Source organism: Quercus lobata, chromosome 6 (assembly GCF_001633185.2).
Source record: "Quercus lobata isolate SW786 chromosome 6, ValleyOak3.0 Primary Assembly, whole genome shotgun sequence".
Taxonomy (NCBI): Eukaryota; Viridiplantae; Streptophyta; class Magnoliopsida; order Fagales; family Fagaceae; genus Quercus; species Quercus lobata.
In genome coordinates this window covers 49,105,959-49,178,047 of record NC_044909.1, presented here as the reverse complement: position 1 = coordinate 49,178,047, position 72,089 = coordinate 49,105,959, and the positions used below count along the sequence as shown (strand labels likewise).

At 36.9% G+C, this 72,089-nt stretch overlaps 4 protein-coding genes across 4 annotated transcripts; 2 read left to right on the top strand and 2 right to left on the bottom strand.

Moving 5' to 3' along the window:
- The first annotated feature begins 12,269 nt into the window (after positions 1-12,269).
- On the top strand, positions 12,270-13,667 carry LOC115993603 (protein SENSITIVE TO PROTON RHIZOTOXICITY 1-like). Its single transcript, XM_031117542.1, has one exon. The coding sequence runs from the start codon at positions 12,368-12,370 to the stop codon at positions 13,523-13,525; it is 1,158 nt and encodes a 385-aa protein (XP_030973402.1). The 5' UTR covers positions 12,270-12,367; the 3' UTR covers positions 13,526-13,667.
- Positions 13,668-28,783: 15,116 nt separating this feature from the next.
- Positions 28,784-29,782, bottom strand: LOC115950420. Its single transcript, XM_031067619.1, has one exon. It carries the CDS (start codon positions 29,780-29,782, stop codon positions 28,784-28,786), a length of 999 nt encoding a protein of 332 aa, XP_030923479.1.
- A 7,163-nt stretch (positions 29,783-36,945) lies between these two features.
- Positions 36,946-42,585, bottom strand: LOC115993825 (DNA-directed RNA polymerases II, IV and V subunit 6A-like). The gene is made up of 7 exons (XM_031117803.1): positions 42,482-42,585; positions 40,766-40,892; positions 38,444-38,477; positions 38,181-38,350; positions 38,048-38,099; positions 37,274-37,341; positions 36,946-37,108 (listed from the first exon to the last, which is right to left on the bottom strand). The coding sequence occupies exons 2-7, from the start codon at positions 40,798-40,800 to the stop codon at positions 37,039-37,041; spliced, it is 429 nt and encodes a 142-aa protein (XP_030973663.1). The 5' UTR covers positions 40,801-40,892; positions 42,482-42,585; the 3' UTR covers positions 36,946-37,038.
- Positions 42,586-46,166: 3,581 nt separating this feature from the next.
- Positions 46,167-63,669, top strand: LOC115994142. The gene is made up of 2 exons (XM_031118189.1): positions 46,167-46,454; positions 63,368-63,669. Exons 1-2 carry the CDS (start codon positions 46,394-46,396, stop codon positions 63,628-63,630), a joined length of 324 nt encoding a protein of 107 aa, XP_030974049.1. The 5' UTR covers positions 46,167-46,393; the 3' UTR covers positions 63,631-63,669.
- The last annotated feature ends 8,420 nt before the right edge of the window (positions 63,670-72,089 follow it).

Genomic DNA, 72,089 nt, shown 5'->3' with positions numbered 1-72,089 from the left:
TTTGTCCCTCTTTTCTTTCCCCTTCCTTGCTAGGCTTTTAAAGTTCTAAGAATATATCTTTTGAACCTCTAAACTCTCCTCCTGAATCTCCATTTTTCTCCCCCCCCCCCTCCTTTCTACGATGCCTTAGTGTTCCTTTTATAGTGGACATGGTCTAGTACCCTAGGCGAGGATGTCCCTGGTCTGCTGGATAAAACCATGTCCTCTGGAACTTGAAAAGGTGTATTGGGCAGAGGTTTAGCTTATTTAGGCAATTATAACTCAAAAGAGGCATTTGACTTTAGCTATAAATGAAAGATTCCTTCTTGGAAAGTCAAATGAGTGGGTGGGCTGCTCAATGTACTTGATGACAGCTTTAGTTGAAAATGAAAATTGAGAGGAAATTGTGGGGAGGTGTCATGCACATGGGGGAACTGAGTTTTCCATTGGTTCATGTATTCCAAGCAAATATATGAACCAAGGAAAACCTTCGGGATCTTTCTTTCACCAGAAATCATTCCCCTACCGACCAAACTACTTCTCCCTTACTATCCACTTGGGATCCCACGAGCTCAGACCATGGGTTACAAAGAAAATACCTATTTTGCTGGATTTTTAATGACTTTTTTTACTAGAAATCTGAACATACCTCTTGGTTTTCCCATGTGTTAGCCAAGATCCCTTCTCAAGGCTTCAAAAGGACACATCAAGGTCCTAGGGCCTTGATGCTCTTCTTGCTGCATATCCTCTGACGGAGATCCTTGCTGCATGTCCTCTAACCTGACCGAGATCCTTGCTGCATGACCTTTGGCCTGACCAGGATCCTCTTCTTTTTTCTTTATTATTATTATTATTTCTTTCTTTTTTTTCTTCTTTTTGAGACTTTGAGCCTTCATGGTCCTTCTTAACTTCATGAATTGGGTCTTCTTTTATTAAGACCCATGGTCTTTCCTTACTTTTCATAAAATTGGTTTTTTTGTGAAATTTTGGTCATCAACAAAGAGTTTTCTCAAACTCAAAATTGAGAAGATAAAAGTGAACTGTTCGAAACCATGTCATAAACATGTAATTCAATGGATGAATTAGCCGCCCTAATGCAAAAATAGCATGGACCATAGAGCAATAGAAAATTAGCAATAAAAAATAAAAAATAAAAAGAATGAAGCAAAAGAAAAATCGGTGATAGTAACGTATATAATGACCATTGACCAATTGAAATACAACCTTTTCCAGTCGCTATTTTGGACTTTCTTTTTCTATGAAAACGAATCTAGTATTTTAATACTGAGACTCCGAGGGGAAGAACTTAATATATATAACCTTATTGATAGAATAAAAAGAGAGATGATAAAGTCTTCAGGCTCCAATTAAGAGAAATGGGAGTGTTACCCATTACACCACTTAATTATTTTTAAAATGTATTACTTATGCAAAGAAATACCAAGAACCCTGAGAATACCATTTCTTCTGAGAATACCATTTAAGCAATATAAAAGTGATGTCTACTATAATATATAGCCAATTGAAAATACTAAAAATCTGCCTTCCATCAAATACATATAAATTTCAACTATATGAATTAAATCGATTATGTACAGTCATTCTTGTTAGCGTTAGAGACTTCTTTAACTTTATATATATGAAATTAGATGAACAAAACAAGGATTAGATACATGTCTTTGGTAAAGAGATTTTGCAAAGAAAAGGTGCTACACGAATTTAACTTTAAAGTAATTTTTATTAGAAATATATCTTCTTCTTCTTTTCTTTTTCTTTTTTTATTCTTTTCTTTTGAATAAAAAAGATGTTTATAATACTTTAAATGGCAACAATATCTAAAGAAAGCGTATTCCCATCTCAAACTTTTCTTAGCCTAGGAGTTCAGGTGATAGTCCTTACTTAGCAGTAAATTTGGGAATGGGAAAATAATATAATGGAAAGTATTGAAACATATATTTAAGGAATGGTCTATATATCTCTATTATTTGGGAGTTTTGAACTAAAGAGTAGAATGAGCATTGAGTAATGCTACAAGTTCAATATTTTCACAAGAAGTTATTATTGTTTATTAGTTCTAAGATCTCAATGGCGGTGCCACCCAATACTGTTTAGTAGGGGTGTCAATGTTCAACCCAACCCGCAAACACGACACGAACCCGACACGGGTTTTTTCGGGTTAGGGTTGGACCTTAATGGGTTTGGGTCATAAACGGGTCAACTCCGAAAGCGACACGATAAAAATCGTGTCATAAGCGGGTCAACCCGTGTAACCCACAATAGACACGTTTGACACGCCAATTTATTTGTGTCAATCCGAAATGACCCACTTAACACAATCCGTTTAACTCGTATAACAAATAAATATTTATTTTATTTTAGATTTGTCAAATACCTTTTATATCCAACATATATTTTAAATTAAAAAAAAATGAGTAATTACAAAAATTTACAAGGGATATAATTGGAAATTGAAACTTTACAGACCCTAGAACTACTAATACTTTTTTTTTTTGGCATAGAACTTGCACAAATGAAATTGGATGAGCTTGTAGAAGATGTTATGAATTTGGACATCAATAAAGAATCTATGGATGATAATCGTGGTCATAGTCAGGATTAGTCTACCGTTTGCTCAAATCCTTTTAATATTGATACTTAATATTTGGCGAGTTTCATGGATATTATATTTTTGTTGAACTATGTTATTTTATTTTTGTTAAACTTTGTTATTTTGAATTTGGGTTGAAGTGTATGCACTTCTTTTGGAGTGTAAAGAACTTATTTTCTAGATGAATGTTATATTTTTGTTGAACTATATTATTTTGAATGTGGGTTGAAGACTTAAAATGTATGCACTGCTTTTTGGGATGTAAAAAAAAAAATTTATTTTTAGATGGATGTTATATTTAATATTATGTAAATTGAAATGGGTTGTCTTATATTCGTGTCAACCTAACATGACTTGTTTATTAAGCGTGTCAAATGGGTTGGGTCAGGTCAACCCGCCTTATTAACAGGTCGGGTTAGGATTGAAGGATTATGACACGATTATTAAATGGGTCGGGTTAGGGTTGAGCCATTTAGTCGAATACCCCTACCTCGACACGACACGAACCCGACACGCTAACCCGAATTGACACCCCTACTGTTTAGGTGTTTCATTGACTTTGGGATTTTTTTTTTTTTTTTTTACACATATAATATTTTTAAAGTTTTTGTTTAGACCACCCTAGATTGAAATTTTGAACCCCCTGAAAGAAACCCAATAACAAATCAATTCAACACCAATATTTATCTTGCCTTTTTTAAACAAAAAGACAAAAGCCCCACAACAAACCAATTTGATCTAAAATCTAATAAAAAAATAGCAAATTCAACAACAAAAATTAGTAATTTGTTAATGTGTAACCTCAGGAAAAAAAAATTAAGTGGACAGTAAAGTGTAAACAACTAACACTAAAAAACAATTAAGTGTGAGGTAGTGGAAGTGGAACTTGGGACATGGGACAGTGGGAACTGGAAAGTGAAGACAATTTTTATTTTTTTAATGATTGTATTATTGTACTGAATTTTGGATAGAGTAATGCAAGAGACACAAAAAAATTATTTTTAATGAATTATAAAGACTAATAAGTTGTCAAAGTTGAGTCGAATTGTTAAATAAATTAATTGAAAAGAGTAAAGACAAAAACTAATAAATAATAAATTAAAATATCTAAGCAATTGTGGGAGCTCGAGGACCGAGGATAAAGTTGAAAGGTTGCAGCATTGGTGTGGGAACGCCACAGGCCATGAGCCTAAGGAAGGGAAGAAATGAATCAAGGTACTCTGTAGTATTCTAAGTGGGAGCTGGAATCTAAAAAGAATGGAAGTTAGTGGACAATAGGAAAGCTTCTGGTCTGGTGTAGTCTGTTGCATCCGCATTAAATGGTAGACAACATCTTTATCAGCCGCATTGATGAGAAAGTGACCTGAACAGTGTAAGTTACAGCTATGCAGATTCCTTCCACCATCTTTTTCAGAAGTTAAAAGCAACAAGTGTCGTAAAAGGAGGGAGGTTAGATGAGAATGGATGGTGGAAATATGATAGAGGTAGAAGTATATAAGGAAAAGGAGCACTAGAAGGAGGGATCGAGACAGAGGCATCAAAAAGAGATAAGCACAAAAGAGAGAGAAAAAAGAGAGTGAATAGTGTAACTATCTATACAAACTTATCCTCCTCGGGCGAGCTGGTGGAGGAATAGATTCCCCCTTTGTTTTATAAGATTAACATTTTCTTCTCTATTTCTATCCTCGGGTAGAGTCCTCTCTTGTTGCTCGTTTCCCTCTCTTACAAATTCTATTGATTTGGGCCAAGGTTAAACTGTGCCACTCACAATTCTAAGTGGGCTTGGGCCATCAGATTTTTTGGTCCTTACAGCAATAATAATTAAAGTTCACTTAACAATAATAATGAATAACTTTATTATAGTAATAGACAATAGATGATTTTCAAGATTTAATATTAGCAACACTAATCTTCAATATACTAAAAAAACAATATGCTCAATGAACTTATAGTTTATCTTTTATTTTCTTGCTATATTATGGATAAATTTTAGATAAAGAAATCTTGTATTCCTACAAGATTCAACTCTTAGCTAAGATTTGTTATTTAAAAGAAATCGTGTTAACTTGAAAAATCTTCCTTTAAATCATAGGTTGTAAAAGATCTCATTTTATCATCTTAACAATCAATATGAAATAAGCAAATATTATTTATGTGGGGGCCAGTTACTCAGGAAGTATTGTTAAAAGCGGTATTAACTGGGTCTATGGCCCTATCTGAGGACGTTGGCCCAAATGAGGCTATGAGTAGAATAAAGTTGAGAGAGGAGTAGAGGAAATGTGAGATGGGTCCAATAAGTGTCCGAGGACAACAATATCCTCGGCAACATGTATCCGAGATGAATCTGAGTACCTTATCATCACGAACTTACTTCTGGACTACGTCACAGTTGATAGTGGGACATTGGATCAGGGATAAGGATAAAAAGGCGGATAAATATCTTCAAAGGCTGCGACTTCCGCATTAATTGTCTCTCAACCAACTCTCTGACCGCATTAATGTGGAAGTGATGCCTGAACAGTGATCAAGCAACCTTACAGCTACTAGTTGATGGTTCCAGGAAGTGTTGGATTGGACAGGAAGGAATTCTTCTAATCTAGCATACACGTGTGTGGTAAAGATGACACGAAGATTGCAGTATATAACCTGGAAGAATGCACTGAAAGAGAGATTGGAACCCTGATACAATAGACTTCTTGAAGAAAACGATAGAACAAAAAATAACCTAGTTGGTCCCGAGGACAAATTAAATAATCTTGTTTGCGTCATATCATCCTGAATCGTTAAGTTTAATTGTTTTTCTTTTGAGATAAATCTAGTTCTTCAACCCACGCTCTACAAATTTATTGTTTGGGATCGTTAACATTTGAGCCCAATCTGGCTTTGGGATCAATACAATTTACAAAGAGATTCTTGTCAAACTCTTCAATATAAATTTGAATAACCCCACTAAAAAATATTCTCAAAGCCGCCACCGTTGGTTCTCATGTAAGTCTATTATTGACATAACTTTTTTTTACTTACTATTACTAATTTGCCATCTAGCTTCTAGTGTGAAAATATTGTGTACGTAATTTATTCATAAACTAAATCATTAAAAATGAATGTCCATTCATCATGTTTCCTACCCTCTTAAGAGCTGGTTAAATGATTCGTTGCCTCAAGAAAAAAAAAGGATTTTTGGTTCGATGTTTTCAATGAGCTAGAAAAGTACATAATAATCATAAACAAGATAGAACTATTATTCTTTCTTTATATGTTCAGCATTGACGTGAATTTATTCTTTTATCCTCATTCCTTTATCACACAAATAAAAAGTCCATGTAGGAAACTCTACCTTTATTTTATGTCTTTTTGTTTCTCAAAAAAAAAAAAAAATTATGTCTTTTCATTTTTTTATAAACTCCTAAACACACTAAATAGTACATATATATATAATTCATTCATTTAATTCCGTTATAATTTATCTATTTCATTTTAATCTTTTATAAACTCTGAAATATAATGTAAGAATATGTACACAAATTATTCACTTGCAAGACTCGTAAAAGTACCCTTTTTATTAGTGTGATTATTGATTATCGTTTTAGAAATTATATACTAATACATAGCAGCTAATTGAGCCAACAACTAATTCTGTAGTCTAGTCAATAATTACTAGAATATATCTTATGCTATTAAACATGCTTCTAGAGGTTTTTGACAATTGACATGACTAGCCGATGAATGCATTTAGTGAACCAAAATTCAAAGCATCGCTCATTGATTCTTTCTTTTTTATTATTATTATTTTTGTTGAACCATTTCCCATTGATTCATATTCCAGTATATCTTTGTAATTTTGACTGCTTCCTTGGAGAGTTTATTAAATAAACACTAATTTTTAACAGCTGAAACTACCTGGAAGCAAACAAGAGACTTTCTTGGCCCATGCTATATTGCCATCTCTCTACTCAAAACAAATATAAAAAAAAACCCAGAGCTTAGACTTTAATACACGTGAAATACGATATGCATTATCAAAACCCAAGACAAAGTCAGGTCCACAATCTTCCACTTCCTACTCTATTAAAATATACAATATAAAAAACCAAAAAAAAAATGTATTATTGGTTGTAAGCTGCTGGAGGGTTCTGCTAGATCCAATTTCTCGGGCTAATATAACGCATTATTTGAGTATGGAATCTATGCATTAGGCGTGTATCAATTCAATTACCAACAAGGCAAGTCGGCAACAATAATCACACCGATAACTGTGTATTAATTCGATTGGCTCCTCCAATGACATTTTTAGATTTAACCCACTTTATATAAAAATAAATAAATAATAAGGACACACTTGGTTTATTAAAAAATTTAAAAGTCCACTAATCACCATGGGCCTCCTCTAATACTGTTTTTGTTTTTGTTTTTTCTGTTTTAAGTAATAAGGTTAAGGTCCTCTCAAAAAAAAGAAAAGTAATAAGGTTAAGGAACCATACCTGCGTGTAATATAGTAATCCATTAACTAAATAAGAATAAGTCTTACTCATAAATTTTAATAAAAGATAGTCAATATTCTAATTACACCTAATGATGGTTGAAGCATCAAAGATTCAAAGATCACTTGTTTAGACGGAACTAACAAATGATAAACACACCATCACACACCTTTGATGTGATGGTCACTCCACAAGTATAAGTGTATGTGGAGTGTGGGGAGAGAGGGGGGGAGGGGCAAGGGCCGGGGTTCAAGTCTCTAGGAAAGAGCTTCACACACATATACACTTGATTAGATTAGAGTAGAATTTCTATCTTGTATAAAAACAAAAACAAAAACAAATGATAAGCACAAAAGAGAATCAAATAGCTAAGGGAAGACACCAGTGTGATATTGACCTAAACTTATTTGATATACAAGTATTAAAATTGGTGATTCCTTATATTTGGGATGTAGTTTTCTAATGATACATTTTTCCTACTTCTAGAATTTTGGAGCCTTGTTATATAAATATTGATTTACGAACATACTTGATTTTTCCTTACAATTTAGCCATTATCACCTGTCAAGCCAGAAATGACATCTGTCATGTATTTGTGGGTGAAATTATTAAGCACGTCCCTCGGATGATATGAATTTAGAGCCTACAATTGTCATCCCATAAATTAAGGATGTATGTCCCGTGTATTGTGACTTATTAGGAAGAAATTGTTCTTGATTTCTAGGGGCTCATTGAATCTCATAACTTATCCCCTCCAAATAAGGCGTCTATCTAATATAACTTAACCGACAAAGATGTAGACAATTTAACATATCAATACACTTTAAGTTTGGGTATATTGTAATTTTCATCCTTATAATTCATTTTTGTCGTTTTAGTTCTTAAATTTTAATACATCGGTCTTATCATCCATTACTATGTATAAAATTATCTTCAATTCCAATCATTACAAGTGTGAGGCCCAATAATTTATGGGTCAGGCCCACTTACTCGTAGGGAGTCCAAAGACCCAAGCCGAGAAGGACTATGGCCCAAGTTCAAAAATATAAAGTATAAGATAGCCTTGGGATACAGCCGAGGACAGTTCAGTCCTCGGCAGACCCAAAAACCCCACCGGAGAAAGGGGCAAAAACGGTATAGGACTAAACTTGGAAGAAAATCTAAAATATCCAGGGAAAGCTGTCCTTACTGCCATTTAATACTTTGCACCTGACAGAGCCGTATTCTTCGGCTTTTACAACCACCCCCAACGACTTTGGGTATAGGCTGATGGGACAAGTATCAGTCTTGGAAAGATTGACCCTACACGTGGACGAAGGACAACGAACGCAGGCTAGTATAAAAGGAAAAGGAAGTAATCTAGAGAGGGGCTGGGAAAAATGGCAAAAAACCAGAGCCTCCCAGCCCACCTCCAGGAGAAAGACTCCAGAGGTGTAGTCAACTTAACCATGTATGAACACCACGAAAAACCCACCGCCTGGTGACCAAGGCCTAACCTTTCAAACCCACGCTCTACAAATGATATTGTTGGGGCCTTTTTACGTGCGAACCCAACACTGCTACGATTCGTTACGAATCGTGTCTTCACAATTGGCGTCGTCTGTGGGAAAGGCTTGTGTGTTGGCATAGGCAATGGGTCGAGAGAGTTCCTTTGTCATTTCTAACCGTTGGTTATAGAATTCTAGTGTAAAGTTCCGCTAGGGGCTACGATTCTTGACTAGGGGCTACGTTTGCTAGCGTCAATCGCTTAGATGGTTCTAAGGGCTTGGCCGAGGAGCTAATTCCCCTAAAGCCAAGGTCTCAAGTCAAAAACTGAGTTTTGGACAGATCCAAGGCATTGCATGGTCCTCGGACTCAAGCCTATGGGGAAACCAACTACTTGGATGAGAAAATTAGGTTTTGGACAGAACCAAGGCATTGCATGGTCCTCGAACTCAAGCCTATGGGGAAACCAACTACTTGGATGAGAAAACTAGGTTTTGGACAGAACCAAGGCATTGCGTGGTCCTCGGACTCAAGCCTACGGGGAAACCAACTACTTGGATGAGAAAACTGGGTTTTGGACAGAACCAAGGCATTGCATGGTCCTCGGACTCAAGCCTATGGGGAAACCAACTGCTTGGATGAAAAAACTGAGTTTTGGACAGAACTCAGGTATTGCATGGTCCTCGGACTCAAGCCTATGGGGAAACCAACTACTTAGATGAGAAAAAGATTGAGTTTCGTAAAATTGGCTACTTAATAAAAATTCTAAGTTACTCAATCCTCGGCTCAAATACTGTAAAAGGTTAATGCCAATAGGAGTGTTAAGAAGATGGCGAAACGCCCCACTATTCAGTAGCCTAGGGGGGCTGTTCATTTTGCGGGTGGTATGTCCTCGGACGGTCACTTCCTACACCGCATCGAGCATTCAGTTATCATCTCGGCTAGTTTTGGGGTAAGTATCGTTTTTCACAGGTCGGCATTGTTGTGCCAAACAACTCTATTAAAGTTATGGTGATATCTTTTTCTTAGTAAGTATTATGGCCCTAGGTGTCATTGATTCAAATGCTATATTATTATGCCGAACAACACCTGCAAATTCGTAATAGCGCCCTTCTCTTTGATAAAGGATTAGAGTCCCAAGTATTGTACTCTAAGGTCAGCGATATTGTGCCAGGCCGACTCAGTAAGCTCATCATAATGTCCTTTCTTTTCCTACCTAATGGGAGTTTCAGCCCTAAGTATCATTTGTTCCATTCAGTATTATTAAGCCGGACTATTTTTATAAACACAGAGCAAGATCTTTTTATTAACTGGGACTTTGGTCCTAGACGTCGGTCGCGGTTTAAAAATAAAAAGAATTTACAAGATTGTATGTCTACGCATTGCGTTATCATTTCGAAAATATAGAGATAGAATATGTCAAATAAAGTGATGACAATTTTTATTAATATAAAGATGTATTACAACGTACAAAGAGAGGCTTAAAACAAGCCTATACAAAAGGGAGATTGCCAAAACAATAAAAAAAAAAAAAAAGCAATACATTAAGTAAACAGTCAGATCTCTTTTTAAACCCGTCTCCGAAGTCCCTCTAAACTCTGCCTCAGTAGCGCCCATATTGAGAGAAGGACTTTCTTCAGAAGAAGATGGAGGAGATGAATGAAGAAGATGGAGGAGATGAATGAAAAGAAGGAGGAGAAGAAGAGAGAAGAGATGAAAAGAAAGAAAAATGAGTAAAAGATGGAGAAGGAAAAGCACCAGAATGGATCTGGTGGTGGAAAAAAGAAGAAAGAGAGGCAAAAGGAGGCACCAGTAAACGAAGAGAGGAAGAAGTAGGGGCACTTAGTCCCTGCCTCAGTCCTGACTCCTAACACACTGGTGTCATGTTAGGTATGCTCATGGAAGAGTGGTTGGTACTGATAATGGGTGTCCTCGACTCAGTCACGCCGAAAGTTTGACGTGACAAGTCCCTGCTTCGGATTTTGGCTGAAAGGAAGGTGAGACAAATCTTGAGTCTCCGTCATCCTTGCCCTGACCGAGCCATTTCGAGTTTTATTAGAACATGGTGTTTTTGGGAGGGATATGGTTCCTTCATTGCTTATTACTATGGTGAATGTATCACAATTTAAGGTATAACCAGAGGGTGAAAGTAAACTCTGGGAGGAGTCTAAGGGTTTCAAATTTTGGTGGGATTAAAGGGGTTCATGTATGGAAGAAACAACTCTCGCCTTTTCTTTTTATATGAAGGGCGAAGCGGAAGGAACTTAATGTATTCAGATCTCCAAGGAAATCTGCAAATAAGAATATGCCCGTTCCACTTCCCCACACCATCAATAACCATTAAATCTGAAAGGTCTCGTAAAGGGAAGCTATTAAAGACACGCTTTGGATAGCCAAACGGCATGAGCGCGTCGTGAATAAATTAGGAGGAACATCTCGTAGACCGGTACATTTCCTGGGCAGGTGGAGAACTGCCAACATCAATGAAAGGCTGAATTAAATGAGCCATAATAAAGACTTGGTATTACCAAAACCCCCCTTTCCAACCAAGAGGTCGGATAGCAGGGTTTTGAGGGGCTATTGTGGGGCCTAATAATTTATGGGCCAGGCCCACTTACTCGTAGGGAGTCCAAAGGCTCAAGCTGAGGAGGGCTATGGCCTAAGTTCAAAAATATAAAGCATAAGATAGCCTTGGGATACAGCCGATGACAGTTCAGTCCTCGGCAGACCCAAAAACTCCATCGGAGAAAGGGGCAAAAACGGTATAGGACTAAACTTGGAAGAAAATCTAAAATACCTAAGGAAAGCTGTCCTTACTGCCATTTAATACTCTGCACCTGACAGAGCCGTATTCTTCGGCTTTTACAACCACCCCCAACGACTTTGGGTATAGGCTGATGGGACAAGTATCAGTCTTGGAAATATTGACCCTACACGTGGACGAAGGACAACGAACGCAGGCTAGTATAAAAGGAAAATGAAGTAATCTAGAGAGGGGCTGAGAAAAATGGCAAAAAACCAGAGCCTCCCAGCCCACCTCCAGGAGAAAGACTCCAGAGGTGTAGTCAACTTAACCATGTATGAACACCACGAAAAACCCACCGCCTGGTGACCAATGCCTAACCTTTCAAACCCACGCTCTACAAATGATATTGTTGGGGCCTTTTTACGTGCGAACCCAACACTGCTACGGTTCGTTACGAATTGTGTCTCCACAACAAGTAAACCAAGTTGCATAATATATTTGTAATTGCTTATTGGATTTAAAGATTGTATCCCCAAAAAAATTGTTTTATAGATGATCATAAATGGAATAACGAAGTTGATATAATACCCCTCTAGGATCTAATTAACCGAATTAATAAAAAATTTATTTTTGAATAAAAATTACTTGAGTTAGAATCCGAAGTACATATAATACAAATTAATATCTTATCCTAACGATAAGGAATAATTATTACAAAGCAAAAAAATTGGTTCCAAAGAATTAACTCATAGGAATGATCCAAATTACTCAACCAAAACTATGGATAAGTGGCTCATGCCCCCCACCAAAGGTTGTTCTTATTCATGGTCCCTTTTTGCCATACTTACCTGTGTGACTTCTATACCCCACACACTGTCTTTCAACGGTCACGATCACTTCATCATGTGCCACGTGTACATCACCCCGTGTCTCCCACATGTTGCATATATAAAAAAAATTTCGCGCACCATTTTTATTTCTCTATAGTCTTATCAAAGTCAATGAACCTCGCTTTCATTTTCATCGCTAGCCACAATACTTTCCTCCTCTCTCTCTAACGATTTCGCAATGTTCAACACCGGCGAATCTTTTCGGATCCCGGCGGGATATTCCGCCGGACTCGGCCACAATCCGGGTCAAAACCGGGTCGGAAGCTCGGACTCCCGGGTCCCGCTCCTGAACCTCTCGACGGTCCGAACGAGAATGGATTCTCTGCAGCGCTTCCTATCGGACTCGGTCAATGGAAACCAGTTGATAAGTCAAGATCAGATGGACATGGTCTCCACCGAGATCGTCTCCGCCATCCACCAAATCATAGTCAACGGCGCCGCCCTCCTCTCCTGCAGTCAAACCTCTGACCTTACCGCCGCCGCCGCCGCGGAAGTTTCGCCACCAAACTCAACAACCCCGCCGAAACTCGCGCCGGATACATCGGTTCCGTTAAAAGTAGAAGCGTCAGACTCCGACGATTTCAAAGTCGAGAATTCGTTTCTCGACTCCGACTCCGAGATAGTCGAGCTCGACGCCGTGGAGTTGCTTGCCGAGCACATCCATTTCTGCGAGATATGCGGGAAAGGCTTCAAGCGCGACGCGAATCTGAGAATGCACATGAGAGCTCACGGAAACCAGTACAAAACCCCCGAAGCTTTAGCCAAGCCGGACAGGCAACTCGGCGGCTCCTCCGCCGCCGCCGAGTCGAGCCGGCACACTAAATTCTCGTGCCCGTACGACGGTTGCAACCGCAACAAGTCGCACAAGAAATTCAGGCCGTTGAAATCGGTAATTTGCGTGAAGAACCACTTCAAGCGAAGCCACTGTCCGAAGATGTACTCGTGCAACCGCTGCAACAAGAAGAGCTTTTCGGTTGTGGCGGACTTGAAGAACCACCTCAAGCATTGCGGAGAGGCGAGGTGGAAGTGCACGTGCGGCACGAGCTTCTCGCGCAAGGACAAGCTGTTTGGTCACATGACTTTGTTCGAAGGCCACATGCCGGCAGTTGCGGGAGATGATGATGAGTGCCCGAAAATCGCGCCGGATTCTTTGGCGGCGGTTACGGCCATGGAAGAGGATGATGAGGATGTTGTTTTGGGTTCGGGTTCGGGTTCGGATAACGGGTTGTTGTTCGAAGGGTTGATGGATGATTTTGGTGGTTCGATTGATAGCTATTATTGTTTTCAGGACATGTTGGGTTCGCCTCAGCTTAATGGAATGGAGTCATGTTTATGATATATGATTTTTGGGAAGGTCATCTCATCTCTGCTCTGTTACTTTGTTGTTATTAATGGATTTATATATGTTTGTTTGTATGTAAAGTATATTATTTTTTTTTTTGGTTATAACTTACTTATGGACTTTCATGTTGATGATCTATGTTGTTGTTGTTTTTGTTATTGTTGTGACTTCGAATAATTTTATTTTCCCAGATTTGAGTTACAATAAAAGCTTCATCTTTTTATGTAATTTTTTTTTTTTTTTGTCAACTATTATGCTAAATTAATTTGGGAGATCCAGCAGTAACTAGCAATAGTTTTGCTGAGTGGAGGATAAAGTTTTTGGGTTATGTTTGATTTATTAAAGGCTAGTGGGCTGGTATGAATGAGAATTTATTCAATTTTCAAGTTGGTGAAAATGGAATTGGTAATGGATATGTTGAAGAAGATTGGAGATTGGGGGGAAAAAGTGTTGGAATGATTCGTTGGAGTCTTTCTTTATCTCAAAAGAGTGGATTTGGTTGGAATCAGCCAATAATCAGGATCCTCTGCTACCCCAGTCACTGTTTGGGTTTAGGGATAAAATTGTTGCAGGTTTGGAAGAACATATATACACTGAGCTATCAACATCCCTAGTGGTGTTAGACTTTGCAATTAGCATGGATGCTAAAGAGAGTACAGGATTACCACTAGAAAGTCATCATCCATTATTTCGTCTCATCAAGTCATCATTCAGTATTCTGAGAGCAATATTTTCTCTTTTAGCAATTAGCATAACAGTAAGTTTGATCTCGTGTGTGAAATTTATTGCGGGATTAAGTAGTGTTTGTGTAAGTTTGAGCTACCTCGGTTCATAGCTTATTCTGCATTTCCTTGAACAAAAAAGCTGTTTATTAGGTAGAATCAACAGAAGCGAATTGTGTAATTAAGCTCAAATATTCAGGATGATTCTAATACACAGCGTCGATGGTCCCAACTCCTATCACGTATCACACACGGGTGGGAGAGCTGGGCCACCAAACTTGCCACCATATGTGTCCATGGTCACATCTCCTCTGTAACTTTGGTGCAGTCTAATTTTTGCAGCTTTAGCCAGTTCATTAAAGGAATTAAGCTTTTATTGGAAGGTCTGTGTAGTGAAAATGATAATAACATGAGTTCTGAAATGATGACCAAGACATTCTGGTCCCTCCTGCTCTCTATTCTACTTTCATCGAAACATACATATACTATTATACTTTTTAAACGCCATGAGCTCTCAATCTTTAAGGTTACTCTGAAATCCTTCTCACTATTTGAACACATAGAAAATTGGGTTTTCATAATTAAAGATCGAACAAAACTTAAATTACGGTATTTTAGATGCTGTTTTTTTAGGTTCTCCTCTTAAAACTCTTAAAATTCAGTCATATAGTTATTTAACTAAAAAATATACTTTTATCCCATGAGAAAAAATATACATGGTAAAATCTTAAAAGAGAAATTTAAAAAAGAACACCTAAGTACTGTACATAAGTTTTGCTTTTAAAGATTTATTTAGAACATAGGAGAAGTAGATTGGCTTTATTTGATTCGAACTCCTTGTTTTGCCTTCTTTCTGTGGGGTTTATAATAACAGGCTAATGGGTTAGTTGTCGGTGAAGGTCTTTGATGAGAGTGAATGCCTCCTTTGAAGTTAACCGAAAAAGAGGAAAAGAATAGTGAATACATTCGCAAGATGAAAAGAACATAAACATCTAACGATTCTCACTTTTGCTGTAGCAGTCAAGGACCAGTAGTAGATAAAAGGGAAGTTGGTGAAGAATTACAACTTTACAAGTGACGCTGGATAAAATATCTAGAGATGTAAAATGACACACGAGTTAGAATCATATATATGGACCCAATTAGGCCTTCTCGGCTCCTTTTTCTAAAGGAATGGTTAAAGCTTTAAATTTGATGCTTCAATAGGTGGAAACTGTTCAATGATAAGACACTTAAATTAGAAGCATGCACCCCCAAAACCCGAATGTGGGTCCTATGAAACTCTCTTTGCAATTAATTTGTGGGTAAAAACTAGTTAACATGTCCTACTATACATACTCTCGCGCACATAAATTGCACACAAATTGTTTTCTAACTTGAAGATTGTGACTTCAAGTCACAATTTATGTGCAGTTTGAGTGTGTGAGAGAGACTGTATAATGGAATGTATGTAACAAACGTCACTCTTAATTGATTGATACTAATGAAGCAGATTGATGGAGAAGAAGAGTAGAAAATCCAAACTTGTACAAGAACTATGTAACTACTAAAGTTGTCCTAACTCCTAATTGCACCTAAAGTTGATCTCTTGATTGTACTAAAATCAAAGGTTCAAAATGTGCCATATGAGGTACATGTGCCTAAAATGTAAGAGTGAGGAGCACGTATATAGTATATACAGCAACAATTACTTCTAGTGACAAAGAGAAAATTTTAGTAGGATTCAAATTTCATGGGTTAAACTCTAGACTTTCTCCTTTCTCCTTGAGTAGATAGAGAAATAACACACTAAGTCATAACTTATAAAGTCTTTGAAAAATCAAAAAATAAAATAAAAAATAAATAAATACTCTTTACATACACTTTGTTACACAAACTTAAATTTTACACACAAATTTGGGTAACAAACACTACCTAAAAAAAAAAAGGAGAGTCGGATTCAAACTCAGATTCTTCTCATGAAGACCACCGGGCAGTGGTATTGAATCACAATACTCTTAACAAGGTCATTGATTATTTAAGGTAATGGGAATGCCACTTTGAGCTACTCTCTGACAACAGGGCAAATTATAAGGAATTGAATGAAAAAGAAGATGCTTTACTGAATAAATCCCAAGAAGTTTCGGAACATAAGCCAATGCATAACTTATTCCTTAAACCTTAATTATAAGCCACTGAAGAGATATAGATCATGAGCCAGTCCGGAGCTTGTTTGGTCCAATTTCATCTTGGAGGTGAGGAAACTACCGCCCTCCTTCTCGCTATTTTCTTGGTACAATAGCATTAGTATTACTTTTTAGCACAACCAATAATAAAAAGCATGCTGCAATGATGGAGGGAAAGCTAAAAAATTTGTTGAATGTTAAAATAAAACCACTGATGTTAGCTGTTTAGTAAAATAAGGTGGTAAGATAGATAAAGTAGCTTTTTGTAGTGCCAAATTACTAAATTTTTTACACCACCAATGTTGATGCTCCATTGATGTCTGTGTTGGGTAGCTACAAAATAAATGTATTCACAGTATCAATAAATGACATACTGAAAAATGTTTCTATGAATTACACATTTTAAAAGAACAAAAATTCGCAGTTGAGATCTAAAAAGTTATAATGTTGTACAAAGGCCCAGAGTGGCACAATAAACTAAACTCCATGGAAAAAATAATAAAAGGCTTGAGCTCACAACAAGGGAAAAAAAGGATGGTAGGCCCAAATCCATTAAAATAATATTTAAGCCCAAGACCCACAAAGGGAGGGGTCTTAGAAACAAAGGGAAGAAAGGAAGAAGCTCAGCTTGTCGAAATCATAAAATCAAAAGGGAGTCCAATAATAAGAACTAGGCTGGGATACCTAGGGATTGCCAGGAGCTCGAAGTCCTTGGGACATGCAGCAAAACTAGGATGAGATTAAGACAACTCAAAAGAAGTGCCCAAAAACATAAGGAATGAAGAACAGATACGTCCTTATCAACCACCCAATGATGAAAAAGGAATCAAAGAGCTTGGGGACTAACAATTCATGAATAAATAGCTGGTATCTCGGGGAACCTAGAAAAAAGAACCACGAAGGGAAGTAGTTGGAAAAACTTTCAACCTGGCAAAGATAGAATCAGCTTACTCGGGAAAAATGACAAAAGGAAAGGTAGTGAAAAGCTGAATCTAAAAAGGTGAGGTGCAGAAGCCTTAAAGGAAGAGAGATTAGAGGTCAGCTATCTAAGGACACCCTAGAACAGAAAATCAGCAAGAGGCTTATGGGGAAAAAGCACCAAAAGAAGAAAATTATGAGAAACAAGGAAGGGACCAGCCACCAAAGTTGCTGGCACAACATTGGCTCTAGTACCCAAGGGAGCAAAGGAGGGGAATTAGTGGTACCCCAAAACCCTAGGATGATACTATAAAAGGGAAAGCATCCAACAGTGAAGGGACATTCAGCAATAGTGAATCAAAATAAAATCTCTAAGAAAACTCTGTCAAAACTCAAAGAAAATAGTAAAAGAAAGAGAAATATCGCCCGATATCCTAAAAACAGCCATTATAGAACATACTTGGATTCAAAGGGATTCAAACTTTGTAAGTCTTAAAGGCTTAGAGAGCCATTTGAGTTTGTAATTTTTGAGCTTATTTGGATCTTGTAACATGTCTTAGTGAGCACATTGTAATTCACAATTAAGAAAAGTAATGAAATATCTCACATAATTTTAAGGATACCTAGCATTTATTTTGCGTCTTTCTTTATTACATTGCTCATTTACTATTTCTTGCTATTCCATACATATATATTTCTTGTTTGCTGCATACAACAGTGAAGGGACATTCAACAACAGTGAATCAGAATAAAATCGCTGAGAAAACTCTGTCAAAAACTCAAAGTAGTAAAAGAAAGAGAAATATCGTCTGGTATCCTAAAAACAACCATTTTAGAACATATTTGGGTTCAAAGAGATTCAAACTTTGCAAGTCTTAGAGGTTTGGAGAGCCATCTAAATCTGTAATTTTTGAACTTATTTGGATCTTGTAACACGTCTTAATAAGCACACTGTAATTCACAATTAAGAAAAGTAATGAAACATCTCACATAATTTTAAGGATACCTAGCATTTATTTTGCGTCTTTCTTTATTACATTGCTCCTTTACTATTTCTTACTATTCCATTCATATATATATTTCTTGTTTGCTAGTATTTATGTATTATAAGATTCTTGCTCTGTGCACCACTTGGTTTGTAATCAACCCATTTAGCTATGGTAAACTAAGTCCAGTCCCTTGAAACAACAACTAAAAGGCTCAGGATCCTTGCTTCTACTTGGGCCTGGACACTGTCCAAAAAAGGACCCTCACGATCTCTTTTCTACTTTCTATAAACGTAGTCAACTAGTAAGCTACCAAGCTTGCATCATGGCTTTAATCATCACCTGCAATATAGGCTAACAGCCTGACATAATATAAGTACATAACCATATGTCCTTAGCATTTTATTTTGAGGAGGCGGGCAAGATGACTCAAAGGATGGTCACGAGAACAATGCCTTTTTTTCTTTTTCTTTTTTTAACATGATTTAATCCTATGACATCTCCCTCTAGCTCTGAAGAGAAACCTTCGTTTGATTTGTATGCTATCCCGTGACTGTAGAAACTTAGCTAGAAAGAAGAATTGGTGTCTGAAGAGAAGCCTTCGTCTGATTTGTATGCTATCCCGTGTCTGTAGAAACTTAGCTAGAAAGAAGAATTGGTGTCTGAAGAGAAGCCTTCGTTTGATTTGTATGCTATCCCGTGACTGTAGAAACTTAGCTAGAAAGAAGAATTGGTGTCTTTCTTTTATCGGTTGCATATATAAAGGTCACGTAGAGAGGAAACTCGTTATCAAAATAGAATTGGAAGTAGCTTACAAACAATCTTTGAGCCAGTACTACATTAAGAAAAAGATTATTGATCCAGTTGTACCTCGTTAAGTTGCACGAATCATGGCAGTTTCATTTGAAGCTTTAGCGATGGCAGGCGTGGATTATCTCGAATTTGCTGCGGGTGCTGAAGATCAATGGGAATTGGAATTGCTGCAGACTCCACCCCATTTATTAGTAGAAGAAGAGGAAGGAGGAGAAGAGGTCAGAAGGGGCAGTAGTTTCGCCTTTCCAAACACGCATATCTTCCCAAGACACAATGCAAAAGATTATACTGATAATGAAGATGAAGATGATAGTGTTACCATAACATGTCAACCAAAAGTAGGCCTGGGAGAAACTATAGATAACAGGATTCATAAATGGTTGAGGTCAATAAGATTAATGGTGACAGCCATTATAACGTTATTGACAATGATAAGGATGGATGTGGAGAAAAGAGTCAAGTCCTTTTTATTTTGGTTATGAAAAGTTGAATTTCTGATTATCTTAGTTCACCATGACACTGGCTCGGAGGTGCATGCAGTTTTGTATTCAGCCTGCATTATTCAACTTACTGTGCATCCAGTTTAGGACTTTTCTTTTTATCATTCTTTTCAAATAGTTGATGGGATTTCTTGTTCAGTGTCTTAGTTGTGACTTTTGTGCGATTGTGAAGAACCCCTAAATTGATGAATAGTGTAATCGTGTTTACTGGTGGCTGTAATTATAAAATAGTGTGGTGCATACAATATTAAGTTGTTTTTCTTGGTTCCAACAAGATAAACATTTTTTATTTTATTAAAACGATAGGCAAAGATAAACATTAGCTTGAACTGTTTCAACTGTGTTTTTAAGTTTACATTCACGTGTTTCTTATAATTGCCAAGAATGGGAAATGAATTTCTGTGGACATGTGTTATTGATCAAATCCCTTTTCTTTTTCAAAAACTAATTCTTTCTAGCTCTGTACTTACGGTTTGATGCATATCTTGACCCTTGATATTAACTTTACAAAAAGTAGTTCTTTGTTTTTCTTTGACCAAACACTTCTCAAAGGCAAAACAAATATGAAATAGTAGTTTGGTACCGAAGCTCCATTCTGGAGGTAGTCCTCGAGTTGCAACATAAGTTTCATATTCCATTCAAGCCCTAAAATTCATCCATGATTCTCACTGGAAACTAGTATAAAAAGATTTAAAAAAAGGGATATAGGGATGAGAGAGAGAGAGAGCTTATTGATTTATCTTAGAACTATTGAGGAGTTTGAATAAAAATTCTTTTTCGCATTCTGAGTATTCACTTTGTACTCCACCATTGCAGCTTGTCACGTGTCCTTTTTTTCCCCCTTAAGTTTGAAGAAGAGTACATTAAAATGTTTTATACCATTATATTACTGTAAATAAATTGCCATGTTTTCTAAACTACCATGGGTTATCTTGGCTTTAGGTTATCATATTATATATAATATATTCCCTTCATGTGCTCATTAGAATATATAATATAAGGCTTTCATTGTGGAAGTATGCTCAAGCTAAACTACGTCGATCCTTTTGTTGTTTCTCTCTCTCAAACTTTCTCTAGACTCTAAATTTCTTCATTTTTTTTCTTTCCATTTTATTATAGGATAAGTAATCATTTATCATAATATTAAAGCAGATGATTTTGAGTTCAAGCCCTCTACTTTGTCTATAGTCTACATTCTCTCGTATGTAAGTAAAAAATTTCACATGTTTTGTCTCACTTATTGTGAGGAGTCTAGGACTCTAGGACTTACATGTGAATGGGAGTCTATGTCCGCATGAGTGTTACAATAGCATATATGTTGTTAAATTAACTATTTATTATTGACTTAAGCTTTTGGGATTAATTTAGTCCATTAAAGTTTATTTCTATTTGTTTTTTTGTTTAAAAATATAAGTTGGGTAAAAATACAATTGTACCTTAAAAAAGTGAAGTTTAAAAAAATTATATATAACCAATAAGCTAAATTAGAATCCTATCAAAAAAAGAAAAGCTAAATTAGAAGGAAAAAGAAATCCAGAGTCTAGGGACAAAATTGGCAAATGACCTTTTCGGGCAAAAAAAGCAGCATTTTGCCTCATTTTTCAAACTAATTAGAAAAATACCCCTCTTTTGAAACTTGATTTTCTCAAAATTGAGTTAAAAAAAAAAAAAAAATTCTAGAGCCCTATAGTGGTGTTTTAAAGAGCCTATAATGACGTTTTAAAGACTTATAGTGACGTTTTGGAACTCGAGCTTCCTACTTGATTTTCGAGCTCCATGAACTCAAGTAGGAAGCTCGAGTTATAAAACGCTACTATACACTCCTTAAAACGTCATTATAAGCTCTTTAAAATGCCACTATAGGGTTTAACTCAATTTTGAGAAAATCGAGTTTTAAAAAAGGGATATTTTCCTAATTAGTTTGGAAAATGGAGCATAATGCTGTTTTTTTTGCCTGAAAAGGGCATTTTTCAATTTTGTCCCACAGTCTAGACGTATGAATTGTAGAAGGAAAATGTTACAAAACTTATTAAAGTCACTGTACAAAACGTCGGATTACACGGCTTTGAAGACAAGAAATTGCACGTGATAGGTTGACGAAACAAATTATTGGGTCAAATTTAACAAGTTACAATGATCACAAGCAATATTGAGACTTCTGCGCTTGACCAATGAAGAAAATTCAACCCAAATGTCGCTCTCAAAGTATCTTCCTGAGTCTTGTCAATTAAAATAGAGAGGTTTTGAATTCCCTATTCAAACAGCTTTTCGTGTAAAGTATAAACATCATATATATCTCTCAGTTTTTCAAAGTCAAAATCCTATTTTGTTAGTCCTCTCGGATCTATTTGTTCTCTGAAACTTCCTAAGCTATTTTCATATCTAGTTTGGTTCCAATTTAAGATAACAGAACCATTAAAAAGAGTGTTCAACCTGTATACATGGTCTAATGTTATGGAAAAGGGTACATTGTGCATATTTTTTACATACAAATTAAGAATCAGAGACCATTTATAGCTTCATACATGTTAATCATATAGGTATACCAAAATTTAATATATCAAAGAGATTATGTAGATTTTTAAAGACATGGAATATACGGTGTTGATGAGTTTATGATATATGTGTTTCATTACGTGTGCACTGAGAAGAAGTTTAGGGGCTGTTTGGATTTGCTGTTTTCATAACTCATAACTCTGTTTCCATCACCCATAACTCAAAAATTGTGAGACCCATGGCTGAGAAGTCCATTTGGTTTTTGTTTCCAGTTTTTGTTTCCATCACTCAATTTTCCGATTTTTGAGTGATGAGTTATGAAAACTGAAAACACATTTTAGGTGTTTTCAGTTTCTATAACTCTGTTTTCAATGGCATTTCCGTAATTAAAACTACATACTAGGTCCCATAGTCAAAGTCTAGCCGCAACTTTTGACCCCCCCCCCCCCTTTTTTCTTTTTCTTTTTTCCATTGGGTTTGGTGAGTTTGGTTTCTTTATCTTCTTCTTTTTTTCTTTTTCCTTTCACACTAGGTGGCTTCTTCTTATTCTTCTTTTTCTTTTCCCTTTCACGCTGGATCTTGGCCTTCTTCATTAAGTTTTTTTTTTTCTTCTTCTTCTTCTTTCACTGGGTTCGGTGAGTTTGGGTTTCTGTTTTTTTTTTTTTTTTTTCTTCACTAGGTTTGGTGAGTTTGGTTTCTTCATCTTCTTTTTATTCTTCTTCCTTTCACACTAGGTGGCTTCTTCTTCTTCTTGTTTTTCTTTTCCCTTTCACGTTGGGTCTTGGTCTTCTTCATCAAATTTTTTTTTTTCTTCTTCTTTCACTGGGTTCGGGTTTCTGGGTTTTTTTTTTTTTTTTTTTTTCACTAGGTTTGATGAGTTTGGGTACTGGGGGTTGAAGAAAAAAAAAAGAGTAAAACTTGCGCCAAGTTACAGGTATGGGGCCCACAAATAGTTGAAAATTTTGAGTGATGACAAGTTAAGTGATGGTGCCAAACAAACTTCGTGTAGGGAGTTGGGATATTTTAAGTGATGAGTAATAAGTGACGAAAATTGAGTGGGGAGTGATGAGTAAGGGGAAAAAAAAATCCAAACAGAGCCTTAATCTCAAAGTTAGATGCAGACACCAATTTTTTTTTTTTTTTTGGTAACCTGGGAACATATTCAATTAAACAGAAATAGGAGTGTCAATTACAGGACAGAATCTGATCTGAGTCAGACCATATAAATCAGAAAGAAAAACATTCAAAATACTGGGGGGGGGGGGAAATTGAAAAACATAACATTTAGAGATGTAGTGCAGCCTAGTCTTGCGAGGGCATCGACGCAACGATTTGCTTCTCAATAACAATGGGAGACTTTAACTAGGGGAATTTGAGATAAGAGCTGCCTGCAGTCAGCCACAATGGCCGCGAAATCAGCATTCAAACTTGTGGTATTGTTCATCAAGTCAGCGACCACTTTAGCGTCTAATTCAACTTCAAGAGCTAGAATCCGCATATCCACACACATGCTAAGGCCATCCCTAAGCGCCCAGAGCTCAGCCACAAAGCTGGTGGTTATACCAATCTTCCTAATGAACGCTCTTATCCAACCACCCACCTCATTTCGTAGAATACCCCCTCCACTAGCCAAACCAGGATTGCCTAGGGAAGATTCATTCGTGTTTAGCTTATGCCAGCCTCTATTAGGCCTCTCCCATCGAATGCTTCTTTCAATCCGAAGCTTGCAATTTGAGAAGTTTTGAGCAATAAAAGAATACTCTACTGCTTTGTGAATAATCTCCTTGTGAATGGAGTGGCTGATTGGTTTGTTTTTAAATACCACACTGTTACGGTGGTTCCAAATAGTCCATATCCCAAATGCAAATATTGTGTTCCAAGGAATTTGAAGATGGTTGGAGGTTTTTATAGATTTACAATTATTTTCCAGCCAAATTGGAAGGCCTGATTGAGTTCTGGTCTACAAGTGGCAAAATGGTAGGGGCCTGATTGAGTTCTGCTATCACCATAATTGTGCATGTCAGGATAGGTTTCAGAAGTAGCTGGATTGGAGCTGGAGCTGATGAACAAGTGTCCATTTTGGATGGAGGAGTGATCTGTACTTGGATAAGCTTCTGAGGAGGGAGCAGGAATGCTACTGTTGTGGATAAGGATGCCACGTCTAAAGATGATTCTGGATTTTTTTTTTTTTTTTTTTTTTTTAAGTGTTAGAGATAACTAGTCCCATCCATCTCTTCCTTGGGAGAACAGACCCCTATACCAAGGTTCTGCCAGCAGTTTGCAGCTACGTGACAGTCCCTCAACAGATGGACGATGGTCTCAGGATAGGAATTACAGAGAGGGCAAAGCAAGGACATTTGCAAACCTCTAGAGACTAACCTTTCCCGAGTTGCAATGCTATTATGGAGGCACATCCAAATAAAGAATTGAATTCTTGGCAGTACCTTTAACTTCCAAATCCACTTACCATTAAAAAATTGAAGAGCTTCCCCATTGGCAAGGGTATATGCACTATTGAGGTTGAACTCTCCATTGGAAGAAGCATCCTAAATTATTCTGTCATCCTCATTAGCCACATGAGATCGGGGCATCGCTTGAATTTCTAGACAGATTTTTGTTGGAAGAACCATAGAAAGTTTCTCCCAATCCCAACCATCCAACAAAGCAATATCTCTAACTTTGATCTCTTCTTCCTCCCTAGTAAGCGGGCCATGAATGATAGATCTTGAGGGGCCATTCGATGTCCAATTATCGTGCCAAAACTTCAGACTGCTTTCTCAGCCAAGACTCCATCTTGTTCCCCTCTTGAACAATTCCATACCCTTCTTCATAGCCTTCCAAGTCCGAGAGCTAGAGAGGGAATCTTCATTGCTAGAGGCGGTTCTTCTAGGAGACATGTACTTTTTCCTGATGACTTGAGCCCAAAGTGAGTCCTTTTCTGAGTGAAATCTCCAATTAAGCTTGGAGAGATAAGCCAAATTTTTGCCTTTTGTTGTTTGAAGGCCAAGACCACCCTTCTCCATAGGTTGTGTGATTCTCTCCCATCCCACCCAGTGCATCCTTCTCTTAGAATCACTAGTTCCCCATAGGAAGTTTCTGTTAAGTCTATCTAGATTATCCAAGATTCTGCTTGGGAGGTAGGTGGTCTGCATCACATAAGTGGGGACAGCACTAACAGAGGCTTGGATAAGAACTTTTCGGCCAGCAAACGACAGAAGGTTGGCTTTCCAACCAGCTAGCTTCTAATTTACCCGTTCCAGAACAAAGTTTAGATCTTGGTTCGACGCTCTGGCATGTCTAAGGGGAAAACCTAGGTAAGCTCCCAGCTTGGAAGTAGAATGAAAACCAAGAGTCTCACAAAATTCAGTTCTTTGATCTCCATCTATATTAGGAGAAAAATAAACTTTGGATTTGGTGGGGTTGATTTTTTGGCCCGAAACCATACAAAATTCATCTAAAGCTTCCCTTACGCTCTCACAGTTCTGCTGGTTCGCCTTAGCAAACAGTAGGAGGTCATCGGCAAAGAAAAGGTGAGAGAATGCCGGACCACTCTTGGAGGCTTTCACTGGATTCCAGAACTTGTTATTGCATTTATCCTCTATAATTCTACCAAGAACTTCCATGCAAAGGATGAAGAGGTAAGGGGATAATGGGTCCCCTTGCCAGATGCCCCTTGATGGAAGGAAGGTTCAAGAGCACCACCATTAAATAGGATCGAAGTAGAGACTGTAGTGACACAGCTCATTATAAGCTGGATAAGCTCTGAAGGGAAATTTGCTACACACAAAACTTCTCTTATAAAGGACCATTCCAATCTATTGTAGGCCTTCTCTAAATCAATTTTTATAACCATGTACCCCACTTCGCCTTTTTTCCTACTGATAATGTGGATTATTTCCTGTGCAATAATCACATTATCTACTCCTTTCCTACCCAGAACAAACGCTGTCTGGAAAGGAGAGATAAGGTTATCTAGAAGAGGTCTAACTCTGGCCACAATAATCTTAGTAACAATCTTGTAGACAGAGTTGCATAAACTAATAGGTTTGAAATTTCCAATGGTTTCCGGGCCTTTTTTTTGGAATGAGAGCAATATAAGTTTGATTGAGAGCCAAAGGAACTTTTCTATCATTGAAGATTTTTTTGATCTCCTCCGATACTAATTTACCAACCACCAACCAGAATCTTTGAAAAAATCCAGTGTGCAATCTGTCAGGACCAAGGGACTTGAAAGCCTTCATAGACCATAGACATTTTTTATTTCCTCATCTGTCACCAGCAATGAAAGGTAGTGACACTCAGATGAGGAGATTTGGGGACAACCCAAGTCATCCGAGGCCACAGACAGAGGGGAAAGAAAGCAACTCAGTAGAGAAAAGCTTGGAGAAATAATTCCGAACATGCTCCATAACAACAGGCAGGTCATTGATCCAATCACCTTGGGTATTTTTAAGATTGAGGATTTTATTGTGCTTCCTTCTGATAAGAGTGGAGACGTGGTAGAAGGAGGTATTTCTATCACCTTGTATCATCCAATTAACTCGAGATTTGAGGGCCCACAACTCCTCTTTTTGGTTTAGAATATCCAATAGGTCAGCTTGGAGAAGTTTATCTAGGTTAACGAGAAAATCTGATGGCCTCTCTGCCAAGGCTTTTTGAATGCCACCTAACCGAGCAAGAATTCTTTTCTTTTTTGTAAAAATATTCCCAAAGTGTATCCGGTTCCACTCCATAACATTTCTAGAGAAGCTCGAGATAGAATCATACAGATCAGAATTATTGGACCAGGCATTACGAACCACATTTGGCAAAGAGTTATCTGAGAGCCAAAAGCTTTGAAACCGGAAAGGCCTGTTGAGTCTGAGAGAGGATTGAGGTTCCAATTCTATCAACACAGGACAGTGGTCTGATGAGCATCTTGGGAGGTGAGTAACAAGAGCTTCAGGGTATAGAACACACCATCCGAGATTTGCAAAAAATCTATCAAGTCTTTCTTGGATGAGAGAGCTTAGGCCATGCTTGTTAGTCCACGTGTACCTTGGTCCTTGGAAGCCAAGGTCAGCCATGTTACAAGTATCAAGGCAATCTTTGAATAGATTAGCTCGGTATAAACTAATTGGCCTACCTCCTAACTTTTCATCATTAGACAAAAGCTCATTAAAATCACCCGCAATAATCCAAGGCAAATTAGGAGTGGTAGCAACAATAGCTAAATTATTCCACAGCAAACATATTTCCCTAAGTCTCGGACTAGCATAAACAGCAGTGAAAATCCAGTTAAGGGAAGAGGATTTTACCTTGACAATGGTGTGGATTTCCTGCTCTGTGCTAGTGAGGTAAGTGACTCAACTCTGTCAAGATCCCACAGAAGCCAAAGGCCACCTGCGAAGCCAATAGAATCAATAAAGAGCGCTCCCTGAAAAGGAAGTCTATCAGTAATATCCTTAGCTTTATCACTGCCAATGCGAGTCTCCATAACCACGAGTATAGCTGGATCGTGGTTGGCAACTAGATTGCGCACACTTGACTAAAATGAGGGCTTTAGTGCCCCTCTACAATTCCAAATAATGATGTTCATCATAAATGAAAAAAAAAAAAAGGGCAGTACTTTCATCAGCAGCAGGCATGAGACACACCTCCTCCCTCGAACTCCATCTAATCTGGTGTTTCAATTTCTTGGGGTATCCTATACCCCTCCTCGGAATGAGAAAGACACATTGTGGTAGCACTTCCATCATCATCTCTCTGACCCACGATGGCAAGCTGGCCTCGATCATGGAAAAGGCATACCTGGGTCAATATCAGCAAGCTCTTGTTCCTCATTACTAAGGTTGAGATGGGAAGGTTTATTAGCAACCTTCTTTCCGCCAGTATCCACCTTAGGTTGAATTTGCATGATAACGGTATTAGAGATGGCTGAGACACAATCCTCCAGACTTCTAGACTTACTAATTTCTTTACCAGCTTGCCCAATTTGCAAATCCACCAATGTTGCTCCATCATTTTCCATGCCAGTTCCTCCACTGTGACTACTATTTTCCTTATTGGCTTCACTAGAGAACTTGAAGTTGTTGTTGATGGTTCCATTTGAGATGAATGAGCTGTCTCTGAACTTAAAACTAGAAGGGAAAGAAGCATTGAAAGGACTGGACTGAACGGCGGAGGATGTAGATGTTGAAGCTTGAGTCTTTTCCCTAGAAAAAGCCTTAAGTGAATTACCTTTCTATCCTCGGGAGGGCTTCAAATTCCTCGGGCCTTTATCAGCACCATTTGTTGGGCCAGAACCTGAAGGTTCTACCTTATTGGGCTTCGAAGACCCATTGGCTTTCCTCTTTCCTTCTTTCGCAAGGCCCACTCCTGCTTTGGATAGAGGCGCTGAATAGGAAAATTTGGACTCAATCACTGCTGCCTTCATTGGCTCACCCCCACTACTTTTCTTGTTGAACCTACTTCCATGCTTTTTACGTGTCACTACAAGCCAAAGGCCGTACCCGTTTACATCCACCTGTCCTGAGTGGGGTTTGTCTCCATTATCCGAGACGTGGGCGTTATCTGTACTATTTTCCTACTCATTCCCATTCACCTTGCATGGGTGTACGTTTTTGTCTTGATCCTCAAAAGCTGGGCTTTTTATCATGTAGTGGCAGGCCTCTCAGCGGTGACCAACTCTGCCACAAGAGAAGCAAAGCTTGCTAATTCCCTCGTATATCACTGCTTGGTGGAAGCCGCCGATCAATAAAGTATATATCAATGGTTTGTTGATGTCGACTTGCACACAAAGTCTTGCGTATCGTCCCCTTGACTCCGTTGCTGTATGAGTGTCGATACATAGAACTGTACCAATAGCTTGACCAATTTCCTTGAGCGCCTCTGCATCATAATATTCAATGGGGAGCTTTGGAAGCCTTACCCAGACAGCAATCGATGCAATGTTCGCCTCATCGGGATCGAAATTTGGCTCCCATGGCCTTATAGCTAGAAAGTGATCCTCTATAAACCAGGGGCCTTTCTTCAACACCATGTCATGATCTTCTCTACAGGAAAAACGGATAAGGAAAAACTCACAACCCAGGTCGACGCAGTCAAGTCTCCCTGTGGGCTTCCGGAGAGAATGAATCCTTGAGTGAAGGTAGTTAAAACCAACCGGTCTCCCATACACCTTAATGATGAGTGCATTGGTCCAGTTGGCTCTAATTCGTTGCTTGGTTTCCTTAGAAAGGTTGACAGCAGCGAACCCTTCCCTAATGACCTTTACTGTTGCTTCCGCTTCCATCTCGTTCTCAATGTATCTAGTGAAGTCAAATGCCTGTGTATAGGCACCTGGTATTTCACCTATCAGCTTATCCTTAAAGGATAAGCTTGGTCCTTGTGCTCCAAAAGGAGCGGAAAAGCTATTCCCTTGCTGCCTGACATCAGTGGGAGGCTCAGATGTGTGGGATTCCTTGGCTTTCTTAGTGCTGCGTCTTAGTTCTGCTTCTTCTTCACGGGAGAGTCCTAGGGAGCTCACACGGGAGAGCTCATATGTTACACATGTAAGTTGGTTCTTAGTGTGTTTTCTCTCTCTCCAAGAGAACCAATGGTCAATAGAAGCGCTCACTGCAGACACCAATTGAATACCAATGTTCTGACCTATATAATTCCACTTAGTCATACTGTTTTCACACATGCATACGCTCATGCATATTGCATGAACTTTCCAAGTGATAAGCCTCAGAGAGAGATCAATGATATAAACTTAGTAAATGAAAAGCTTGTGATATTCTTCCTATTATCAACCGCTCTTTTTCTACAACCTCTTTTGGAAGAGAGTCTATCCTCTATTCCATTTTGTTATGTATTAAAATAAAGTCGTATTTTTAATATTAATAAATAAAATTCTTATCTTACTATTAACTTTATTTATAAAATAAATGTTATTCCTTTTTTTATAGCTTAAATTAATGAGAATTGTAGGGATGATAGGCCTAGGAGCCCATATTAATGTATATATTGGGTCAGGGGCCTAATCCGAGGATGTTAGGCTATCTAAGGATGAATCAACACTTTCATGAGAATCCGTGTTAGTAAGTGAAGAGGTGAAGTGTGATCATAATAATCCAAAAAGGCGGTCTGAGAAGGAATGCCTCCTCGGCTAAGCAAAGCCGAGGTCGGAAGGTATGGTCTGACATCAAAAACAACATTCCGGACAAATCCACTGATGAGGAGAAGTATCAAGAAGGAACATGATATAAGGAGACTATGAAATATCTAAAAGGAAAGCTGCTACCACCGCATTAAATGCTCTGCAGTTAACTCTCTAGCCTTATTAATAAGGAAGTGATACCTAAACAGTAACTTTCAACCTTATAGTTACTACCCAAAGATTTCAGGAAAGTGCTGATGGGACAAGGATCAACACCAACAATCTGATATGCATGTGGAATGTGGAGATGAAGGGGGAAGATAGTATAAAATAGAAAAGAGACCCTAAGAGATGGGGATCGAGAAATTAAGAGAAAAACACTGTAGCAATCAAGAATTGAACTTGTAATCAAATTTGAGAGAAATATATAAGAATTGATCTCCTCAGACTGTGCTGAGGACGATTTTCTTTAGATTAATCCAGTCTATCTCCGTTTCCTTGTCATCTGAATCCACTTTACTTGTTGTCTGATTCATTAAAGTCTAGTTTTCCAACCCACTCTCTACAAATTCATTGCATTGGGCTTTTTGGACCTCAGTTCATTTATCCTTTGGGCGAAGGACTCAAATTGCGTCCTTACAAGAATAGTTTTGAAAATTTATACATTTAACTTACAACTTAAAAAATTGGATTTCTAAAAACAATCAACATTTTGGTGTTTAGCCATTAATTTTGGGTTTTCTTTTCAATGAATAAAATAAAATCAAACCTAAAAAACATACTTCTATACAATTCAAACACTATCAGGGACGAAGCCATAACTTTGAGTTAGAGGGAGCGGCTTTACTATTGACTGTATGTAGCGGTTTCAACTTCTGACTTTGCTACAACTTAGCTGCTAAGATTTTTTATTTTTTATTTTATTTTTTTGTGTGAGTAAGAAAACAATTATTTTTGTTTAGAATTTTTTAAAGGGCATGGTTATTTATTTTGGATAAAATTGGTTAATTAAGCTTAATTTTTTTAGTTTTACTATTGGTCATTTTTGTTGTTGAGCTATTTTTTTGGGCTTGTATATTTTGTTTTAGATTTAGATCTATAAATTTTTTTTTTTTTTTTTTATGGTTACTAAAATGAGGAAAATGCTAGAACTACAAGCTTTTTTTATAAATTATAGATATGATAAGTGGTTACTGGTAAGTAAAAAAATGATGTGAGTGGTGGGCCTATTATGCGAACCAATAAGAATCTGCTACCAAAATAGTTTGTAAAAATGTTGTAAAAAAAGCTTGTGAGTATAGTATTATGCTTAAAAGAATCAATAATATTGTTTAAGGGAAACAAAAATATAATTTTATATAACAAAATTGCTAACACATATATATATATAATAATATATATATATATATATTTTTTAAATTGGGGGGGGGGGGGGGCATTGCCGCCCTAGTCCAATGATAGTTCTGTCCATGAACACTATTGGCTTGCTTTCAAATTCAAACTTATCCTTTAAATGAAATATATATAAAAATACTCTTGGCCGGCTACTACAATACATTAGTTGAGATTTTTTTTATAATAATCCCAAAAATAAAGTAGGGGTATAATAGGAAAATTAGTAAACTAGTGGCTTCTAAGTTTTGAAACAATGCAATATTTTGGATCATCCCAAAATAGAATACAAGACCAACAATTTGAGACGAAGGAAGTAATAAACTGTATAGCTACTCACGTGTTAGTCATGTGTTAACAGTTAGTTATTAGAAGATTATGCAGTTACTAGAACCACAAAGCCTTAATCCCAGTGACGTTCATTGTGACATCAAGTCTTTGAGGTTGTTCCTTGGAGTCGGTCAGAAGTACTAGTGTTCGTTGGTCAGAGGTAATAGTGTTCGTTGTTCATGAAGGATTTCATATAGAAAGAGTTCAAAAGTTATGAAGCAATAAGTTCAACTATTGGTAATGTCCAAGGACAAAGGTTTAAGATAATCTAGTAGAGATTGAAGGTGAGGAGGGAGAAGAGCGAGAACCAGTTGAATGTCCTCGTAAAATTTATACCTTAAAAATGTATCAATTTTCAAAATTATTCTCATTAATTTAAGCTATAAAAAAAAAAGAATGACATTTACTTTTTAGAAACAATGCAATATTTTGGATCATCCCAAAATGGAATATAAGACCAACAATTTGGAACGGAGGAAGTAATAAACTGTATAGCTACTGTTAGTCATGTGTTAACAGTGTGTTATTAGAAGATTGGGCAGTTACTAGATTCTGTTTGTTTGTTAATTACCCTCTGTTTTGGGAATATGTATTAGAACCTATAAATACCATTATCTGAATCAATGGGAAATGAAAATAATGTGAGAGAACTCTGAAGCAAGCAATAATGTCTATTGAAGCTCTAGCAATGGCAGGTGCCGATTATGCAGAGTGTGGAATTCACCTTAAAGACATGGAGAGAAGTGCATGGGAACAGCCACAAACATATTTGCGGGCTGATGAGCAAAGTTCTAATTTTGGAAATGGGAAAAAGGACACTGACATATTAATTGTTAATATGTGCAGTGGGCAACAAAAGAAGCAAGCAAAAGGGCTGAAGCATGTCACAACGAACAAAAACTTCAATTGAAAACGAGAGATTTAATCTATTAAAAGTGTGAATTTTTAGTACTGTGATATCATACACAAGTATGTATGTATGTATGTATGTTAGGATTTAGATTAGAAGATTCCATGACAATGTAATAATCAATAAGTCTGTAATATGTCATTCAATGTTCAAGAATGAATTATATACATGTAGTTAAAAGAAATCATTTTGTCTGAATTTCGATTACCTTTCAATCAACTCTCAATCCATCGAACTCAAGATTTCAACAGACTTTCGGTCTCTTCTTGATAGATTGAAAGATGATTTTCAATTGATATTCGACAACAACTCAATCAATCAAAATTCATTTACTCTATTTTTTGACACGTTTTAATGAGGTTGGAGTTGTGCTCTTATTAAACCCTATTTGTTATGCCTATACAAAGACTTTTATACACTACTTTCAGTGCAACTAAGGCTAGAAATCAAAGAAACGAAAGAGAACATCCAAACCTCTATTTTGTGATCTCATGAGTTCATTACGACTGTTAAGGTAGATTTTTTGAGAGACACATATTAGTATATTACACATCAAAGCTTGAACCTTTCAACCCGTGAGTACAGAGAGAGCATAGAGACTAGGGGTGTGCAGAAAACCCATCGACCCGCCAAACCCGACCCAACCCAACCCGACCCACCGGGTTGGGTCGGTTTTTAAGGCTTGGTGGGTTGGGTTGGGTTACAAAAAAAAATTTTATGGCGGGTTGGGTTGGGTTTGGGTCATAAAATTACAAACCCGCCAAATCCAACCCGACCCACCCATATTTAATATATATTTAAAATATATTTTTATATTTAATAATTTTTTTTAAATCAATTGTAGGACACTTTTATATATATATATATATATATTTATATATATAAATATATATTATATATTTAATAATTAAAAAAAAAACAGTTGTAGAGCAGCATTTCCTTAGTTTCTCCTACTAATACTAATTTAATATATATATATATATATATAATATATTATATAATTAATAATTTTTTTTTAAATAGCCAGTTCTTCCTATTCTATATAAAAGCCAATTAGTTCACACAAATCCTAATAAATTACTATTGTTGTTTAGTCATTAATGTTGTTTGCCTTTAAGGAGTTACATTGATACTAATCTTTAGGTTTTTTTAATATTTTAATATTTTTTTTTCTACTCAATTTAATAATAATAATAATAAATTTCAAACCCATGGGTTCAACCCGACCCAACCCGACCCATGTGGGTTGGGTTGGACTTATGTGATGGGTTGGGTTGAGTTGGGTTTTTTTTTTACCCACCATGGTGGGTTGGGTCAAAAACTCCCCTCAACCCGACCCAACTCGACCCATGCACACCCCTAATAGAGACATATCTTCAACGGTATTGTTGAGTGATCAAAGAGTTGAAACCACAGAGCCTTCATCCCAGTGACGTTCATTGCGACATCAAATCTTTGAGGTTATTCCTTGGAGTCGTTCAGAGGTACTAGTGTGAGTCGTTAGTGTTCAGAAGTCATGAAACAATAAGTGCAACTATTGGTAATGTCCAAGGACAAAGGTTTAAGTTCAACTACTAGTACTAGGTAATGTCTAAGGACAAAGGTTTTTTTATTCAATCTGTAACTCTTATTCCAATAATGAATTGTATTAATTGTTTTTCCTTTGGATATTTTTCCATTGATTTTCCATTTCGTCACCATATCATCTGTCCCATGTTTTTATTGCTTTTATTATATTATTTTATTTCTTGGTAACTTGTTTTGTAGTTTATAATCTCGTAATTGTGATCAATGATCACATATCTAGCTTCATTGGTAATTTGGTAATGGATAATAAAAAGCTATCATCAGGAGCGGGCACTAAGATTAAAACTCTCAAAAAAAATAAAAAAGCTTACTTGATAATAATTTGATAAATTCGCTGCATAGTAATACTTAGAGTACGTTTGGTATGCTGTAATAGCTCCTATAATGGAATGTTATTCATGTGTAATAGTAATTCGGTCATTTGGTTGCATCTTTATTACATGGATTAGTTATTACATTAGAATGACTATTCTTTAAATTGAAGAATAGTTATTCCTCTTTAAAATGGATGTAATAGCTATTCCTTAGTATATATAATAGGTTTTAAAATTAATATATTTCCAAAAATATAAAATTTCCTTATACATCATCTTTTACAAGCTTTCTATATGTAACAACCAAACTTATGAATAGTAATAGTTATTCCATTACAATGTCTTCTATTCCCAGTAATAAAGATTACTATTCCTAATGTAATTTACATTCAGTGTACCAAACGTACCCTTAGTATCCTAATTGATCCTTTCAATATAAAAATTAAATTTTCATGAAATGACATCAATTTCACGATAAATAAAATAGGATCTTACACCAAGTAAGATGAGCATTTTTTGTATCTTCCTTTTGTTTATGAAAATTCTTAATTATATTGACCCTTATTTTTCATTGCCAACTATTCCAATAGAAAAAGGCCCACACATTGATAATTTTTTTTTTTTTTTTTATCATTTTCACAATAAATCATAGTTGGTCACTAAAATTACTTTTTTGTATAGTAAACTTAAGATTTGTTATGAAAATATTATGAAAATATTATAAATATAACATTTCTCTTTTAGATTTACATTAATCCATGAGCTATTTTTTGAATTCTAAACATAATTCACAAAGCCTCATTCGGTCTGTTGAGTTTTAAGAACAAAACCCTCAGATTTATTTGATTTTCCAAGATTCTAATTCTTTTCTTTCTAAAATTAAAATAAAATAAAATAAGCTTTTAGTTCTTTTAACCAGATGACTAACCTTCTTCTTTTTTTTCCCATAGTTTACATCTATTGGAAGGGTTTTTAATTTTGAAATGTTGACGATAATATAGATTTCAATTCTTTTTTTCCCCGTAAAACTAAAATATCAATTCTAAAACCCTATTTTGTCATTCTTTAAAAAAATTATGAACTTTGGGGACTAACATTACTATTTTATTTTAACATTAATATTTATAATAGTTACATATTTATGTATAAATTTATTACTGGCTACTCTAATTTTTTATTTTAAAAACAATTTTAAAATTATTAATTATTGAGCAAATGATGGTTAAACAATGAACCGTCATATTAATTCATTGGAGAGTATGGTTTTGATTAGGGATGGCAACGGGATGAAGTAGGTCTAAAGGATGGAGTATTTGCCCCCGCCTCGCATTGTTTTGTCTCATCCCATCCCTGCCTTGCTCTACTTGACAGAGAAAATTTTCTTACCCCATTTCCTTCCCTTGAGGCCCCACGAAGCCCCGCCCCATCCTGTAAAACTCTACATTTTATTAATTTGCCTACAAGTATTACAATTGTTTTAAATAAAACTTGTTTTGTTAATAAAAATATATTTGAAATTACAAATAAATTTATCCCATCAAATCAAGCTAATTTTTAGCAAAAATTGAATAATATTATTAAAGTGTTTAACAAGACAATATTACAACAAAAACAAAAATTTCAAAATACAAAATCAATGATTCAATAGTTTATTAATTTGTTTATAATAAAGACAAAAGAAAACATTAAAATTGGTACCTTATTTCCAACCTTGCTAAAAAAAAAAAAAAAGGCAAAAAGCCTTGTTGAATAGAATAAAATAAGTTCATATATTTTTTAAATAGTAAGATTTTAGGGTATGAAAAATTTACAATTTAACACTTATCAATATTATCAATGTGGGGCAGGGCAACGGGACGGGTTAGGTCTAAAAAGTCTAAAGTCATCCCTGCCTCGTGGAGTGGGGCTAAAATCCCACCCCATCTCCGCCTCATCACCTTTGCGGGGCGGAGAAAACTTGCATGGGGTGAAACAGGGAAGGGCGAGTCAAGCGGGATGCGACAAAATTGTCATCCCTAGTTTTGATTATTGCAAATTTGCAGGCATATAATTAAAAATAAATAATAATAATAATAATAATAATAACTACATCACTACTAAATGTGAGTTACGTACGAGATTAACGCACTTAGGATCAGTAGTCTGAAGTTAAACCAGTATTTTTTTTTTTTTGGGTGGGGGGGCCAAAAATAGGGAGCTACAAACTTTGAATTCACATCATTCAGAAATCCCTTAGTCCAATTAATGACTGATCAATCGCCACCCACTTGCCTCTTCCATGAGTCTTCCACAATCAGTTCATCAACTCCCCAGTCTTCATAACTGTTAAAATTCATACAACCAAGTAAAACGAATGAGCATATATCAGACACGTGCCCAAAAAAAAATAGCTCTCACATAGAAGCACAATTGTCAAATAAATTTTTTTCATAGCTTTACAACGTTAAGTGTTACAAAATTTCAGAAATTTCGAAATAAGAACCTCACCTTCCATCTGGCAAGTAGCGGCGGATGGTGAAAGGTATTTTCCGCTCACGAAGCTCCTTCATTGCAATCTGAAATGTATGAATAAGGTGTCACTAACTGCTTCTAATGAGAAATTATATGTCCACAACATTTTCACAACATTTTTACAATAAATCTTAAGTGGTAGATTGTTACTAGTTATTATTGTTGGAGTAAAAAAGTAATCTTAGTGTTAGGTTCAAATTTGAACTAATAACAACTAACCACCTATGATTTGTTGTGAAAATATTGTAAAAATGTTGTGGACGTAGCATCTCTCGCTTCTAATACAAACACGCCCCAAATAAGATCATAAGAATTTTGACTCTGAAATTTTTTACCATTCTTGTCTAGAAACATGATAGATTACAACACACAAGGTAAACTCCACTTTATCATCCTGAAAAAGTGAAGCTATCACCTATTCTAGACCAGACCTTTGTAGATTAAGAGTCGTGGAATATTAGTAGATAATTTAACTAACTGCCAAGTCTAATATAGATGTCCTACTCTATTTCGTGACACTAAAGTGAACTTCTTGTACGTATTCTCTGACCAAAAAATAGTGACAAAAGAACCAACAGTCATTTCATAAATACAATGGGTTGGAGGTTTGATAGCAGCATTCTGTGGGTTTGACAGGGGGTATCCTGACTAATCAAGGTCCATTTGCATACATAAGCTGAAAGAAAATGAGAAGAATGAAAGGAACTGCATTTAAAAATGTCATTTAACATGGCTGTTAGAGAATCTAACCTCAAGTGGGTCAGTTTCACCCTCCAACTCAACCATCACAGGTGCGTTCATACTGCACAGAGAGAGGGATATATTATGGAATCCACCCAACTTCGTCAGCATAAATTAGACTGTAAGTGCAAACAAAGAAAACCTGATCTGCAGAGCACGGGTACCCAATATTCTGGCACGCTCATATTTTGTCATGTACTTTGAGGTCTTACGAGGACGTTCAACTGGTTCCTGCTCTTCTCTCTCCTCACCTTCAATCTCTACCGGAGCATCTTCATTGGCATTGTTCTCTAAATCCTCCTCTGCACCTTCCTGTCCATCATTTATCCAATATGCTAGTCAATTTGTTTTAAAAAACATAAATTCAGTTCATCATATGCTTTCAGGAAGCAAATCAATGTCTACCTCGATCTCGGGCTCTGGGGGCTCATCCTCATATCTGCAGCAAAAAATTTCATAAGGCACCTTTTAACAGGTATGTAAAAAATTACAGGTCTAGAATTAGATATTTGAGCCACCAATGCCAAGCATAGAATCATACAGAACGGTAAAAATCACTGCAAGGAATCGATTGAGTTTCAACTTTCAAGGGACAAACATTTGAATGTCATCTGCATCTAAAATGCTGTCATGCAAAACCATCACAATTAATCAGAAGAGCCATGTTTTAACATCTTATAACTTATGTCAGAAGTAAATGTGCACCAGGGACAACTGAGGCAACTAATTAGTAAACATAAACTCATGCCATGCAGCATGTATGCATCCTCCAATTTTTGGATCCAACTTTTATAGTTTATATCTACCACTGACTACTTTCAAAGCTCATGCTGGGTATATAAAGGGATGATAATTGCAAGCTATGCAAGAAATGAACGTCAGAAATTTGTGGGGCCAGGATTTTTCCTTCCAAAGGCCAAAGTGGGGGAATATGAATGCATATAAATGTAGAATTGATGGGGCCATCTTCAGCCTTTTTTGGGGGAGTGGGGAGGGTGTGGAGGAGGGAGGGAGGGAAGGAGGGATAAGAGTTATCAAAATTAGAACATATGGACATGATAGTGTGAACAAAATGCAAGATAGTAGTAGTCCAAGAAGATGTCATCTTAATGCAAGATAGTCTTAGAGACCACGCCTCATGAAGTGGATGTCACTAGTTCAAATATTTCCTTCCCCCTTCTCCCCTTGGGGCCCACACTCACTTATCAAAGAAATGCGGTTGCTTAGATTAAAAAGATTGTTCTTAAAAACGGCTAATGCTAGCATTGCAGTCATCAGTAAGCGTCCATTCAAAAGAAATATGAAGTTTTTAAAACTGCATTGTTTTAACATGGTGAAGTTCCACACAAGCTAAACGAATATGATACAGCAAGCTTTTTGCTAATTTTAGATAGATTTCAGACAATCATTAGGTTAAGAAAAAGATAATCCTAGAGGCCAGGCTAGCAGATTAATTGGACCTATAGACTAGGAACCAAAAGAAAAGGCAGGCAAGCCACTCCTTAGGACAGCATTTACAAAAGCGCATTTAGAGCATTTGAATTGGAACTTTTACAGGCTGGTGGCAACTGAATAACTTTAATCCAACCCCTTTTTTTCAAAACCCACTTTGTGCCCTTCCATATTCTGACTACCAGTGTATCCCTTGGAGTAACATTCTTTACCTAATGCTATATTGACATGGTGATAAACATTGTTCCAAGAGTACCCCAACTATCTTAACCAAAAGGAGCCCAAATTCCCATAACAATCATTTTGAGGTTCTTTTGCACAAACCATATCATAATCAGTGGGTATCACAAGCACCCTTAATTAAGAAGATGCGCACGTTAGTTTCATCTCTGCATTAAGCTCCCCACAAAAAGCCAATAAATTAATATTGAGTCTATTCTATCCATAACAGTAATAGTGTTTATCATAAATAATGAATATCAAAAGGCAACAACAACCAAGCAGACACGTGTATCTTTTCTGCCATCTTATCCTACCCAAAATCAGCTCTTTGTCTCTTCCTTAATGGATATCAAAAACATTAAACGAAGTGTTTTTTTACAGCAATTTATCAAATTCACCCATCTCGAATCACATAGATCACATAATCTATTCTATAATTTCAAGTTTTTAATCCAACCTTCGGCCAACAAATCACAGAAAAGTTGATTCAAGATACAGATTTAATACCAGTTTTTCTTACATATATCTTTTGCTAAACCACTTACCAACAGATTTAATACCAGTTTTTCTTACATATATCTTTTGCTAAACCACTTACCACACACGAAAAGACCAGTAAATAATACAAAGTTGCCCTCTAGTGTTTGCATATCTCCTTGCTACACAAAAGACTAACAAGTTATAATGAATGCAATACTGTCACATCTAAACAACATAAATTTGGTCACCATCATATATTAACTTATTTGTTCAATCACTGATAAAAATAAAGTAAGCAACTAAAATATTTATCCAATTAACCACTATTTTTGGTTGCTCAGAAAACTCAAACTGTATGTGTATATATGCATACATAGCAAATAATTTTCTTAGGTGACTTGTTTCCTCAAATACAAGACCATCGAACATTTAAAGGTTTTGATTTCTTTTTCTAACTCATCTTTGTTCAGCAACCAAACGGAGTGCATAGAAATACAAATCAATGCAAAAATAAACCCTAAAGCATCTATATATGTGTGCATGTGTGTGGAGAGAGAGAGAGAGAGAGAGAACCCCATGTCCAAATCGTTGTAATCTTCATCAGCCATTGTTGATTGCTGAAGAAGCTTTTCCCTCTACACTTGGCTTCGTCACCAACACTCTTAGTCAAAGAACTAAATAGTATGTAGGACTTGATTACCTGGGGCGTAGAAACAAGCTGGTTCAGTAAAAATATTACCTTTTCAACAAGTTCACTACTTTGAAAAATCAGTCAAGATTTAAAATGCAGATATTTCTCAAACATCACTGTAGGAAAATATCTTAAAACTTAAACACAGATACAGAAAGATTTAACAAGACAATACAGTTCCCTATGAGCAATAACATTGTAATATTTGAATACAAACACAGAAAAACATCCCTAGGGATTTCTACTAGTGGTCTACGTTTACACTTTGTTGACTAAGTTGTGCAGTCCCCTGGACTGTGACCCTTTGGTGCGGCTCCCTCTTTGGAACCTAAAGTTGGCCACACTCCGGCCTTGGAACCTACGCAAAGTACATTCCCTCTTTGGAGCTACCAACAGTGCACTGCCCTCTTTGGGACTTAGCTATGGTACCAAGCCACTACTCACAACTTGTCTTAGGGTTTCAAAGTCATCTCAAAGTGCTCATAACAAGTTTGTTTCAAAACCAATCAATTTCATGTGCTTTGTAAATCTTTCTAAAACATATAATTTCAATCTCATGATACTTTCCTATCATTGCAAGCAAAGAAGAACACGTATCAAATCATAAAACATAATGCGCAAATAAGCAGTAAGTATTCAAAGAAACTGTCTCAACATAATAATTTTGCAAAATATTCATAATTACCTTTCTCAAAACGTCAATAACTTTTTCCAAAAGCAAATCATAGGCAAGTTAAACCATATTTGAATCAATCACATATTTGAAATGAGCATCAACACATGCATATTCATATAAGATTTAGCTCATCCCAGAATATTTTCAAATAAACAAGTATTCAAAACTTTCTTGTAATATCTACTTCTTCATTGCGAAAAAAAGTTTGATAGTCAACACCATCTTTGAGAAAACTGCCCAAATTAGCAAATACTACTTACCTAGTGCGTCTGGCAAAACCAAACCCTATACTCCAAAACTCACAAGCTAGATTCTATAAAGGTGAGTTCAAAGGTAAAAATCAATACACCCATCAACACATCATAACATTATACATTTGTCATGATAAGGCCATGAACAAGATTAGCCCATATTCCCTATGGATTTAATCATTTAATAGGCTCTAGCTGGTTCTTACAAAACTTACTTGTTGCTAATTCCTTTGGTAAACCAAAATCATCAAATTAACGCTCCAAACTCACCACTAAAACCTTGTTTCACACACCCATCTGACCATCTCAAGAATACTCCATGAAGAGTAACCTAAACCAAGAGAATCATATAAACCCAACTCAATGATTGGTGTCCAGCCATTACAACTCAATAAAATCCACCCCCAAACTCTTCACATTCAACCCATAACAACTCCCAAAATTAAGAACCCACTCTCTTTGCCCCCATTCAACCATGGCCCAACCCATTCTTCACACTTACAACCCCAACCTTAATCTCATTTATTAAACTGACATTCTTCAAGTTTAAGGGTTTAGGGGTTTAGGATTTCAACCCTAAACCCAAACTAATTCAACCCTAAAACGAACCCCAATTCAGGTTTTTCATTCAAAACACACACACAAAAAAATTCAAAGGGAGGAAGATTTACCTATTTGGCCGAAAGATCAAAAAATGGTCGCCAAGTTGTGGCTTCTTTGGAGAACGGTGTGGTGCTGTGTGTGAGAGAATGTGAGGAAAAGAGAGAGATTGGCGTAACAAGCCCACTTAAAACTAACCCCATCACTTTGATCTTCTTGGCCCAAAATTATGTTTCTTAATACTTTTTGGGCCCAAGTTTACTTCCTTCATTCCTAAAGTAATCCCAAGCTTACAAGAGAAAAACCATTGGTTTCTTTGACCAAAGACAAAGGCTTTACAATTCATCGTACTAGTTGTTAACCTGTGTTATACACTGAAACTTACTTATTTATAAGGTAAATTAAAATAATTTTATAAAATTTTAAATTAATTAAGAAATTACATTATTGCATGATTTACTCTTGTATAACTTCAATTTGTGTTACAATTTGATAAAAAAACCCATTGCTTGAACGTGCAAAGATTTACAAAAAATTTGTCAGATAATTTCAGATTCTAGAAAAAAATAATTCAAAAATTCAGATATTAAAACTTCTGAAAGACCAAAAAATATTAAAGAATCAAATGATAATTTTATTTAAATATTGTACTGACGTGGAAAATAATGAGAGTTTCAAAGGTTTTGGTTTTAAATCAATTTTGAAGAATTTCATCTGGTATAAAATTTCAAATTGTAAAGTAGTTAGATTTCTAATCAATATGAATTATAAGAGAAGGAGAATTATTGATAATGGTGGAATGAAAAGTTTGATAAGAGGAAAAAATAAACTAAAAAAATAAAAAATGTGACAATTCAACATAAATAAAAAACGAAACCGTGTATTAGGGAAAAAATTGTGACACTTTCTACCTAATAGCTATTGATTTTAGCATAGAAAAAGATGATGTGAAGGGAAAAAAATTGGCGAAACTATACCATTGGTCCCTAAAGTTCACCCTGTGAGCGCAATTAGTCCCTCAAGTTTCAAGAGAGCGCTATTAGTCCCTCAAATTTTAAAAATGAGTGGTACCAGTCCTTTGGTTAACTTCAGTTAGAAGTATTGTTTACGTGGTTAACGGAATACTGAGTTGTCATTTTTTTTAATGATATGGAATTTTTAATAGAAAATTACAAAATTATTTACAACTGATACATCTTTTACCGTTTATTACAAGTGCTTTTACAAACTGATGAATGGCATATGAGTCATTATTTTTTTTAATTTGCTAAAAATATCTTAGACTCTCCAATATCTTCCTGTGACCCAAGCACTTCATCTTCATTTCCTGCCATTCTCCCAACCATGGTGGCTGTAATTGCCGCTCTTCCTTTGCGGTAGTGACTCCTCCAAATGGCCTTTGTTGCCACCGCAGTAGCCAACACAAGTTCTGTCCTTCGCCATTCTCCATGAATGTCCATCGACTGCTTATCTCCTAAAGATCTTTATGTTTCTTTGTTTAGATTTGTTTCCAAAGGATTCATAAATAGCATGAAAAAATGTTTAAATTTGTTTCATTATAAATCTTCAAATGTTTGAAGTATTATATTCAAGTTTTATTTTCCTTAAAAAAAATTTGAAAAAAAATTGGTCCTTTTTCTTTCTCTGCCATGAACCAATGGTAGTCGCTGTGGGAATCTTTGTTGCCTATCACTTTTGTTGTTCTCAAAATATTTGTTGATTTCTTGCTCCTGACACTAGACTACTCTCGTTAACAAGAGAGGATTTACGGCCAATCAATTTAGATTAGAAAGAGAGTTACGTAAAAGACTTTATATCCTCAAAGGCGGTTCTCTTCAACTCATATCTAGATTTTTGTTAAGAGAGTTTCCAGTAAATTATTGTTGGCTTTGAGGTGGTCCGGCCACTTGATTAGAAAACTGGAAAACGGTGAAGCGAAGAAAGGGAAAAAAGGGGAGGAGAGAGTGAGGGGCTAAAGCCAATCTTTTTTTTTTTTTTTTTGGCATAAGAATAAATAAAATCCAATTAAAGATAACATGGCAACTTTATAATTAAATAGCTGATATAGTATAGGACACTTAATTTGCCACGTCAGTTTATAAGTGCCTGCAGTAAAATTATAAATGTCACGTCATTTTCCGTTAGCCATATAAGCATTATTTTTAACAGAAGTTAGCCGAAGGACTAGTATCACTCATTTTTTAAACTTTAGGGACCAATAGTGCTCACTTTAAACTTAAGGGACCAAATGCGCTCACAGGGTAAACTTCAGAGACCATTAGTGTAGTTTCGCAAAAAAAATTGATTACTTTTTGTATCTATCCAAAAAGTGGATAAAGAATTAGAGGAAAATGTTGTATATATATATCTATAAATTTGCTAAAGTAATACAGAGAAGAAAAGTTGATAAAAAATTATAGGTGGTATTTCTATGTGAAAATAAAATATATAAAAAATTGTGACACTTCAACATTAAAACAAAAAAAAACAAAAACAAAAAAAGGGAAAAATTATAACATGCACTTCAATGTTACTGATTTTAGGATTGGAACAATAATTAAGTTTTCATATTTATCTCAAAATTGGAGTTTAAGTTGAACTCGTTAGAAAGAGAGAGAGAGAGAGTTTCACTCCTTGCTAAGTTTGGATTAAACAAAAATAATTTTGTTTAAAAAAAATGATGAGTTTGAGTTTAAGTTTGACTTGTTAGAGAAATAGAGTTCCATTTCTTGTTAAGTTTGGACTAAAAAAAATAATTTTCTTTAAATAAAATGATAATATTATTTAAATATTGTGCTGACATGAAAAATTGTGAGAGTTTTAGAGACTTCAGTTTTATATATATTATGGTTAGCTGATCTTGATAAAGACTCTTGTCGTCTGATAAGAAATTTGAGATTTATGTCTCATCTATTCCAAAAACTTGTTAGTGTGAAGTTTGGATAGCACTGAAAGCGCGTTTCAGCTGTTTTTGGCTTTTTTTGGGTCCCACGGTACTATTCATGGGACCACCAAACTCAGCAAAATGCGCATACCCATGCATTTTTGGGTCCATAGTACTATTCACACCTTTAAAAATTATTTTGCTATAGTATTTTCAGCAATAAGTTTTCAGTTTTCAATAAATAAATGGTATCCAGATAGACCCTTAGTGTATACAACTGATAAAAAGAACAATCATTATAAATTGAAATTTTATTGTATTTATAAAAAATAAAAATATGAAAATTTTTGGAGCCGTAAATGCACTTTTAGTCCCTACATTTTGCATCTTTTCCATTTTGGTCCCTACATTTTCATTTCACCACTTTTAGTCCCTAAATCAATTAACACGTTCCATTTTGGTCCTTACCTTTCTTATTTAATAGAAATTGCTGATGTAGCAAATAAAGTCCACTATTGACACATTAAATGCTGACGTGATCAATAAGATAATATTAAAAAATTATTTAGTATTTAAAATATGCCACTTCAACATTTTGATTTAAAATTTTAAAAACAAAAAAATTTTAATTTTGCAATTCTAATTTAAATTAAAAAAAAATTAAAAAAAATTAAAAAAAAAAACGAAGAACCTTTTTTTCTTTTCAGTTTTAAAGATTAAGAAAAAAAACTTGTAATAACTATCTCAATTTTTCTTAAATTTTCTTGTCAACCAAACACAACATCATCAATAAACACAAAACTCAAACTCATTTTCATATTCCTATCTCTCTCTCTGGTCATACACTCAATCTCCGTTCTCTCCCTCTTTGCTTTCTCTCATTTCTTTTTCTCTTTAAGTTCAAGTTGTAGTTTTTGGGATATGGCTTTGATCTGGGTTTAGAGAAAGAGAGGCTGAGATGTGGTGGTTTGGATTTGGGTAGAGAGAGAGGGGTGAGGTCAGCGGTGGTTTGGATTTGGGTTTAAAGAGAGAAGGGCTAAGATCGGCGGTGATTTGAAGCAGATCAGCGGTGAACCCAGTGCTTTCGCTCTTCCCAGCAATGTCTTCGGACCTTATGGTGGCAGTGGCAGATCGAACCTTGTGGTGGAAGATCGACCATGGTGAGCAACCCCTCGTTCATTTAGGCTATGCTTACTATTCTGTTGTTGTTGGATTTGTAGCAAAATTCTGGGAATATTTTGTTGAGGTTTTGGGTTTGATTTTTTGGGTTATTTGATGAGTTTACTGAGATATTTTTGGAGATTCGTTTAGGATTTTTTTTTTCCTGGTTTTTTCAATGGGTTTTTTTGTGGCTTTTCTATAGATTTTACATGAGTATTTTTGGCTGGAAATTTAGGGCCTGTTTGGATTACCCTGTTTGAGTCATATGACTCAGTTCTCATCACTCAAACTGAGAATAGCGTGGGACCCACTGAAAATATTGTGTTTGGCTTGATTTCATCTCCCTGTTTTCATCGCTCAAACTCAGTTTGAGTTGAGCTACAGTGCTGAAAACTGGAAACACCAAATTGATGTTTTCAGTTTCTGAGTTACATAACTCAGTGGCAAAATTGTAATATTCTTGACCTTGTGGAGCCCATAGTTGCTGTATTGTCATGTCAGCTCAGACCAGTATATATATTACTGTTGCAAAGAAGACCATTTCTCTTGCTCAGTTCCCTGAAAATATTTCAGCCAAAATTTTCGCCCCTTTCTCACTTCCATCTCACATTTCATTACTCCATCAAATCGAAGCACGAAGTGAGTTCTCCAAAAAAAAAAAAAAAAAAAAAAGAAGCATGAAATGGGTTTGAACTGAAGTGGGTTTGATAGAAGCACGAAGTGGGTTCTCCAAAAAAAGAAAAAGAAGCACGAAGTGGGTTTGAAGTTTCTGCACTTGGGTCTGAACTAAAGTGGGTTTGAAGAACTTACATATGTCTGTTGCAGCAGACCATTTGAACGCAGGTGAACACAGTGATGTGGGCTGTGTTGATGTGGGAGGCGAGAGGCAAAACACGGTGAACCCACCAACCCAACACCGATCCACACACACCGAAACACCAACCCAACGCCGATCCACAACAAATCGCCGTGACCCTGCCCCAAAAACCCAATCTCAAACCCGATCTCCACCGTGAAACCCAGCCAACACCTAAATACAGATTGAAGAGGGGAGAGACAGAGAAAGCTGAGAAAGAAAAAGAGAAAAGTGAAAAAATTTGATAGACAAAAAAAATTGATAGAAAAGAGGGAGAGTTAGAGAAATGAAAGGTGAGAGGAAGAGTGGAAGATATTTTTTTTGTTAATAAGCCGCGAGTAGCAACAGTGTTGCATTGGGTAGTGTCAGTGGTGGGGTCCATAGGTTTGGGGAAAAGTGGTAGAGATATATAACTGAGAGCTCAACCCAAACATGTGTTTTGTAATTTTTGAGTGAAATTGAGTTTGAAAATTGAGTTATGAATTTTGGGTTTGAGTTATGGGAATTGAAAACTGAGAACTGAGAATTGAGTCAACTCTAAACCAAACGGGTCCTTAAATGTTTTTCTTTGGAGAGGTAGAGACATGAGAAGGGAAATCTTGAGGACCGAGAATTTTTTTTTTTCCTTTTTTCAATGGAGTTGTTGGGGATGTTTTTGCTGGTGTTTGGTTGGATGTTTTTGCTAGTAATTTGTGTTTGGTTTGATGTTTTTGTTGGTAATGTGTGTTTGGTTCTAAGTATAAGAAAATGCAAGAAAAGTTTATGTTAGTATCATGTTCTTGTCAGTAAATTTTTTTTTCTGGGTTTGTGTTATTGTGATTGAATTTTCTGGGTTTGTGTTCTTTCTTGTTCATGTTTAAGATGAAACTAGATTTGAATTCATGTGTATTTTGGGTTCTAATTTTTTTTTTTTCATTTTTCATTTTGTTAAAATTGATAAATTAATTTTCAAAAATCAAAGGTTGATGTGGATGCTAATGTGTCTTTTTTTAATTATTATTTTATGCTAACGTGACATTTTTTAATATTATTTAATTGACCACGTCAGCGTTAAATGTGCCAACAATACACTCCGTCTGCCACATAGGATATTTCCATTAGTAAGATGACGGTAATGACTAAAATAGAACGCATTTTTCATTTTAGGGACTAAAAATTGTAAAATAAAAAAATAGGGACCAAAATAAAAATAGAGTCAAAATGTAAGGACTAGAAGTAAATTTATGCCAAATTTTAGATTTAGGGGGTGTTTGGTAGAGTAGTTTGAGAATTGTTGTTTGGAGTTTTTTGAAATACGTGTGGATGAAAAAGTGTGTGAAAAAATGTGTAATGTTATTTAAAATGTGAAAATGTGAGTTTAAACTCACTTACCAAACAGGCTCCTAGTGTCTTGAAATTCTATTGTATTTATAAAAAATTTAAAAAATAGAAAAATTTGGGTCCAATATCCAATTATAATAAATCCATCACAAAATAAACACGTGCTTACTTTTGAGCACATATTATCATCCCAAATTCCCAATATATCAATGTATCTGAATCCAGACAGACTAGTAAATAAAAACCCTTGATAGGCTTTGAAAGACGAGAAATTGCACATCATTTGTTGACGTAACATAATGCGTAATTTAACAAGCCACAACTCATAATGATCGCAACTTCACAAGCCACAACTCATAATGAGCACTCACAGTAGTGATGCTAAATAGCTATATTGCTATTTTTTAGCACCACTGATCATAAAAGAAGAGCACAGCAATGGAGCTATAAGCAAAATTTTTTGCTTCTCAGCTACAGTGCACAAGATAAATGTGCACTGTAGCTCAAAGGTAAAAAAAAAAAAAATTATTTTATTTTGTGTTCACACTATGATTAGAATTTTTTTTTTCTTTCTCCTCCTTTCCCATTTCTACCCGTTGCTCCTCTCCTCCTTCGCCATTTTTTTTCTTCTTTCTCTTTCTACCTCCACTCACCGCCGACCCAAGCCCCTGCCCAGCGCCAATCGCCTCAGACCCACGCCGCCATCCGCCTCAGAACCACGCCGCCGATCGCCTCCGGCCTCGTGGATCGAAGTGGCTTCCCTCACCTCTACTCCGCCGCTGGGTCGTGGTTATGCTCTGGTGTGCGTTGGTATCGAGGTTGAGATCGGTGTGCATTGGCGGTGGTTGTGTCGTGTTTTGTGGTATCGGGTTTGCGTTGGAATCGAGTTGAGATCGGGTTTGCTCCAGTGGGCATTGGTTGTGCCGTGTTTTGTGGTATCAGGTTGAGATCAGGTTTGCTCCGGTGCGCGTTGGTATCGGGTTTGTTTTGTGCTGCTGTGTTGGCGGTGGTTGTGCCGTGTTTTGTGGTGCTGTGTGTGTGTGTGTTTTTTTTTTTTTTTTCCTACTGTGGACTGGTGGTGGTGATTGTGGCTATGGTTGTGGCTGTGGCTAATGGTAGAGTGGTTGTGGTTGGTGCTGTGGATGTTTTTTTGGGTAGTGGAATATATTATTTTATTGTAGTAGTTATATTATTTTATTGTAATATTTATATTATTTTATTGTGTTGAAAGCTAAAATAGATCCACTGCTGTAGCATGTGTGTAGGTAAAATAGATAAAATAACTTTTGGTGGAGCTAAAAAGCTAAATTTTTAGCTCTACTACTGTGGATGCTCTCATAATGATGGCCTTCAAGTATCATAGCTAACCACGCAAAGAGGCTTTAATTTTCATGTAAAGTCAAAATTGTACGGTCATTTATTTGTTTAGAATCAAGTGTACGGTCATATATCCTTCTCTTTTATTCAATAAAAAATATCTCTATTTTTTTTTTCCAAAGTCAAAACCCTTATATTTTGAGATTTATTTAAATTCAGGACAGTTTGGTAACTTTATTCTAGTAATATTATTTATATTTTTTGAAAATACGTATAGATGAAAAAGTGTATAGAAATACGTATAATGTTATTTAAAAACTGAAAACATGTGTTTAAATACATGTACCAAACGAGCTCTCAATTTAGGAAAATAATTAGAAAGTTCTTATATTTATGGTGTTTTAAATTTATTACTTTGTGCAAATTATTTTATTTTTATGACTGTTTCGTGTGTGTGTGTGTGTTTGTGAGGCACAAAGATGCCCTGAGTGTGAGGTCCCAAGTTCGAGTCCGAATATGGACGCGCTTAGGGGTACCTCCCTTAACCAGGGTCAACCCAAGGCCTAGGCAACTTAGGCCTAGGTCTAAGGCCCCCACCATAAAAAATATTTACCCTTTACAAAAAAGGCCCCAATTCCATTGTAAAATGCCCAAAATTTTATAAAAAATATGAATTTCTTCAAATTGTTGCGCACTTTTTATTATTAATGTTGTTAGAGTTATCACAAATTTTACTATAGATTTACAAACTGACATATTACCAATCACAAAAAAGTATTTTAAATATTCATTAATTACATTATTGAAACTCATCAATCACTATTATTGTCACATTATATTATAAATATTTTGTAATACCTTTAACATTTTCCTTTTTTATTTCTAACAAGGCTTTAAAAATTCTCAAAAAAAAGAATGGGTAATTGTCCCACATTACTTAAGAAAGTGTGTTGTGTGTAGTATAACTTGCCCCACCCTCCCTTAAAAGTTACCATGTCTTTTGAGTGGAGTTGTGGTGTGTCTTTGTGTTAGAACCCTTTTCCATCTCCCTTGTGTGTGTGTGTGTGTTTGTTTCTCAAAAAAAAAAAAAAAAAAAAAAAACAAGGCTTTAAAAAAATTTTGTAAATGTGTTAGATCATCAATGATGATTAATCTCCCCTAATAGTTTGAAACTTTAAAATTTGTAAACTAATCTACTACAAAGCCACACATCAATTAATATCACAGATTATAAATTAGATTATAAATGTAATTAACTATGTATCGTTATATATCCAAAATAAATTAATTTTCTTTTAATTTTTTTTTCTTTTTGTTAAATTAATTTTTCAACTATGATATTCAGTTCTCTATATGAAATTAACCTTAGTTTAGCTAGTATTATTCATTAAATTATGTATTTAATACATCAAACTAACCTTAATTTGATTAATATTAAATAAGTTTTTTTACTTAATATTTATATATAAAAGGCCCCACATAAATCTTTCCCCTTAGACCCCAAATTAGGTTGGGCCAGCCTTGCCCTTAATAGCCCAAGATCGCTAGTGTCCCTCATGGAGTTGGGAAGATATGGTTCACCAGTGAGTAAGGTGTTACTATGATCATGCTTAAGTAGGATTGCCACGTTAGTCGCCCCCTAACCCATTTTTCGTTTAGCAAAAAAAAAAAAATCAAATTACGTATACTTACCGTTGTTCACTCCATTCAATTTGTTCCCTTAGATGCTGCAAGTTTTTTTTCCGTATTTAATTTTAATGGTTCCTATAGGGGCAGCATTTTGGTTCTTGAGCCCAAAAGGTAGAAGGATTCAGGCTCAAAGAGCCCAACATAATGAATTTTTAGAGAGTGGGCTGAAAACTAAGTTTCATTGAGTTGGACAACACCCATAATGAATTTAAAGATTGAAATAAAATAAAGGAAAACAGGTTTTATGTGAAGAAATCCTTCCTCAGCAAAGTCTGAGGAGAGTAGTCTAGAGTATATTCTTCTCAAACTTGATTACAACTTCAGTTCTTTGTGTTACAATGCTTTTTAGATTTTTCAGCCAAACCCTTTGTCCCTGGAGGATCTCTCATATTATATAGCCCCCTTTAGCTGATCTTGGCCCTCCATTTGTTGATTATGTAGGTCATTACTCGAGTGCTTGTCCCATCAGACACCCTCCCAAGTCTTCTGTGAGTTGCAGCAACCAAGATAGCACTGTTCAGGAGTCTTCTCCACTTAAATGCGACTAGGGTGTTTGGTGAGGTGCATTAAATGTGATGGCAGCTACCATCCCTCTAATCATGTCAGGGCTAACCCTCTCTCTAAAGCTCTTCCTCTACAGTATGGCCCCCTCCTATAATGTACCATTGACGTGGCCGTGGCCATGGCCTGCCTCTCCGGCTTTATCATCTAAGTGTATGGACTTCTCAAAACTGTATTGGCCTCCTTAACCTTATTGAATTTCTGTACCCCACAATAGCCCCTTAAAATTCCAGTTTTTCCCTTTTGTTCAAGGAGAAAAGGTGGGGTTTTGACCTTAAATGATTGGTCCCATATGCTTCTTTGTTTTTTCCACGTGAGAACGTCGCTTCGCGTGTCCTATGGTTGTTCTTGATGCTTCGGAGTCCGCAACACTTCATTAAATGCTCCACGTGACGCCTTATCTCCCACGTCCTATGGTGAGATGAAAATCCTACGGTTGATATTTTTCCTCAAAATTTGGGGCGGGGTAACTCCAGCCCAACTCTACCTCCAATATAAGGCACCTAGGGGATTCATTTCTCCCACTTTCCAAATCTTCAAACTTTCAAGACTTCCCAAATCTTCAAACTTTCAAGTCTTTTCAAACCTTCAAACTTTCAAGAGTTTAATGAAGCATGACTCTTGTGTTTATTCTCGTAAGTTCTTTCATTCTTAGATTCTTTTCTCCTCGGCCTTTTGTTTTCTACTTCTTCTTCACAAAAATTTCTTTCACTTCCCCTTAGTCTGCTTTAATAGGTAGGTTTGCTCATTTAGTGGATACCCCAGCAAGTATGGAGGGGTTTAGGGCCCTGTATCACATTCCCCTGGGGGTCTCCTTGCAGTATTGCTCTTTGGGTGAATGGCATACCCACAGAAAGGAAATGGAGGTCGCCATTCCCATGATCACCTTCATAGAAGGGGGAATGAGGCTTCCCATGGGTAGAATGACCAGGGACTACCTGATCGCCCATAGGATATGTCTCCACCAATGCGCGCCCAACCTGTTTAGGGTCCTAGGTAACGTAGACGCTCTTAACGGGCAAATGGGGTTGGGGCTCACCTAGCACAACGTTGTTTGGATGTACGAGTGCCATTTGCTTGCAGACTTGGGCTACTATCTTAAGTCTAGGTCTCTTGTCATTAGGCTCGTCTCGTGTCTCCCCAAATCTAACAAGGACATAAAAGATGACTTTCTATTCACCTCAGGTGAATGGCATGATGGTCTTCACTGCTCAACCCAAAAGGGAGCACCAGGTGGGGTACCCTAGGTTTAGGTCTTTTAACACGAGAATTAGTTTTGTAGTTCGCTTCTTTGTTTCCTTCTGACTGAAGGCTCGTTTTGCTAATTGTGGTTTTGCTTCTCGGCTTTTTTTGCAGATAAAAGATACGTGGCTCCCAACCTTAACTTTGTCAACATCCCCGATCTCAACAAGGTACTAAGATTCAAGGTATTTGTGAGCAAGGACAAACAACTGAGAGCTGTTCATCTGATCCTCGATTTCAAGCCTCTGTCTAACAAGTTTCATGACTTGGGTAATGCGATTAAAGTGGGTGATCCTCGACTGGCTCGAATTGACATCTTGGTGCCCAGATTCTTGGCCTGAGAAGACATTGTGCAAATTGAGCTACCCTCCCATCGTTCTCCCCGTGACGCAATAGCTTCGAGAGAAGAGACAGTTTCTTCGCGCCTGTCACTAGAGGCGGAGATAGACCAATTTTATCTCGAGGAAGGGAGAGAGGAGCAGGGAGAGCCCGTGATTCAGGTCTCGAACTCAAAAGATGCTTGACAGATCCTCAGGCGTTCGTGCTCCCAGATTCGTCGTTGCGCATATAGCCAACAGTTCAGAGGAAGAAGAAGAAGAAAAAGAGATGCCACTGGATAGGAAGAGGGGTCTACGCGAGCTCCTCGTGAACAGGGCCAAGGGGTTGGCGCCCAAGGATGCTTTAGGGCCTAAGCTTCCTTCTTCTTCTCCTCCTCCTCCTCCTCCTATAGTCAACCCCTTTGCTCCTGCCAACTTAAAGAAAAGGAAGAAGGACAAGGAAGTGGCTGAAGAGGGAGAGTTGATCCCTTATAATGAAGAGGTTCCTCCCAATCTTCAAAAGACAGCCAAAGGCAAAGGGAGGGCTTCCTCAATTAAGAGCAAGGAGGACTGGCTCGTGGCCGAGGTGCGCCTTTAAACCCTAGCGTGGGACCCCCGACTAGAGCTAGACAGTGCAGCTATACCTCGGAACTCCACCATCAAGGAGTTCCAAAGAGGAAAAGCGCACTACCTTGTGAAAGCCCGAGAGCAGCCCTTCCTGTTACTGAAGGACATGGCTACGTTGAAGACTATAAGGCAGGAAGACCTCTTTCTATCCTTGAAGGACTTGGCCTTGGTAAGTTTCTCGACACGCCTTACTGACACCATGCTAGGTTACCCTTTTTCTTATTTGATAACATATTCCTCTGTCGTTTCTGCGCAGGCCATCCAAGAGGTATTCATGGCTGAGGAATAGGTGAAATATGCCTGGAATGAGGCCAAGGTTGAGGCCAACCTTCGTACCGAGACCAACAAGGCCTTGGGCACAGCCGAGCAGAAGATCTAGGAGCTCACTATGAGGGTGACTGCTGAAGAGAGGGAAAGGAGGAGCACTGAGGTTGGCCTCAAGAACACTCAGGATCAAACTGAGGAGCAATGCAAGAAACTCCATTATGTTGAGATAAAGCTGGCCACAACCAAGCAGCAGGTCATAGACTTGAAAGTAGAGCTGGCAAAGGCCAAGGAGGCTACTCAGGTGGCTAAGGAAGCTATGGAGGCTTTGAAGCAGAAATCCTATAACCTTGAGGTGCAAGAGACTAAGGCCCGTCTGATAAAGGAGTTGGCCGAGGTCTGCAAGGAATACTGCCAGGAGGTGTGGACAGAGGCCCTCAACCTGGCTGGAGTTCCTGCTGCTTCGAAGTGGAGGAAGGCTATAAATATCTATTATCCCCAAGACCTCCACAAAGCTCCAGCAGCACTTCTAGGCCCTATAGCAGATGCTGTCCCTGCGGCAACTACACATAAGTAGCTCTTTACCACCCAAGCCTCTCTTCCTCCTCCTGAGACATCCAAAGGGCCTGGCAAGGCTAGTGACCAAGGCCAGGGGATGGAAATGGCCAAGGGCAAGGGGGCTGGCCAGGGTGGTTCTCGGCCACAGGACAAGAGCAAAGGTAAGGAAGCCAAGCCCCTGCCAGAGACCAAAGGCCCAGAGGCTACTCCCAAGGCCAAGAATGCTACTCCCAAGGCAAAGGAAGCTAATCCCAAGGCTAAGGAAGCTAATCCCAAGGCTACTAACCTTCTTGTCTCCCAACCAAGCAGCAAAGAAGACCATCTTCCAGCCAAGGCTTAACCTAGGACCTTTCTCTTTTCTTACTTTTTTTTTTTACGTAACTTTCTTTTGTTGTGGCAGTTTGCCATGTTTAAGATGTACCTCCCCTCTTGATCAATGAAAAGATATTGACTTTTGTTTTATGGCAAGTGAACTTTTGTTTTTCTCCTTTTTACAATATTTATCTCTAATTGGTTGTGGTAGTTGTTCTGCCTTTTGCTGAGAGGTTAGATTAATGAAGCTTATAAGGGTGAAAACCCATATCTTGACAAAAAGCTAACAATAATGAATCGTTGTTGAATCAAGTAAATTGAGCCCACATAGATAGTGAGAAAAATAACTAAGTGTTGGTGCCAGAATTTGTATAATAGAACGCTTAGCAGAGAAAGGTGTGTCTGAGGTCTCTCATTTTAAGAGTACCTTATGAATGTACCTTCAGGATCCTTTAACCAAAACCAGGGTGAGTCCTCGTGTTCCCGTGATGATGAATATGTCGAGGTCCCATCCTTGGTGAAATTGCAAGGTGTTAATTTACCCAAGGCATGGGTTCGAGGGACAAGCATGGCCAAGATTCTGTTTAACCCTTAAAGAATTTAATTGAGGAGTTAATTTACCCAGGCATGGTCGAGATTATGTTTAACATCTACATAAGTAATCAAGAATATTAATTTACCCAATGTATGTGGTCCGAGGAACCAAGCATGGCCAATGTTCTGTTTAATATTCACGCAAGTAACCAGGAATATTAATTTACCCAAGCTATATGATTTAGGGAACCAGGCATGACCAAAGTTCTGTTTAATATTCACACAAGTAATCAGGAATATTAATTTACTCAAGGTATGTGGTCCGAGGAACCAGGCATAACCAAAGTTCTGTTTAATATTCACGCAAGTGTGTGTGGTTCGAGGAACGAGGCATAAACAAGGTTCTGTTTAATATTCACGCAAGTAATCGGGAATATTAATTTACCCAAGGTATGTGGTTTGAGGAACCAGGCATGACAAAGATTCTGTTTAATATTCATGCAAGTAATCAGGAATGTTAATTTATCTAATGTATGTGGTCCGATGAACTAGGCATAACCAAGGTTCTGTTTAATATTCACACAAGTAATCAGGAATATTGATTTAATCAAGGTATGTGGTCCAAGGAACTAGGCATGACTAAGGTTCTGTTTAATATTCACGCAAGTAATCAAGAATATTAATTTACCCAAGGTATGTGGTTCGAGGAATCAAGCATGACTAAGATTCTATTTAATATTCACACAAGTAATCAGCACAACATAGTGTCACAAATAAAAACATGGCAGAGCTGCCTTTCATTAATAATAGTACCTTTACAGATTATTTACATTTCAAGGTCGCGGTACAACATTTTCGTCTAGATCTTTTAGGAAGTACACACTTATACCAGCTACCGAGGTGATATAGTATGGCTCTTCCCAATTGGGCCCTAACTTTCCCCATGTTGGGTTTTTTGTAGTTCCCAGAACCTTTCTTAAAACCAAGTCCCCAAGGGCTAATGGTCTTAACTTCACACTTGAATCATACCCCTGTTTGAGTTTCTGCTGATACTATGCTAATTGAACCATGGCATTTTCTCTCCGTTCTTCAACTAGGCCCAGGCCTTTTTAGGTTGTCATTGTTGTCCGGAGCGATTAAGCTTGTCTTCATCGTTGGAAATCCAGTCTCCAAAAGAATCACAGCCTCGGCCCCATAAGTCATTGAAAAGGAGGTTTCCTCTGTGGACCTACGAGGGATAGTCCAATATGTCCAAAGAACATGTGACAGCTCTTCCACTTATTTACCCTTTAAATTGTCCAACCTCTTCTTAAGTCCATTTACTATGACTTTATTGACAGCCTCGGCTTGTCCGTTCCCTTGTGGATAGGTCGGAGTCAAGTATCTATTCTTGATACCCAATTCACAACAATACCTTCTGAAAGCTTTGCTATCAAATTAAAACCCATTTTCCGAGACGAGAGTATGAGGAATCCCAAATCGAGTGACAATATTTTTTCATACAAATCTCTTAGCGTCCACATCTCTAATATTTGATAAGGGCTCGGCTTCAACCCACTTGGTGAAGTAATCAATGTCAACCAACAGCCATCTCCTATTTCTTGCTGCTTTAAGGAAGGGCCCCACAATGTCCAAGCCTCATTGAGCAAAAGGCCAGGGGCTAGACAAAAGGTTGAGGACACCCCCTGGCTGATGAATATTTGGGGCATATCTCTGACATTGGTCACACTTTTTCACGGATCCTTGTGCTTCCTTTTGCATATTTGGCCACCAATACCCTTGGGTAAGGGCCCTGTGAGACAGTGACCTGCCCCTTGTATGACTTCCACAAATCCCTTCGTGCAGCTCTTCTAAGAGTGAGTCCACTACTTCAGGATGAATACATAGCAAATATGGTCCAGAAAAAGAGCGCTTGTATAACTTTTGATTCTCGGACAACCAGAACTGAAGAGCTTTTCTTCGTACTTTATAAGCCTCCCCCTTCTCCTCAGGTAAGATGTCATCCTTAAGAAATAGCACAATAGGATCCATCCAAATAGAGTCCACCCTAATTTGGTGAATAAGGACCCTTTCCTCTCTCATCTCAGTAGGCTTGCATAGATCTTCAATCAGGATAACCCGAGGTAAACTCTGCGCCGAAGAGGTTGTAAGAGTGGCAAGAGAGTCAGCATGCGTGTTTCTGCTCCTTGGGATTTGATGTAAGGAGAAAGATTCAAACCCTGATTGCAAGTTCCTAACTTGATTCAAATAGTCCTGCATTCTCACATCTCTAGCTTCCAATTCTCCCTTTATGTGACCTACAACCAACCTCAAATCTGAAAATATATCCATTGTTCTTCCTCCCATTTTCTGAACCATAGCCATTCCCACCAATAAAGCCTCGTACTTAGCCTCATTGTTCGTGGCCGAGAAGCCCAGCCTTAAGGATTTCTTAATGATGATCCTTTCAAGAGATACTACAACTAACCCCACTTTTGATCCCCTTTAATTTGCTGCGCTATCAACATACACCTTCCAAGATAGAGGTTCCTACAAGGAGATCATCCCAATTGATTTTCCATCCATATTCAGCCTTTTACCATTTTCTTCTAAAAAAGGCTCAGCAAACTCAGCCACCAAATCTGCAAGGCCTAACCCTTTATAGAAGTGCTAGGCATATACTTAATATCGAAAGCTCTTAGGATCGGTCCCTATTTTGCAATCCTCCCTGTGTAATCAACTTTCTAAAGCAATGATTGAAGGGGGAGTTGGGTTAGAACCACAACAGTGTAAGCCTGGAAGTAATGTGAGAGCTTCCGTGTAGCATGTACTATTGCTAAGATGGCCTTCTCCAATGGTAAATAATGAACCTTTGCCTCATGTAATGATTTGCTCACATAATAAACTAGTCTCTACACCCCATCATCAACCCGTATTAGTACCAGACTCGCCGCATGTGAGGCTACAACAATGTAAGCAAATAGAACCTCCCCCTCCTCGAGCTTGGACATAATAAGTGGCGGAGAAAGATATTCCTTCAATTGCTAGAAGGCCAAGAAACATTTCTCTATCCATTCAAATCCCTTCCACTTATGCAATAATTGAAAGAAGGACCTACACTTGTCTGCTGAACAAGAAATGAATCAATTCAAAGTGGCAGTCATTCCTGTCAACTTCTGGCTCTTTGGGATTCTGAGGAGGCTGCAGGTCATTAATTGCTCTAATCTGATTAGGGTTAACTTCAATTCCGCGATGGGTAACCATATAATCCAAAAACTTGCCAAAGCCTACGCCAAAAGAACACTTAGCAGTATTAAGGCGTAATTTGTGTTTCCTCAATATCTCGAAAATATTCCCGAGGTCATCTATATGCTCGGACTCTACTTTACTCATTACCACCATATCATCTATATACACCTCAATATTTTTGCCCAACTGAGGCTCAAACATCCTAATAATCATCCTCTAATAGGTAGACCTTGCATTTTTTAATCCAAAAGGCATTACTTTGTAGTGATAATTCCTAGTGGGGGTAAGAAAAGAAATCTTTTCCTAATCGTCCAAAGCTAACGGTATCTAATGATAGCCCTAAAAGGTGTCCAAAAATCTCATCCGAGAGTGGCCTATAGTTGCATCCACTAATTGGTCTATCTGAGGTAAAGGGAAAGGGTCTTTTGAGCAAGCTTTATTTAAATTTGAAAAATCTACGCATACTCGCCACTTCCCAGTTTTCTTTTTCACCACCATTGTGTTGGCCAACCATTCAGGGTAAAACACCTCCTTTATGGCCCTAGCCCGTTTAAGTTTTAGCACCTCCTCCTTGACAGCGTCAGAATGTTCCCCAGATAAGCGTCGAGGTGGTTGCTTCTTGGGAATGGCAGATGGATTGACGTTTAAACAATGGCAAATGAAATTTGGATTCGCCCTAAGGGCTTTATAGGCGCTCCACGAAAATACATCAATATTTTTTCTAAGAAAATCTATTTGCTCTTCTTTCTCCCGATGAGGCAACTGAACTCCGACCTAAAAGAACTTCTACTCATCATTGCCAATAAAAACTTTTTCTTGTTACTCACACTTTGCCCCTTCTGCCACTACGTCCGTGGGCAACACTGGCACCTTTGATTGTTATAAATCCTACCCAACAGAGGCCGATGACTCACCTTTAATCTGATGTCTAATCGGGGCCACCATGCACTGCCTGGCCATAGATTGGCTTCCCACCAGCTCCTCAACCCGATCCCCAAACGAATATTTTACCTTCAGGTGCAAGGTGGAAGATACGACTCCCTAGTGTGAAGCCAAGGTCTTGCTACAATAGCAGTATAAAAGGAGTAGGCATCTATTACGATGAAGTTCACCTCCACGACCTCTGTCCCCGCCTGAATAGGTAGTTGGATTTGGCCTTTTGGAAAGACAATCTTCCTGTCAAACCCTATTAAAGGGGAATCATAGCAGGTTAGGTCCTCAAACCTCAGCTTCAGCCCCTTAAATAAGTCAGGATACATGATCTCTGCGTCACTTCCTTGATCTACCAATACTCTCTTCACGTTATACCCACCTATCCTGAGGGTGACCATTAGGGCATCATCATGTGGTTGCAAGGTTCCAACCTTATCCTTATCCGAGAAGCTCAAAGTCAGCCGAACTTCCATTCGACTCCTCTTCAGATCAAGGGATGAGCCTTCTACAGATGGCCAAGCTACAGACATCACCCTGGATGGTTGAGAACCAGTCCTTCCCGGAGCAACAAGAATGACACTGATTGTACCTAGAGGTGGTCTTGTAGAAGCATCTTTCTGAGCCCCCAACCTTGCTTGACCACCTTGTTCGTTGGGTTGATACAGGAATTGCCTCAACTTCCCCCCTTAACCAATTGCTCTAGATGACTCCACAAAGTCCTGTAATTCTCAATAATGTACCCTCATTCCTGGTGGTATTGGCAATAAAGCCTCTGGTTGCGCTTCGTGGGGTCTCCTCCTATCTTAGTTGGCCACTTAAAATATGACTCGTTCTTAATTTTTTTCTAAAACCCGATGCACGGGTTCTCGGAATACAGTACTAACCATCTAGGTGGCAGTCGAGCTAGGGTACCTGGCAAAATCTCTCCAAGGTCAACTGCTATTGTACCTATCCGACCTGAAATCCTTCTGCTCCTAGGGATCACCTTAGCCTTTCCCTTTCCTTGCGACTGATCCTCCTCGACCCGTTTGTACTCATCGATACGATTCATGAGCTGACGCACACTTCCAACAGGCTTCCTTGTTAGAGATTTTCTCAAATCATGCTCGGTGGGTAGGCCAACCTTAAAAGTCCTTATAGCCACGTCGTCGAAATTCCCATCAATCTCATTGAACATCTCCCAATACCTGTCAGAATATGTTTTTAGGGTCTTCCCCTCCCGCATGGTCATGGACAACAAGGAGTCCAAAGGCCGAGGAACCTTGTTGCAAGTAACAAAATGAGCCCTAAACGCCCGAGTAAGCTCCTTAAAAGAGTTGATAGAGTCATCCCTCAGGCCGTCAAACCACCTCATCGCCACAGGCCCTAAACTGGATGGAAACACCTTGCACATCAAGGCCTCATTCTTAGAGTGTACAGCCATTCTCTAGTTAAAGTGGCTCATATGCACCATAAGGTCTGTTTTACCATTGTACATGATGAACGTTGGCTGAGTAAACCGGCGAGGAAGCTTTCCTCTTTCAATTCTTCATGTAAAAGGTGACTTGGAAATTTGGTTCAATGCCCTACTCAGAGCATCATTTCCTAGGCCTTTGCGAGACAAGCTCTTATTCTTGCGCTCATAATGGTGATCCTCATCACACAAAAAAGACTTGCTAGGGGGAGTCCTTGACCTGAGCCTGTAACTGCCATCTCTATCATCATCAAAAGATGGGTCAGAATTTGATGGAGTCCTCTGTCGCTCGCGACGTAGCCTCCTGCGAAGACGGTCAATCTCCAACTGCATGCTTCTAGTATTCTCCTCATGAGAGATGTAACTCCCGCCTCAAGACTAGCTCTTACTAGTATGCGTGGTGTGCACACTAACCTCGCAGTCTCTTCTTCGTTCAAGATTGAGAAATTGGTCCCGACATTGAGAACGAACAGACTCCTCCCAGTTGGACCCCAAACCTACCATAGCTAGACATTGATCTCACTAAAACTCAAGTTTCCCCACAAATGATGCCAATTGTAAGGGCATCATTTTGGTTCCTGAGCCCAAAAGGTAGAAGGATTCAAGCCCAAAGAGCCCAACACAATGAATTCTTAGAGAGTGGGCTGAAAGCTAGGTTTCAGTGAGTTGGACAACGCCCATAATGAATTTAAGATTGAAATAAAACAAATGAAAACAAGTTTTATGCGAAGAAATCCTTCCTTGGCAAAGTCCGAGGAGAGTAGTCTAGAGTATATTCTTCTCAAACTTAATTACAACTTCAGTTCTTTGTGTTACAGTGCTTTTTAGATTTTTCAACCGAACCCCTTTGTCCCTAGAGGATCTCTCACATTATATAGCCCCCTTTGGTTGATCTTGGCCCTCCATTTATTGATTATGCAAATCATTACTCGAGTGCTTGTCCCATCAAACGCCTTCTCAAGTCTTCTGTGAGTTGTGGCAACCAAGACAACACTGTTCAAGGGTCTTCTCCACATAAATGTGGCCAGGGTGTTTGGTGAGGTGCATTAAATGTGATGGCAACTACCATCCCTCTAATCACGTCACAGCTAACCCCTCTCTGAAAATCTTCCTCTACAGTGTGGCTCCCTCCTGTAATGTGCCATTGACATGGCCATGGCCACCTCTCCAGCCTTACCATCTGAGTGTATGGACCTCTTGGAATTGTATTGACCTCCTCGGCCTTGGGTATGACACGTGGCATGATTATCTTATTGAATTTCTGTACCCCGCAGTTCCAATATCAAATAACAGAACCATTAAAAAGTGTGTTCAATTTGTACCGTGTCTAATTATATGAAAAAATTTAGATCAATCTGTAAGGACCATTATTATGAAAATTCTTGTTCTTTTTATTTTCTTTTTTTAAGATAAACATGGTCATTTTGTTTTCAATTTATTATATTTGCACGTTGTGCTCGTGCATATTACATGAACTTTCCTAGTTATAAGCCTCAGAGAGATCACGGGTACATCAATGGCATAAACTTGGTAGATAAAAAGCCCGTGATATTCCTCCTTTAGAAGCCAAATTAGAGAAACTGTGGGATATAAATATAGCCCATTTGCCCAATTTTGTGGGAATGACAAGCTGATATCTTTAATTTTCTTCCACTCTTTTGTGAACATATTGTGAGAGAAATTAACCAATGTCAATTGAAGCTCTAGCAATGGCGGGTGCTGATTATGTAGAATGTGGCATCAACCTTGAAGCCTTAGAGAGAAGTGGGTGGGAACAGACACCACCACATTTGCTGGCTGATGAGCAAAGTTTCAATATTGGAAATGAGGAAAAGGGTGCTGAAATATTAATTGTTAAGATGTGCAGTGGGCAACAAAAGAAGAAGCAAGCATGCACCAAAGGGCTAAAGCCTTTGTCACAAACTTCATTTAAAAATGAGAGATTTAATGTGTTGAAAGTGTGATTTTTTTTTCAGTGGAATTGTAAAAAATTTACTCAAGTGAATGTGATATTAGTAGTTCTTGTGCTTTTTGTGGAGCAGATATTATACAAATCATTTTAAACAGTTGGAACTAGGTGGATTGAGAGAAATATAGCAAGATTTGGCATAAATGGTTTAATGAAGCTTTATTCTCGTTCTGTTTAGGCTTTGTGTACATGTACTTCACTATAAATCAGGTTTGCTTGAGAAAAGAGATTCCAGTTATTATTAGCTTGACCTTTGATGGACATCACCAAGATCGCCTACAGGCTGCAGCTGACAAATCTCAATCACAATTCCATTAGTATTTTATGTTGACAGAAGGAAAACTCTCTCTTATAAATCTCTAGCAAGCTATGTGCCATGTCCTTAAGTTACCTAAAACTAGTCAATAACTCACGTAATGCACCAAAAAGTTTAACATAGTATTAAATTTCCTTTCACTTATTTTTTTTTATCTAACACATAAATTTTTTTTCGGGATAGATTTAAAAGGAATTCTCTTTTTTTATACTTATAGAACATATAAGATAGAATTGATATTATGGTAGTTATTAATAGGCATTTATTATGATTGATCTGTATATGAAAGTATTGATTCTACCATTTAAAGAAAGAGTAATGATGTATAAAATTGAGATTTGAGAAACCTCATAAATTTTGGTGGCAAAATATCATGAAGTCTAACAAAACTTAAAGTCAAACATCTTCGGTTTGAAAAAACTCTCTAGTTTGTTTCTTCCTAGTGTGAATCATATTTATCATTGCCATGCAATTTTGCTGAAAAAGTATGGAAGTGTATTTTGTAATATAGAGAAGTATATCACCTACTTTTTTTTCTTTTCTTTTTTTAAGAAGAATATCACCTACTTAATTTTTTTTTTGAGTAAACAGTAATACTTATTAGAATACATATAAAAATAATAATATTAGTGTTTTAAACTGGATTTATAATACATTATATAATCAAAGTACAACTATAAAAGTGCCTAAACTATAAAAGTGTCTAACATTTATAGTTGTAGACTGGGGTTATCACCTACTTAATTGGTTGTGCAGTCCCTGCAATGTACAAGAGGAGAAACAATAAAAATAAAAATGTCAATAAAAAATGCAAAGTATACAATTTAAAGCCAACTCAACAAATACAGCTCGTATTAAAACCAAATACATCTCACTCTCACTTTGCCTCCATAACCAACTAACTCTCCCACAACTATCATATTCAGTCACCAGTAATTAGCAACAATGGCTTCTCAATCTCCATCATTGCCCAGTCGCCCCCACACCTCTACCAGATTTGACACCAATGGCCACAATCTCCACCACAAAACAATGTGTTCATATCTTTCATGTACACATCACCATTAAACCCTAGCTAATTTTTCACTTTTTAACCTGTTTTATGCTTTTTCCAAAGGTTTATTTGAAATTGCAATTTTTTTAATTACTTTTTAAACCTTAGAGTTTTTGGTATGTTTCATTTAAAACATAAACTTTCAACCTGTTTCATTTAACCCTCAAAGTTTCTAACAATCTTTCATTTAAATCTTCTAACATCACATGACTAACTAGTTCAAATGAAATTTATTTCAAACTTTGAGGTTTAAATGAAACTTAACCAAAATTTAGGTATCAAACGTATATTATTACCTAAAAATTATAAGCATCACAGATATTATTGTTTTCTTCATGCTTAATTCTAATAGTCCAAATTTCAGTTGAGTGAATAATATTGTATAAATCTTAATTATTGCTTGATTATTCAAATTACTTACACAAGTGTTATGAGATTGTCCACAAATATTAAAAATAATATATATATATATATATACATATATATATTACTTTGTTAAATGGCATATTTAACCTTCCACCTTTAACATTTGTTTTGAAATTGTTCTTATTATTATAATTTAAATATACAAAAATGTCTTTACCATCATTTAATATATGAAAAATGCTAACATCACAAATAAAATTTATAAAATTTATAAAATTAAAGTCACTTTGATGAGGTGAAACTTATGACGAGACATAAATTTCGTCTACCATATTAAGATTTTACATCCCTTAAATGCCGATAAGAGAAGATTTTTTGCGATAATTTCAAAAGCATAGGCGTTAAAAGTAAAAAAATCTTTAAGTACAAGTACAATTTTTTTTTTTTAAATCAAAAGTTGAGGATTAAATATGTAATTTAGCCATATTTGATATTACTATATATGTTCAAATTTGGGATGCAATGCAAGACATAAATATCTCGTGTCATGTTGATTGTTGAAGGACTATATATGGAAGCTTCTACTCACATGTCCTTTAACGTAAAGAGCATGGAATCTAAGATGCTGAAGAGAGCTTTTATATTATGTTATGCTTAATGACATATGCAATGACACAATGTCCCCTCTTACCTATATATAATTATATATATAAATCACGGGTTTAAGTTATAAGTACATATAATTAAAAAAAATTAAAAAACTTGTACATGTAATTCCCGTGCATATTCTTCTTTTCCCACTGTATACTAAGAAGTAAGAATAGGAGACAAAGAATTCACTTATAAATTTCCCCACTAGTTTTTTTGAGCTAATCACTAATCAGTAGTGAGTTCTCTTTTATAAACAAACTCTAGCAGATACATAAATATTAGAGAAAAAGAAATGTCTATCGAAGCTCTGGCAATGGCAGGCATCGACTACACAGAATGTAGCATCAAGCTTGAAGAGTTGGAAAAGGATGGCCCAGAACAGCCACCACAATATCTGCTAGATATGCAAAATTGTGGCAATGAAGTTGAGAAAATGGGCGGTGATCATGTATTAGTGGGTAATGGCAATGGAGAATGGATGAAAGCCAGAATGCTCGAATGGGTTAAAGCTGTGTTGCAGTGAATGAGAGTGTGCTACACTCTAAAACGAGAAATGTATTAGCTAGCTAGTTTGTAAATGGAAATTTTATTAATGATATACTATGATAGTTTTGCAGGAATTATAATAGAGGATGCTTTTACAATCTAAACAATGAGAATATATAATCACTTTTTAATGAGTTAATAATATCACAATTTGTAAATGAGAAGTGTGAACGCAACCCAGACATGGACAAATACATGTCTAATGAGATGTATGATGTATCCATTCATTTAAATTGTACACAAGATGTACACTAGATATTAGTTCTGAATAAAGGAAAAATCATATTATAAACATTGTGTTATACATACTATATTTTATTTATAACTAAAAACGTGATGTTTTCCAGTTATAACAACGTGGCATGTGTAAAACACATTTTATATAATAAAAAAATTCAACGCCCTTGAACAACAGCATTTCATCCTCACATTGCATCTTGTTCGCATAGGAACTAGACGCAAGCCAAACTCTTTGAACTCATGTCTAAGCTTCTTATTTTTAAAGAACTTCATGTCCAAAAAGCAAGTTAATGAGCTTTTTAGTCTCGGCCAAGAACTAGGCAGTAGGCCGCACAACCCAATCTTACTAAATACCCAGGACCGGCCCTAGGCTTTGGCCACTTAGGCAATGGCCTAGGGATTGAGATATATATATATATATATATATATTTTTTTTTTTAAATTTCTTTTTGAGATATAGGAAAAAAAATTAGTTTTACATTTTTCTTCTGTTTTTAAGAAGTACTAAAGAATTGAGTAATGCTAGAGATATTACAATTTTAAATACATAGGGCTTACAAATATGTGTCACTAATTACAAAAAATAATTTAGATAAGAAAATACTATAAATACTATAAATTTTACTTTAAAACCTTTATACAAATTGATTGGACAATTAATATGATTTATAGACATCAACAACCTATTAAATATATTTTTAAATTACTTAGTGATACATCTTTATAATTCGTGTTGTAAAATTTATAATATCCCTAACATCATTTATTCAAAATTTCAAATATTTGTTTATTATCTTCTTAAAGTGTCATTAATCACATTCATTGCTATAACATTTGTGCGTTTTCTTTGGTTTCTTTGACCAAAGAAAAAGGTTTTGCAATTCATCGTACTAGTCGTTAACCTGTGCTATGCACAGGAACTTACTTATTTGTGAGATAGATTAAAATAATTTTGTAAAATCTTAAATTGATTAAGAAACTACACTATTGCATGATTTACTCTTGTATGACTTCAATTTGTGTTACAATTTGATAAAAAAGTCATTGCTTGAACGTGCAAAGGTTTACAAAAAATTTGTCAGACAATTTTAGATTCTACAAAAAAATAATTCAAAATTTCAGATATTAAAACTTCTGAAAGATCAAAAAAAATGTCAAAGAATCAAATGATTCACTACTTAGAAATTATTAAAACAAAACAAAATATATATGACTAAATAATAGAAAAATATAAAAGAAAGATGAGTTACATTCAAAAGAATAATTTCAATTATTGCAAGCTTTTTTATTTTGTAAAAAACGGCTAAAGAGAGTTTGGTGGTTCATGTATGAAAATTACTTTTAAAAAATACATGAAAAACCATAAAATAATTTATTTGTTTTTTTAACAAAGTAGAGGAGAATAAAATAACATAAGAAGAGTTCATACCTCTACTCGGTTTTAAAAAAAATATATATATATATTGGGGTTTGCATTACTTTTATAGTGTTCATGATTAATGATAGTTTTTAGACCCCTTAAACAATTGATTTAACCTAGGTAATTAGTCAAGTTGTTACTTAGTCCAATTTAACAAATCTAGGTTATCACAATAACAAAGATCAAATCATGCAAAGTAGCGGAAAATAAATAACACAAGATATGATCACCCAGGAAACCAAACCGGTAAAAACCTGGGGAGGATTTGACCTAGCTATCCTCAAGGTAAACTTGAATTCACTATCTTGAAAGAATCGAAGTTCATACAATAAGACTTACAAGCCCCCACGCTCGACTTCTTATTGCTACCAACCAGTAGAACTTACTGACACGACCACGTGCAAACTCCGAATCTACGGACTCCTTCTTTCTTGGATTCACCACCAGATACAAGCACACCCGCTTGTATTTTCTTTAAGCTTCAATGGCAGCAACTGAATTGATCATCAAGGCGTAGATAAATCTTCTCCTTGAAAACCCTAAGTTTGTGTAAAGGAAAGCTCCTCTAGATCTCACAAGAGATTTACACAAACCGCAATTACGAGCAACACTAAAACGTGGCTAGGATTTGCCTTTTATACTTAGGACAAATAAGAAACCCTAAAAACGTTTTAAAACACTTAAGGCTGAGCTGGACGAATCTGCAGAAAATCATTCTACCCGAGCTTCGATCGATCGAGCCTATCTTTCGATCGATCGAGCCAGGCCGAAAAGCAGAATGCTTTCCTGTTTTAACTCGATTCCAACTTTACATAAAATCACAACTTTAAGCTAGACTAAAACACTTCTAAACACATTGTTTTGATCATGGTTTACCAACAATACAAATTAGAGTTCTAAATACATAAAATCCTAAGACTTTAGAACCTAACAATTAACCTAGCAAATTTTGAGATAAATTATCAATATTTGAATTTGAGTTTAAGTTAGACTGGTTAGAGAGATAGAGTTTCACTCCTTGTTAAGTTTGGATTAAATAAAAATAATTTTGTTTAAAAAAAATGATGAGTTTGAGTTTAAGTTGGACTTGTTAGCAAGGGAAGCTAGATTTCAGAATATGATCTTGGAAGGTGATAATGTGACAGTCATGCAGTCCTTGAGGTGTCCATGAGCTAATTGTTATAGTTTGGGTCACATTTATGGGGACATCAGATGTATAGCAATGGGATTTAGAACTTTATCTATTAACTGTGTTAAGAGAAGTGCAAATTCTGCAGCACATTCTCTAGCAAAATATGCTATAAAAATTGTGGAAGAGTTAGTGTGGTTGGAGGAGCGCCCCCCCCCCCTCTCAACCTGCTCAGGATGCCTTGTATGTTGACAGTATTGGTTTATGAATGAATGAGATTCTACGTTTTTATACCCCTTAAACACAAGCAAATTAACCTAATTATTTAGCCAAGTGATTAACTTAGGTAAATTATACAAATCTAGGTTAACACAAATAAATCATATCATTGAAATAGTGCGAAAAATAAAGAACACAACGATATGATAACCCATGAAAATCAAACCGGTAAAAAACCTAGAGAGGATTTAACGTAGCTATCCTTTAGGTAAAATAGATCCACAATGAAAGAATTGAAGTTTTACAATAGCGACTTAGACCACTAACATCCTATTGTTACCTCAAGTAAAAAACTTACTACCACGACCACGTGACAGCTTCAAGTCCACGGATTATTTCTTTCTTGGATTCACAACAATCACAAGTACTCCCACTTGTGTTTCTCTTTAAGCTCTTTGTGCAGCAACTAAAACGATCACCAAATTCTCAACATCAATCTTGATCTTGATAACCCTAAGTGTGCATGAAGGCAAACACATCTAAATCTCACAAGAGATTCAACACACAGCACATCAAAATACTTTAGAGAGCTTTTAGGTACAAAACCCTAAATCTACAAAAGAGGCACAAGATACACTCTAATCTCTCTAAAACTTATTAAAACGTTCTTAGGGTTTCCTTTATATACCAGGAGTGTTTTACTTGAAACCCAATATGTTTAGTAGAGTTTGGGCTGAATTGGAATTCTGTAGAAAAATAAATATGCACGTGGTTCGATCGATCAAGTATAATTTTCGATCGATCAAGCCTTGCAAATTTAGTCCAATAAATTCTGCAATCACTCGATTCCAATTTTACAAATAAACATACATTGAGCAAGTCTAAACCTAGACTCTATGTTTTGATCATGGTTTGCCAACATAATACAAATTGAAGTTCTAATACATTAGTTCCTAAAGTCTTAGAACCTAACAAAGATGGGTTTGTGTCCCCAAAAAAAAATGTTGGACTTATTAGAGAGACAAAATTTCACTCATTGTTAAGTTTGGACTAAATAAAAATAATTTTATTTAAATATTGTGTTGACATGGAAAATTGTAAGAGTTTCAAAGATTTCAATTTTAAATCAATTTTGAAGAATTTCATATGGTATAAAATTTCAAATTGTAAATGTAGGGACACGATTCTTTTGCGGCCCAATAATGATGTTGGGCTCGCACATGAAAGATCCCTCACAATATGATTTGTAGAGAGTGGGCTTGAGAAGCTTGCCTTTGGTCACGGGGCGATGTTCCGGTCTTGATTTTAGAGGAATTCCTGTAGAAAAAGGAGTCGGGTTTGAACATTTAAGCCCTACAGCGTCGCATCCTATGGGGTTGGGCTCCTCGGACTTGATCCGAGGATCATTAAGGTCTTACTCCGGTTACCCAACGGTGGGTTTTTTCTATGATGTGCATGTCTTCTTAAGGTGTTTTCACCCATGGAGTCTTTCTTTCTGGAGGTAGGATCAGAGCCCCCCTCCAGATTCACTTACTTTTTCTTTTATACTAGCCCGCGTTCGCTGTCCTTCGTCCACGTGTAGGGTCAACCTTTACAAGAGTGATATTTGTCCCATCAGTCCAATCCCAGAATTGTTGGGGATGGTTGATAAAGCTGAAGAATACGGCTCTGTTAGGTGCAGAGTCTTATCTTGGAAGGGTAGTAAGGATAACTTTCCCAAGATATTTTAGATATCCTTACAAATTTGTTCCTATATCTCTTTTTTTTCCCTCTTCTCAATGGGGCTTTGGGTCTGCCGAGGACTAAACTGTCCTCGGCTGCATCTCCGGGCCATAACCTTTTTCGGTTTGGGCCTTTGGACTCCCCGTGAGCAAGTGGGCCTGGCCCATAAATTATTGGGCCCCACAATAGCCCCTCAAAACCCTGCTGTCCAACATCCTGGTTGGAGTGGGGGGTTTTGGTAATACCAAGTCTTTATTGTGACTCACTTAATTCAGCCTTTGACTGACGCTGGCGACTCTTCACCTGCCCAGGAAGTGTACCGGTCTACAAGATGCTGCTCTTAATTTCTTCATGATGCACCTATGCCGTTTGGTTATCCGAAGCGTGTCTTTAATATCTTCCCTTTACGAGACCTCCCAGATTTAACGGTTATCGATGGTGTGGGGGAACGAAATGGGTGTATTCTTGTTTGCAGATTTCCTTGGGGATCTGAACACATTAAGTACTCTCCCCTTCGTCCCCTATATAAAGAGGAGAAACAAGAGTTGTTTCTCCCACAGATGAATCCCTTTAATCCCCTCAAAATTTGAAACCCTTAGATTTCTTCCGGAGTTTACTTTTACTCTCCGGTTATACCTTAACCTGAGATATACTCACCAAAGTAGTAAGCAATGAAAAAACCATTCCCCTCCCAGAAACACCGTGTCCTAACGAAGCTCGAAATGGCTCGATCAGGGCAAGGATGGTGGAGACTCAAGACTTGTCTCGCCTTCCTTTCAGCCAAAATCTGA

Coding starts and splice junctions, on each gene's coding strand:
- LOC115993603 (XM_031117542.1), top strand. CDS start 12,368: ATGTTCAACACCGGCGAATCTTTTCGGATCCCGGCGGGATATTCCGCC.
- LOC115994142 (XM_031118189.1), top strand. CDS start 46,394: ATGTCTTCGGACCTTATGGTGGCAGTGGCAGATCGAACCTTGTGGTGG. Junction 46,455..63,367: donor GTGGTGGAAGATCGACCATG/GTGAGCAACCCC, acceptor TGTCAATTGAAG/CTCTAGCAATGGCGGGTGCT.
- LOC115950420 (XM_031067619.1), bottom strand. CDS start 29,782: ATGACTAAGTGGAATTATATAGGTCAGAACATTGGTATTCAATTGGTG.
- LOC115993825 (XM_031117803.1), bottom strand. CDS start 40,800: ATGGCTGATGAAGATTACAACGATTTGGACATGGG. Junction 38,351..38,443: donor CCCCAGAGCCCGAGATCGAG/GTAGACATTGAT, acceptor AATGATGGACAG/GAAGGTGCAGAGGAGGATTT. Junction 38,100..38,180: donor ACCCGTGCTCTGCAGATCAG/GTTTTCTTTGTT, acceptor CTCTCTGTGCAG/TATGAACGCACCTGTGATGG.